The 60,948-nt window shown below is 28.2% G+C and overlaps 3 protein-coding genes and 1 long non-coding RNA gene across 4 annotated transcripts; all 4 read left to right on the top strand.

Moving 5' to 3' along the window:
- Positions 1-6,593: 6,593 nt before the first annotated feature.
- On the top strand, positions 6,594-9,839 carry LOC107450725 (uncharacterized). Its single transcript, XM_016066596.3, has 3 exons — positions 6,594-6,651; positions 7,929-8,337; positions 9,721-9,839. The coding sequence occupies exons 1-2, from the start codon at positions 6,640-6,642 to the stop codon at positions 8,313-8,315; spliced, it is 399 nt and encodes a 132-aa protein (XP_015922082.1). The 5' UTR covers positions 6,594-6,639; the 3' UTR covers positions 8,316-8,337; positions 9,721-9,839.
- Positions 9,840-15,198: 5,359 nt separating this feature from the next.
- LOC107450723 (uncharacterized) lies at positions 15,199-19,399 on the top strand. The gene is made up of 3 exons (XM_016066595.3): positions 15,199-15,256; positions 16,991-17,388; positions 19,294-19,399. Exons 1-2 carry the CDS (start codon positions 15,245-15,247, stop codon positions 17,363-17,365), a joined length of 387 nt encoding a protein of 128 aa, XP_015922081.1. The 5' UTR covers positions 15,199-15,244; the 3' UTR covers positions 17,366-17,388; positions 19,294-19,399.
- Positions 19,400-24,469: 5,070 nt separating this feature from the next.
- Positions 24,470-29,911, top strand: LOC107450722 (uncharacterized). Its single transcript, XR_001584986.3, has 3 exons — positions 24,470-24,545; positions 26,939-27,166; positions 29,773-29,911. It is a non-coding gene; the product is annotated as an uncharacterized LOC107450722 (long non-coding RNA).
- A 6,424-nt stretch (positions 29,912-36,335) lies between these two features.
- LOC107450726 (uncharacterized) lies at positions 36,336-45,350 on the top strand. The gene is made up of 4 exons (XM_016066597.5): positions 36,336-36,523; positions 41,474-41,672; positions 42,579-42,790; positions 45,090-45,350. Exons 1-3 carry the CDS (start codon positions 36,503-36,505, stop codon positions 42,767-42,769), a joined length of 411 nt encoding a protein of 136 aa, XP_015922083.1. The 5' UTR covers positions 36,336-36,502; the 3' UTR covers positions 42,770-42,790; positions 45,090-45,350.
- The last annotated feature ends 15,598 nt before the right edge of the window (positions 45,351-60,948 follow it).

Here is a 60,948-nt window from a genome sequence, read left to right as displayed (position 1 = left end):
AAAGGAATTGGATTACTTTATAAAAGAAGAAAACATGGAGAGGCAAAAGAAGAACTAATGAAAAAATGTATAAATAGAAATAAAATAAAAAACCTACAAAATAATGGCCCATTTATTATTGTTTATTTTTACATCTTTTCCGCATGAGTAATTTATTGCATACTTGAAACAAGTTCTGTGTTATTTAATTCATCTGATGCATAGTGTGTATTATTTCAATAAAAAGGATGTAGGGTAAACTAACCAGTGAACGAGCACTTAAGCTTCGCTTGACTTTTAAAAAATCATATTAATTTCAAAATTCTTAATTTTAGTTAAATGACAGTGTCAACATATTTGTTACTAATTGCAAATAATGTTAAAAAAATTTAGAGAACTTACATAATATTGTTTTAAAGTTTTGAAGGTTCAAATAACAAGCAGTAAGAAGACCAAGTGAAGGAACAGCTCTTACCAGTGAATGAACACCAAGTAAAAGAACACTTAATTTTGGTTATTTTTTAATGCTCCTTATGAATTTATAAGCCATACAAATATTTAAAAACAAGCCTATGAAATTATAACATATAAATACTTGGAAAATGTTAACTTTTTTTTGTAATCATGAATTGAAAATTAAAGTGTCAACATATTAACACAAACTGTTCATTCACTGGGAAATCTATGCCCAGTAAAGGAGCATTCCCTCACTGGTTAGAAGTTGTTTTTCGTATTTTTAATATACTTTTGATGCGCGAACATCACTAAAGGTTCAAGAAAATTAAAGTTCATCTTTTATTTTCATTAACTTAGAAAAAAACCAGTAAAGAAACACTTGTTCCTTCACTGGTTTTTCATCATTTGGTGATCCAGTGAATAAACACCCCCTTATCTCAGTACTTTATTATGCTATGATGCTTAAAAAAATAAAACATAACTTCAGTAACTATATTTTGAATTCTCTTTTTCTCAGTGAGAAAAATAAAGCTATTACATTCAATTAATTCCACTTCAAACATATAAATACAAATCCTCACCTTATAATTTTTTCAAAGAAACAAGGTGTTGCAGAGATAATAACAAATTCAAAATTTTTTTCAGAGAAGTCTATTTGACCGGGTAATCCAAAACATTGCTAGATGACTTCCTATTGTTTGGCAGTAAGCTATTGCTACCAATCAATCTAAAGAAAAACTTTCAAATTCTTATTTTTAATCAATATATATGAAATGTTCCTTCACTGGGTAGTGTTCCTTCATTGATTGGTTTACCCTACCAAGTAAAAAATGGATATGCTTAATAGCAACAGAAATACAAAGGCGATAGCAGCATCAACATTTAGTTGTTGTGGCATGTTTCTTTTTTTAAACAAACGCTGAAAATTCCAACATTTTCTGAACTGTTTTAAAAACAGAACTAGATGTAGAAATAAGGTATTTAAATAGCAGTGAAAATTACGAGTAATAGTTAGAAGCGAATGTTTCTAACTGCTTTTAGATCAAAATTCTTCAAATTATATACACTTTAAAATTAGATATTTACCATTTCATTTAAATGCATAAAATAGTTTAATGGTTAAAAAACAATTAAAAAAAATTTATTATGAGTTACACACTTATAAAGAGTTACACACTTGTTATAAACGAGTTATGCGCTGCTTTGTTCAGATAACCGAATAATCAATTCACATGAAAGCATTTAAAATGAATGTGAATTCATGCTAAGGTAGATGTTTCCAACTCAAAACGATAAGCAATAGTGAGATTTTTAGTGACAGAAGGTGAGCATAATACAATGCCAAATGGTGTTTGGTTTATGTAGAAAATAGTCAAATGCTTATTCTCTAATGCATAAATTCGTATCACTACGTACATGTAATAGAAATCAAAAAGAATTCTCCTTAATTGCATGACTTAATTTTAAATGCACTCAATCAAACTGATTAATCAGTTACTCGCAGTCAGCAGTGCACTTCTCAGACGTTTTAAAAACGAATTTTCCCTAATTGCATGACTTAGTTTCAAATGCACACAAATGAACGGATTAATCAGTTACCCGTAGTCTGCGGTGCACTCCTCAAACCTTTGAAAAACGAATTCTCCTTACTTGCATGACTTAATGTTAAATGCACTCAATTGAACTGATTAACCAGTTACTCGCAATCTGTGGTGCACTCCTCAAACCTTTTTAAAAAAAACAGAATGCATTGCTACTATTACTGTACATTATGAACTATCACACAGTTTTCAAATCGACTTTTTATTTAATTTTAGCAACTCGTATATAAAGAGTAATTTAAAAGTCGTTTTCTAACAAAATGATGCGACGATAACAAAATAATAATTATATTTTAATAAATAACATCAAAAATAATTGTATTTATTCCGTTGGATTTTAATATACGCACAAATTAGGCAATACCCAGCATTTGCAATACATAAATCTTTTGCGTTAGGAGCAGAATTATATGGGTCATTCTCACAAAAAGGCGATTTTTTATGTTCCTTAGCTAAATATTCGGAAATACAGCAGATTTCTTAATATTTTTCTTCATCATTTTTCATAAAGTTCTAACTAACAAATAAGCATTTCTGCTAAATGTACTTAACATTTCATTCTTATTTTTTAATAAACATAACTTCAAAATCCCCTCCGTGGACGTCCCTACGTCTGTGACACAAAATGATTTTTAATTGCTGTTAAGCAATTTAAATGTTATTTTAATGATTTTTGTAGTTTTATCTAGTTAAATGTTTATAGTAACTTTTTATTTAATGTTTTTTTTAAAAAAATTTATTTTTATAAAATAAATGACTAGTAAACTTTGTCCATCAAAAATGAAATCTCCCTCCATGGACAATTAATATAGTTCGGTAAATATGCAATAAAGGGCAGCATATGTGAAATCTTTATAAGACAGCTGCTGGGAAAGGTAACCATTCCATTTTCTAACGTTAACTATCAGTTGTTTTTGTTCTCTTTGGTGTTAGTTTTGGATTGTTGTGTTCAACTGGGGTTTGGCAAAGTTCTCACCGTATACTCCGTGGACATCCTAAAGATGGTAAGAGAAAATTATTTTATTTTTGATAGATGAATTTTAGATTGAAAAAATAATATATTTAATAAAAAGAACTGCCCCATTTTTGTAACTTAAAAATTAAAAATCAGTAAAATTAAAGAACTAGTTTTTGTCTCCTCCGTGGACATAACAAGTCCACGGAGGAGAAGACACAGTCAATGGAAGAGACAATGTGTTAGATATCCATAATACAATTTAATAATTAAGAAACTATTTTCTTTTAATTGATATTTTTTAAAATGGATCAAATGTGTTAATTTGTTTGTATTTTTAAAGAAAATCAATTAAGTTTAACTTTTTCTTCTCAGAGAAGTAAATATTGGCAATTTTTCTAAATAATTTCTGTGATGTTTAATATTTTTTTTCTCTTCAGATTTTTGGAAAAAAATGGCAAAACCAAAATGTAAGAAAAGAAAGTAATCAAATGTTCAAATGCAAAAGAGAAGGGAACAGAAAAAACTTAGTATGAGACAAGCTAGACAGAAATTAAAAGAAAACCCTATATTGTTTGAGGAAAGTAAAAAAAAAACATTAAGAGCAAGAAACTTTAAAATCTGTGTCAGAAAAAGATTTAACAGAAAAATCGTGATTAAATGTACTTAAATTTCTAGAAATTGATAGAGTAAGCCGTTTGTGCCCAGGGAAAAAAGAAACAATAATAAGAAGAAAAGAGAAAAAACAAAAACGTTATTTGGATGACAGTATGTTTAACTTGCATAAAATGTTAATAAAAGAGTACCCTCAACCTCAACTTTCATGTGGAGTCTGAATTTTATCTCAATAGTCTTTACATTTTAATTTATTAATATTCAGTAAGAGTTATTTAAGAAATTGTACACCTAGGTTAAAAATGGATGTTTCCTTTCATAGCAGCATGATTAATCGGAAGTAGCTCTATCTCTAATAATGAAATATTTTATTATTAACTTATTAATGTTAAACTCATATCAGTTGTACCCAATAATTAATGAATTAGTCTTCATTGACTTTTTATATTTTATAACATAAAATGTCTCCTCCGTTGACTATTACATCTCCTCCGTGGACAAGGCAGAATTTAAAATATTTTAAATCTTGTAAAAAATAAAATAGAAAACTTGACCATTATTATAAGGACATATAACAAAAATGAATAAAGGCATTTATGTAATTTTTATCACTTTTTTAATAACTTTAATTTAAGAAATTTTTTTAGTCTATTTATACCTTTTCAGTGAGAATGACCCATATATCCCGCAAGGCTTCATATTCACATGTAATTTTTCAAAAAGAAAAATTTTTTGCCACAGTGGAAATATCATTAGATTCATACCATATATATCTACGTATTCTCGTTCAAAGTATGACAATTTCGATTATTAAGTCTATTTTAATTGGAAAAAATTTGAGTCATACAAAATTTTGGGTCTACTGTTACTTTTTAATAGTATGTATATGTAGCGCATATTTAAAGAAAGTTTCGAATTTGAAATACGAAACTTACATGCCCATAAAGCATAATTTTTTTATAATTCCTTCTTTCTTTTAATTCTTGCCTATGGGAGAAGCCAAACATGAAAAATTAAAATTCTGATGGTGAAAATAAACCGTGAAACCTTTTTGTAGCGTGTGAAAACTGTGATTTTAAATTAAAATTGATTTTTTGTAAACAATGGCAGTTATTAGGCTATCTAATTAAATTCTTAACATTATCTCTTCTTTACCTTTTTTATAACTTAGAGTGACAATAATAATGATATGATTCACAATAATAGTGCGATAATAAAACTCATGATCCAACTCATAATAATAAAATTAAATAACTACAGTTATTTCAATGTCAAATTCCAACTGTTTAGTTTGTCACTTAATCAAGGATTGTTATGGATTACGTTTCTTAATCAAGGTATTATTAGTAAAAAATAATAACAGGCGCTATTTTGTTTATTCAAATTATTCTTTGGGAGTGTCCAGCATCCTATAATATTTTTAACATTTGTATGAATTCAAGCAGTGTCTCGTGGGCTTCAAACAGGAATTTAACAGATTTAAAATCAAGTAAACAATTGCTGGGGATTGTTTTAACATAATGAGTCAAATCTTGTATTCCGATATAAAGTTTTCTGTTTAACAAATTATTAAAACATCATAAGACATTATTTCCGTAACTTGCAGTGACCTTGAACTGTGATTTTGAAGCAAGCTCGTGATCAAAGGAGGCAAGAATCATTCTTAATTCATTTAACATTCTTATAATACACTAAAATTTGATTTAGGAATTGTATATGATGTTCGGATAAAAAAAAACTGACTATCCTATTTTGAACGCACGTTGGACATTTAAGAAAAACATTTCAAATTAAAATTAAAATTAACTTTCATTTTTACGCTCGATTTAATATTTCATTAAATTTTCATTTTTTATTAAAACGTTGCATTTGATTTTTTAATTAAATAATCTTGTATTAGATAAAGTCAAATTTTAAGAGTAATGTTAGATGCATTTACGAAATATTGCGCTAAACGAAACTCAAGCTTTATAAAATATTTCAAATACAAGTTAATTTTATAAAAACATATTCATTCTGCCTTATTTTAAAAAATAATAATATTTATTATTTTAAATAAATAATCTTGCATTAGATAATGTCAAATTTTCAAAGTAATTATAGATTCGTTTACTAAATATTACGGTAAGCGAAACTCGAGTTTTTCAAAATATTTTAAACTCAAGCTAATTTTATAAAACGTATTTATAGCTCACTATTTAAATAAAAATAACAAAATATTTTATCACAATATTTCAGCCTTTGTTTTACTTTAAAAACATTTTCTTCTGTTAAAAAATTATTTAAAAAGCATAAATTTTAAAATTTAGTTCAATATTCTCTTAAACCTCTTAGTTGCAGACTAGACCCTCCTCTACCGACTTTCTAAAGATATTTTAAGAGTTGGTGGAAGTTGGGTTTGTCTCCCAATTTTAGTCGCCCCAAAATTGTTCAGTGGAAACTAAAATGTACAACTTTTTAAGGAAAATAATATATTCGGATATTATATATCAGTTAAAAGCTACTAAATAACTTTCAATTAAATTCAGAACTTAGATTTAATTAATTTATCTAATAAATCAATCGTTTTTATGCATTTTCCTAAAATTAAAAATTTTGTCAAGAGCTACGAATTTCTAAAAAAAAGTTTTATTCTATATTAAAGTTTTATTCTATTTTAGTCTTCGAAAACCTTACATTGATTTATTTTATCATTAGCATAAAGGCAATAAATCGGTGATATTTGTCTTATGAGTAGATAATAGTTATCCCAAAAATGGGAAACTTTTTAATCTAAATTAAACGGTTGTAAATTACTCCAATATGAATTGAATATCTCCATTAATCAATGTCCTCTATTGTTTATTTAAAATTATGTTGACAGTTAGCAAATCGAAATTCTTTTTCTAAAAAATTCTACCCAGAATGCAGACAAATATTTCTATTGAAATTTCGAAATTAAAACATATATAAAGAGTGTCCATCGATTCGAAAGCGTCACATCATCTCCACTTGCTCAGCGTTATAGCTCAAACTCTTCAAACCTTTTTAATCATGAAAGTTTTGGTAAGTGTAAATATCTCATTTATGTTATTAATATTACATTTATATTCAATTAGCGTTAATATGCCATTCCATCAGTGTTAATAGTGACGTTTATATTCCATTTATGTTTTACACTAAAAAACTTTTACTGAAATTATAAGAAAATTGCAATCATAATTTCCAGTACAAATATAGCAAAATTAACTTTTAAATTTTGCGATACATTTAAACCCAAAAAATGTCTCGATTTGCTCTATTTTTTCCAAAAATGTTTTATACTGAAAAAAAACACCAATTTAACAGCAAACAGTTTTTAAAAAATGCCATTTCTTTTAAATAGTTTTTTACAGCATTTTAAACTTTTGCTTTGAATTAAAATCAGGTCTATCACGACATTTATTGTGTAAAAATTATTTGACTGAAATAGTTCGTATTTTAAGCTAAATTTGAAAATCAGTGTTTTATATATTAAATAATGAAATTAATTTAATTTACTCTTAATTGTGGGAAGTTTCTGGGTAAGTAGTTGGAACATTAATTGACTTATATGCAGATTAAAAAATGATTGGGTGACATAAAACGTGTGTTTAATACTATTTGTACTATATAGAGATGAGAGGACTGACAGTATTCAAATTGTATTTAAAAATTTTAACTACAAAATTTCAATTTCAAACGCAAAAAATTCAACAAATACTCATATGACTTCATGTAAACTTTTGTCATGGAATGACTATTTTCTTCAAAAAAGCATTTTGTATTAACGTATCTGGGTTTTAGTATCTGTGGGGGGGGGGGCAAAAAAGATAATTTAACTGAAAAGAAATTTGAGAAGATAAAAATCAAAATCTATATTAACTTACATGCTGAAATTCTTCGATGGTAACAAAATTATTACTTCTTCTAAAGTATGAGTATTTTATAAGACTACTACTAAGTTTCTTCTTATAAAGAATAAAGAAAAGTAAGTTTTTTTATGAATTTCGGAATATTTAAATTTTAATGAACAAAACTATCATTATAAAATTCACTTAAATATTCTTAAAAAGTTTATTCTTATAAAGCATTTTGCTTCAGAATAATAGTTTTCTTTTGCAAAATTTAATTTCATAATAAAAGTAAAATAATAATAGATTTAAAGTTTTAAAACACTAAATAGGCAACGAATGTCTCGTTCGGCTGAATGTTTGAGGCAATTAAATTCCTTTTCCTTTTTTTTTCTCAAGTAATTTTATGAAATTTATTTTTTTAAACAAAATTGTAGCTAATTAACAGAAATTTGAATATATTCTTTATAGGTTTTCCTTTCCTCTGTGCTGGCCGTCGCCATCGCTCAACGATATGGCTCAGCAATACGACCAGTACGTCCGTTACTTCCATCTCTTCCAATTGGCCAATTTCCCGTACTTCCTGGACCGGCATCTTCTACATTTGCTGCATCTCTTGGTAATGCTCCCGTAGGACTTGTTGACAGAGGTGTTGGACAAGGATATGGTCCAGGATATGGAGCTGGATTTCCAGGATTTGGATTTCCTTCTGGATTTCCCTTTGGATCCCCTTATTTAGGATTCCCTTATGGAGGACTACCTTTTAGTGGCTTTCCCTATGGTGGACTTGGAGAAAATGTCTTCAGCACTTCCTTGGGAGATGCTAAAGTTGGAACAGTCAGCAGATCAGCAGCATAAGCAATAGAAATTTATATAAAACGTAAGTTAACTTGCTTTTTAATAAAAATAAAAATGAAGCACTTTAAAATTTTCAATTAATGGCACTATTTAAGTATATTGTCTTTTGAACCTTTATAGAACCACCTTTTTCTATTATATTTCGAGTTAAAATATATTTTTTATTGAGATTGATTTCCTTAATGTAATTTAGAAATTATTAAGCTTATTTCTACTTAGCTTATTACCAGAAATGTATTTAAGACTTAAGAATTTAATATTAAAATGTATTTTAAATTTTAAAATTAACTTTGATGAATTTTTTTTCTTGTGTGTTTTTTTTAGAATTTATTTAAAAACCAGTTCAATGTTTTATTATTATTTACTTATTTATTATTTATTTATTATTTATTTATTATTTATTTATTTATTATTTCTTCTGCTAGTCCTAACGCAATCCACCAATTTTGAAATATTTCCGCAGTTTTCAAATTATTGTTATTAATGTTTATTTTTGCCAAACATGTTATTTTAACTTTTTTTAATATTAGTATTCTTAAAACAAAATAAATGTAAATACTTGAAAATATTTTTCATTATTATTTTTTCACTTTCATAATTTTCTTTAAAAATGCACTTTACCAAGAATTTTGTAATGAAACTTATTTATTCGTTGTTGATTTCTAGTTTCACAAATTAAGAAGAAAAAAAAATTTCAACTTAGTAAGACTTTTTTTAAATAAATTGAACCTCATGTATAAAATATAACAAAATCTTCAAATTAAGGGAATTTTTTTATAATGTCCGAACTTAATATACATTCGTTACATCATACTCGCTGTTCATTGTTAATTTTAAAACCCTTATCAAAGTGCAAAACTTTTTTCAAACAATATTCAAAGCTTAAACTAAATTACTTCGAAGCAATAAATTTTTAGAAGATTTTAATTACATAGCATTATAGTTAACCTTAAAACCATAAATTGAAGATGCAGCAAATCTTTTACACATTAGGGTTCAAAATGATTCTATAAAATATCGAAACTATAAAATCTATAAAAGTAAAAGCAAAAACTTTACTGGAATAAAAAAAATTTTAATAATTTTAATTTCAATTAATTTTTTTCGCTAACACTTTCGCCTCGCTTTGGATGAAATCAGAAAAGTAAAATGATATTAAACATCTTCTATTGATGATAATTAACTAATCTTCGTGTATTTATTTTCTTTTCAATTAAATGCACGCCATGTGTGTTTGAATGGAAGCCTTAACGAAATTTCTGACATTTTTGATTCGAGGGTGTCTGATATATACTTTGTCAAGTAAATAACAAAACATTGTACATACAACTGACTCCTCTAGTGTGTTTAATTGTTTTGTAATTGTTTTATCATTTAGCTGAAACTCATTTTTGTTTTGTTACAGGTCACGTGGTCTTAACGTCGTTCATTAATACAGTATGAAGAAACTGAGTATGAATGTGACGAATGAATTCTATTATTGTCATTCAAAATTTTTATTCAAATAAAAAAGTTGCAATTGAATTTTCTTTTCAATTTTCAGAAAAAACTATACAGAATTATTCAATTATTATCATACACTGTTAATTAATTTTAAGGAGGATTTACCATTCAATCATATCTATACACTATCCAAAATCCGTAAACAATCATGTTAATTTTAAGATTCGCCAAGAAAAAAACACTGGTATATATCATTATGCTATTATAATTCAGCTTTCAATAATTATAGTTTAGTGTATAACAGTCCATGATAACACTAACTAATGTATACTCTTAAATTTTTTTTTGCTTACACTACCAAATTTAACTATTTTTTACCACTGATTTTGAGTATTTATGAATGAAAAATAATATTAGCACGAAGCTTACATTTTTTTTTATACTCATACCTAATTTTTAAAAATTAGTAGAAAATACCAACCTAATGTTTGACATAGATATTGATTGTCTAACTATTTTTAAAATCATAAACTTTCAAAATTAGTTTATGATTTTAAAAATAGTTTCTATTAATAAAAATAACACTTTTAGGGTTCAAATACTCATTCTTTCTTATTGGACTTGACGTCGAAGCGAATATAAAGAATTTTTACACGTACCCCGCTATAAATCATTTAATCATTAATTAATAATCATTTATTATTTATTGATAATTAACATTCAATTTATTTCTTAATAATCATCTAATTATTAATTTATAAATTTTATTAAATGATTAAACACTTTTGGATAAAATGGTCAAGAGATTGATAAATCTGTAAAAATTAACGATTGTTCAAACACTTCTAAGAGGCAACTCTAAAATATAGAATTTTAGAATAAAAAGCAATTGGATCACTTTATAAAAGAGGAAAAGATGGGGAAGCAATAAAGACAAAATGCAAAAAATAAATAAATAGAAACAAAAAAAACTACAAAATAATTTCTTATTTATTATTATTTATTTTCATATCTTTTCAGAATACGTTATGTATTAAATTACTTGAAACAGGTTTTGTGTTATTTATTCCATCTGACGCATGGTGTGTATTATTTCAATAAAAAGGATATACCAAGTAAAAAAATGGACATGCTTAATAGCAACAGAAATACAACTGTGATAGCAACATCAACTTTTAGTTGTTGTAGCAAATTTCTTTGAAAAAAGGCTAAAAATTCCAACATTTTAAGAACTTTTTAAATAACACAAAATAGATGTAGAAGTGAAATATTTAAATAGAAGTAAAAATAGCAAGTAATAGTTAGAAACTTATGTTTCTAACTGCATTTAGTTCAAAGATCTTTAACTTATAACCACATTAAAATTAGATTTTTTTTCATTAATTTAAATGCATAAAACAGTGCAATACTTAAAAAAACAGTTAAATAGAGTTTATGCACACAATTGTTATAAACGAATTAGGTATAACAGAATAATCAATTCACATGAAAGTATTTAAAATGAAAGTGAATTCATGCTAAGGTAGATGCTTCCAAAGCAAAACGATGGGCAATAGTGAGATTTTTAGTGACAGAAGGTGAGCATAATACGAAGCCAAATGGTTATTTGTTCATGTAGAACATCGTTTAATGCAAACGGTTAAGAATAAAAGGTGTAAAGTTTAGGTAAAGCTCGTACTTCAAAATCGGTTATTCCGAAACCCAAAGCAAAGCAAACATCATAATATCCAATGAATTCTTTATTGTTGTTGGTGAATTTAATAAGTGGTAATTAAAGAGTTAATACTCAAGGCACATATACAGCACTTTTTCTGAATAAAAAATACCATGCAATCACCTTCCCAACAAAAATGCGTTTCACTGTGTGCGTGTTACACAGTTCAAAACGAATTCTCCTTACTTACATGACTTAATTTTAAATGAACTAAATTGTACTGATTAATCAGTTACTCACAGTTCACGGTGCACTACTCAAACCTTTAAAAAAACATAATGCATTGCTACTATTACTTTCGAAGTTGGGCATAGTACAATGCCGAATGGTTGTTTGTTTTTGTAGAACATTGTCTAATGCAAACGGCTAAGAATAAGCGGTGTAAAGTTTTCGTAAAGGTCGATTTTCAATATCGGTTTTACCAAAACTTAAGGCAATCAGAAATCATAATCTCCAATTAATTCCTTGCTGTTGTTTGTGAAATAGATAAGTGTTAATTAAAGAGTTAATACTCATGACACATATACAGCACTTTTTCTGAATAAAATATACGATGTAATCACCTTCCCGGCGGAAATTCGTATCACTGCGTGCGTGTTATACAGTTCAAAACGAATTCTCCTAACTTATATGACTTATTAGCATGACTTAATTTTAAATGCACTCAATTTAATTGATTAATCAGTTACTCGCAGTCTGTGGTGCACTTCTCAAACCTTTTGAAAAAGCAAAACCAGAATGAATTTAAATAACAGAAGGCATTAAAATAACTGAATGTATTACTACTATTACTGTACTTCATAAGCTATCACACAGTTTTCTAATAAACTTTTCATTAAATTTTTGCAACTCATATACAAAGAGTAATTTAAAAGTCGCTTTCTAACAAAATGATGAGGCGATTTAAGAAAAATAATATTTTTCATTGCGGTGGATTTCAATATACGCACAAATTAGGCAATATCCTGCATTTACAATACATAAGAACGAGATACAATTTACAATGCAATTAGAGATCACACAAGATTGCCTATTGCAGTCTTTAACATGGAATTTCTCAAAAAGAGCAACCTTCCTGATACAGTGAAAATATCATTACATTAATATCATATATATCTACATATTTTCTTACAAGGTATCACAATTTGGTATATTAAGTCTGTGAAGTGTGGTGCATAGGGGGGAATTAAAACAACGGCTAGCTAACTTTTAATTTATTTTAAAGAACATGACTATAGTTAGCACTCAGCACATTCACAACATATAAAACATATATGAAGAAGAAAAAAATAAGGAGCTCTGCATGGCAGGCTTTCTACCGTTTCGTTCACACTCTCTGACTCTGAGTTTTTTTCTAATTTCTCGCTAGGCAGCGTTGCTAGTTTCAGTTTCTCCACAAGTCTATTTTAATTTGAAAAAATTTGAGCCTTGCAAATGGTTGGGTCTACTGTTACTTTTTAAAAGTATGTATATTTAAAGAACGTTTTTAATTTGAAATAAGGAACTTACATGCCCATGAAACATAATTTTTTTATAATTCTTTCTTTTCTTCAATTCTTGCCTATATGAGAAGCACAAATTAGGCAATACCCTGCATTTACAATACAGAAATCTATTGCGTATGGCGCAGAATTACATATCCCGCAAGGTTTCATATTCACATGGAATTTTTCAAAAAGAACAATTTTTTGACTCGGTGGAAATATCATTCTATTGATATCATATACATCTATGTATTCTCTCTCAAGTTAACACAGTTTCGATCATTAATTTTAACTGGAAAAAATTTGAGTCATACAAAATTTTAGGTTTACTGTTACTTTTTAAAGTATGCATATTTAGCGCATATTTAAGGAAAGTTTCTAATTAAAAATATGAAACTTACATGTCCATAAAAAATAATTTTCTCATAATTGTTTCTTCCCTTCAATTCTTGCCTATGGGAGAAGCCACACATGTAAAATGAAAAATTCGATGGCAGAAAGTAACTGCGAAAACGTTTTATAAAGTGTGAAAACTGTGATTTTAAATTTAAATAGATTTTTTGTAAAAATCAGCAGTTATTTGGCTACCTAATTGAGATTTTTACATTGTCTTTTCTCTACCTAATTAATAACTTATAAGGACAATACTAATGATATAACTCACAACTCATAATTATAAAATTGAACAACTGCTGTTATTTCAATGTTAAATAAGTTAATAAGTTATAAATAAGTTTAGTTTGTCACTTAATAAAGGGTTGTTATGTATTATGTCTCTTAATCAAGGTATGATTTGTAAAAAAATAATATCAGACACTATTTTATTCATTCAAATTAGTCTTAAGGAGTGTCCATCATCCTATAAGATTTTTAACAATTGTAAGAACTCAAACAGTGTCTCGCGGACTTCGAACAGAGATTTAACGTATTTAAAATCGAGTAAACAATTGTTGGGGATTGTTTTAACATCATGAGTCAAATCTTGTATTCCGATATAGTTAAGTTTTCTGTTTAACCAATTAATAAAACATAATAAGACATTATTTCCATAATTTGAACTGGCCTTGAACTGTGATTTCGGAGCAAGCTCGTGATCAAAGAAGACAGGAATCATTTCTAATTCATTTAACATTCATAAAATACACTAAAATTTCATTTAGAAATTGCATATTTTTTTGAGTAAAAAAAAATCTAATTATTCTATTTTGTACTCATGTTTGACTTTAATTTTAAACTGAATGAAATTAACCTTAATTTTTTACGCTCCATTTTAACTTTCATTAAACTTTCCCTTTTTTATTAAAAATTTGCCTTTGCTTTTTTTTAAATAATCTTGCCTTAGATAACGTCAAATTTCAAGAGTAATGATACATGCATTTACGAAATATTCCACTACGCGAAACTCGTCTAATAAAATATTTTAAATACAAGTTAATTTTATTAAATAGTATTTATGCTGTATAATTTAAAAAATAATAAAATATTTTATCGCAATTTTTAAGCCTTTGTGATACCATACGAAATTATGTTTTGTTTTAAAAATTATGTAGAGAACATGAATTTTAAAATTTTATTCGATGTTCTCTTAAACCCTTTAGTTGCAGACTAGACTCTCCTCTACCGATTTTCTAAAGAAATTTTAAGTGTTGGTGGAAGGAGGATTATAAGCTCTCAATTTTAGTCGCCATAAAATTGTTGATTAGAAACTGAAATGTACAACTTTTTAAAGAGTAGAATATATTTCGATATTATATATCAGTTGAAAGCTGTACTAAATAAATTTTACACTGAATTCAGATCTTAGATTTAATTAATTTATCTAATAAATCAATTAATTTTATGCATTTTCTTATAATTAAAAATTTTGTCAAGAGCTACGAATTTAAAAATAAAGTTTTATTCTATATTAACATACTTCGAAAACCTTACATTGTAATATTTTATCATTAGCATAAAGACAATAAATCAGTAATATTTGTTTTATAAGTAACCAATAGTTATCCCAAAAATGGGGAAATCCTTAATTTAAATTAAACAAATGTAAATTAATCCTATGTGAAGTGAATATCTCCATAAATCATTGTCCTCTATTGTCAATTTAATATTATGTTGACTATTAACAAATCGAAATTCCTTTTTTACAAAAGTCTACCCAGGTTGCAGACAAATATTTTTTTATTGAAATTTCGAAACTGAAGCATTTATAAACAGTGTCCATCGATTCGAAAGCGTCACATCATCTCCATTTGCTCAGTGTTACAGCTCAATCTCTTCTAACCTTTTTAATCATGAAAGTTTTGGTAAGTGTAAATATCTCATTTATGTTATTAATATTACATGAATATTCAGTTAGCGTTAATAAGCTATTCCATCAATGTAAATAGTGGTTTTAATATTCCCTTTATGTTTCATAACAAAAAACGTTTACTAAAATTATGAGAAAATTGCAATCATATTTTCCAGTATGGCAAAATGATCTTTTAAATTTTCAGTAATATTTAGCACACAATTTTCTTGATTTTTCTCTATTTTTTTCCAAAAATGTTTTATACTAAAAAAAAGAAATACCAATTTAACAGCAAACAGTTTTTAAAAAATGCCAATTATTTAAAACAGTTTTTTACAGCCTTTTAAAGTTTTACTTTGAAATAAAATCAGGTGCATCACAACATTTATTGTGTAACAATTCGTATTTTAATCTAAATTGGAAAACTAGTGTTTTATACATTAAAAAAACAGTTAAATGGATTTAATTTAAGATGAATTATTGGAAGTAATTTCTAAGTTAATAACTGGAAAATTAATTGACTTTTTCATAACTAAGGAAAATGTTTAAGTGACATAAAACATATATTTAATATTACTTGTGCTATATAGATCTGAGAGGACTGACAGTGTTTAAATTGTATTTAGAAAATTTGATTACATTGAAAAATTGTAGCTATTTATTTATCTTAAACAACATCATGCTTGAATATCTAAATACCGCTATTATGTGTTTGACTATCATGCTTGAATATCTAAATACCGCTATTATGTGTTGTGTTAGGCAACTTAAGATATTAATTAGTACTAGAAATCATTTAATGAGTATTAAATGATTTCTAGTACTAATTAATATCTTAAGTTGCATATATTTATAGTTAATTTTTTTAAAAAAATTGTCAAATACTCTTATTCAAAAGACTTTAAAAAGACTCAAAAACTGTATTATGTGCACCAGTAACATTTAGGAAAATTTTAGCTCTGTTCGATTCCTTATTGCCAGGAATTTTAATTTTGTTTGCTTGCAAGTATGTATTTTTCTGGAGATAGGGCAACCTTGATTTAAAATATATCCGATTTTTTCGTGTTTTCTGAAATCTATAACTTCATTCGATTTTTTTAAAATCCTAACATATTTGATAGTCTGAAGTTCAGTGGCGTTAGAGGTTTGTAAATGTCCCATGTTTACTCTTCGATAAAACGCCCCTGGAAAAATATGTAGCCACTGGGGAAGGGGGTCGTCAAAAAAGATAATTTAGATAAAAATAAATTTAGGAAGATAGATATTCATAGACATCTAAATCCATACTTTTAACTCATATGCTGAAATTCTTCTTTTGTAAAAAATTTACTCTTTATCAGGCATAAACTAAAATTTTTATGAATTTGAGGAATATTTAAATTTTAATGACCCAAAAACATCATTATAAAATTTGTTTTAATATTCTTATAAAGTATATTCTTATAAAGTTAATTCTTACAGAGCATTTTGCTTCAGAATAATATTTATCTTTTGCAAAATTTAATTTCATAATAAAAGCAACATAGTGATGGATTTAAAGTTTTAAAATACTAAATAGTCAGCAATTATATCAATCGGCTGGATGCCAGACGTTTAGCTAGGCAATTACAAACCACTACTCTTTGCACGTAAATGCAAGAAATTTTTCATTTATCTTAATTCCTTTTCTTTCCCACTAATTTCTTGAAATTTATTTTTTAAACAAAATTGTAGTTAATTGCTAGAGATTAAAATATATTCTTTACAGGTCTTCCTTTTCTCTGTGCTGGCTGTCGCCATTGCTCAACGATATGGTTCAGCAATACGACCAGTACGCCAGCTACTTCCATCTCTACCAATTGGTCAATTTCCCGTACTTCCTGGCCCGGCATCTTCTACATTTGCTGCATCTCTTGGTAATGCTCCCGTAGGAATTGTTGACAGAAGTGTTGGACAAGGATATGGTCCAGGGCTTCCAGGATTTGGATTTCCTTTTGGATTCCCCTTCGGATTCCCTTATTTAGGATTCCCTTATAGAGGACTACCTTTTGGTGGCTTCCCCTATGGTGGACTTGGAGAAAATGTCTTCAGCACTTCCTTAGGAGGTGCTAAAGTTGGAACAGTCAGCAGAGCAACAGTATGAGCAAACAAAAATGAATCTAAAACGTAAGTTAACTCACTTGTTAAATTGAGATTAAAATGAAACGCTATGAAATTTTCAATTAATGGCACTATTTAAGTATATGTCTTTTATATCTTCATAGAACCACCTTTTTGTATTAATTTTGAGTTAAAATATTTTTCTGATTGAGATTGATTTCTATCGTGCAATTCATTTAGCTTATTACCAAAAATTTATTTACGATTTAAGAACAGTTATTGGTAGAAAGGCGAGATTACTAATTTTGCACATTGTAGAAAAGTGCCTGTTAAGAAGTGGCTGTTCTGTACTTATAATTAAATTTATAAATACTGCGCTTATAAAGACAAATAAGCGATGAAATAAAAGAAAGTATAACGCACAGAAAAAAATAGCTCCCAAGTGTATGACTCTTTTCTTCACTCCGCGCTAACCTTTTTACACATTGTGTAAAAAAAGCCCTCTTCATTGATACTTTTTTTCCATTTTCGGACATTTTCAACAGATGACTTTGCAGACAAATAGACGGGTAAATAGCTTTCCATTGACTAATAAAAATTAATCAAGTTGATGGTAAGCATTCTTACCACGACCAACAAAAAATGACATAATATGAGAAACAATGAAATAATATTTTCTTTCAGAAAGATCTTAAAATTTGTAATCCTCAATTTATAACGCTGATATGTTCTCTTAAATATTTCATTTAGAAATAATACTTCAAAGTAACAGTAAATATTTTTTTAAAAGAAATCTAAACATTCATTGTTGAAAAATAAGGGCATTTTAAAACAACTTTTCGATTATAAATTATGCTTTATAGGAATAAAAATGAAATGTCAAACTATTAAAACTAGAATAATATATTGTGAAAATTGTGAAATATTTTAGAAATTGCTTTCAATTTAAAATTTCTTGTTTGATTAATGACCCACAAACTACCTTAATATACTTTATTCAAAAACAATAATTTTATATGAAGGGGGAAAAATCTCTTTTATTATTGTTTTAAAAGAAATCACACATTTAAAGATTAGTTTTTTGAACTAACTGTCTTAATTTAAATTTTAAGCTTTTGTTGCTTTAAAAACTTAAATTATTTAATTCTCTTTTTTAGGTAATGAAAGAGATAATATTTTGGTAATAAGCAACATAATTTTTGTTAATAAACATAAATTTTAGGTAATAAGTAGCAGGCATTTGTTCTCTTGGAAAGAGAACAATATTTTCAATTTTATTTTAATTCAATTGCTAGTGGAAAAATCAAACAAATTTTTTCTATGCCCTATAAATTAGGAAAGAGAACATATTTAATTATAAGAAAAAAATTAAAATTAACTGCAATGAAATTTTTTCTGTGTCGAGCGTTCGTTTAAAAACCAGTTCAAATTCTATGTAAATTTCAATTTATTACGTGATATTTCAAATGTATCTTCCTGGAAAAGAAGAATAATCGTCTATCTTATCTATTGTCTTATCTAGTGTAATAGTTTAGGTAGTAAAAATGAAATTACTAAGAGGCAATAAATTTTAAGATGATTTTAATTGCATCGTGTCATCGTTCACTTTAAAGGTGTAATTTAAGGATGCAGCAAATTTTTGAAACATTAGGGATCAAAACGATTAAAAAAATTGTTCTCGCAAACAGTTTTGCCGCCCTTTAGATGAAATCGGAGAAGTAAAATATTATTAAACATCTTCAATTTGATGATAATTACCTAAATTTTGGTGCATTTCTTTTCTTTTCAATACAATGCAAACAGCATGTGATCGAATAGATGCCATTTAACAGAATTTCTGACTATTTTGACTCGATGGTATATAATATATACTTTGTTAAGTAAATATTCTAAAATTGACTCCTCTAGTGTGTTTTATTGCTTTAAAATTCTTTCATCAATTACCTTACACTCATTTTTGTTTTGTTTTAGGTGACGTGGTCCTAATGTCGTTTGAAGAAACTGAGTATGAATGTGATGAATGAATTCAATTATTGTCCTTCATAATTTTTATTTAAATAAAAAAGTTGAAATCTAATTTTCGTTTATTTCTTCAGAAAAATTGTGCTGAATTATTCAATTATTATCATACTCTGTTTATTAATTTTCAGGATGATTTACCATAGAATCATTTCTATACATTATCCACAATCCATTAACAATAGTGTTAATTTTAAGATTAGATTAAAAAAAACACTAGCATTCACTACTATGCAATTATAATGATTGTGATTACGGTTTATAAACCATAATTATAATAATTATAATTATGGTTCAGTGCAGAACAGCAATTGTAAGCATCAAGCTCACAATTTTTTCTATACTTATACTTAATTTTTGAAAATTAGTATAAAATTCCAACCTTATGTTTGCCATAAAGCTTGATTATTAATAAGATTTAAGAAAGATTAGAACTTTAGAAATAGTTTTCATTACTATAAATAACAATTTTATGATAAAAAGACGCATTTCATTCTTCTTGGATTTGACGTCAAAGAGAATATAAGGAATTTTGACACGTACACTGCTATAAATCACTTATTAATTAATAATCATGTATTGTTGACTAATAGTGAATAATCATATATTAATTAATAATCATTTATTAATTAATTTATTATTTTAATACAGGGATAAAAAGCTTTTGGATGAAATAGGAAAGAAATTGATAACATAGTAAAATTTAACGCTTGTTCTAACACTTCTATAAAGTAACCCTAAAGAAAAGATTTTTAAAATTAAGATCATTTGTATCACCTTATAAAAGCAGAAAAGACGGGGAAGCAAATAAGAAATAATGCTAATAGCGAATAAATAAAAATTTTAAAAAAATTATTAAATTGCTCATTTATTATTGTATATCTTTTCCGTATACGTAATTTTTTGAATTTCTCGAAACAGGTTTTGTGTTATTCATTCCAACTGAAGTATAGTGTATATTATTTCTATAAAAAGGATATACCAAGTTAAAAATGGATATGCTTAATAGCAAAGAAATACAGCGGCGATAGCAGCGTCAACGTTCAGTTGTTGTGGCGAATTTTTTTGAGAAAAAGCTAAAAATTCCAACATTTTATGATCTTTTCTTATTAAAAAAAATATTAGATGTAGAAGTAAAATATTTAAAGACAAGTTAGAAACTTATGTTTCTGACTGCATTTAGTTCAAAATTTTTTAAATTATGGCCACGTTAAAGTTTGATTTTTTCCATTTGATTTAAATGTATAAAATAGTTCAATGTTTAAAAAACAGTTAAAAGAGTTTATGCATACACTTGGTATAAACAAGTTATGCATCTACACATAACCGGTAGATTCTTCCAGAGAGATTTTTAGTGACAGAAGGTTAGCATAATACGAAGCCAAATGGTTATTTGTTCATGTAGAACATCGTCTAATGCAAACGGTTAAAAATAAAAGGTGTAAAGTTTACGTAAAGCTCGCACCTCAAAATCGGTTATTTCGAAACCCAAAGCTAGCAAACAAAATAATATCCAACGAATTCTTTATTGTTGTTGGTGAATTTAATAAGTGGTAATTAAAGAGTTAATACTCAAGGCATCTGTAGAGCACTTTTTCTGAATAAAAAATACCATGCAATCACATTCCCGACGAAAATACGTATCACTGCGTGTGTGTTATACAGTTCAAAACTAATTCTAATTATTTGCATGACTTAACCCCTTAACGATCGGTTAGTTTTCAAGAAAACGGTCATAAAAGTGCCAATTTTTTTTCTGACATCCAAACATCTTGTGCTGACATCTAGTTTAAAATAAACTAACTATCTACAATTACCTTTAAAATATCCTGGTACTGCCATCTGTTGTGTAAAATGAGAAATAAAATGTTTTCCGGGCAAAAGAGATGAATTAGTTTTATTCTTATTGGCCCGTTACTACTGAACACTCCAGCCCGGAAATATGACGGGAGCGAGAAATAGAGGGCGAAACCTCACCCCGTCATTTTCACGGGAGCGAGAAGGAAGGGGTTAATTTTAAATGCACTCAATTGAACTGATTAATCAGTTACTCACAGTCTCCGGTGAACTCCTCAAACCTTTTTTTTAAAAAAACAGAATACATTGAATACTACTATTACTGTACTTTATAAGTTATCACCCAGTTTTCTAATCTACTTTTCATTTAATTTTAGCAACTCATGTATAAAGAGTAATTTAAAAGTCGCTTTCAAATAAAATAACGAGACGATTTACGAAAAATAATGGATTTTTATATACGCCTAAATTAGACAATACCATGCGTTTACAATTCATAAAAATTACAGGTTTGCGACAAGTGCAGAATTATGTATCACGCTAGGTTGTATATTGACATGGAATTTTTCAAAAAGAACAATTTTTAGCCACAGTGGTAATATTACATCGATATCATATACGTATATTACATGTCTATTACATCGCAATTTCGAGTATTAAGTCTATTTTAATTGGAAAAAACTTGAGTCATACAAAATGTTGGGTCTATTGATACTTTTTAAAAGTATGTATATGTAACGCTAATGTATGTATATGTATGTATGTATCTGTAACGTATGTATATGTAACGCTAATAAATGTTAAAAGAAAGTAGCATATTAAAGAAAGCCTTAAAACACAATTTTTTATTAATTGCTCCTTTTTTTCAATTCTTGTAGGAGACTCAAACAGGTAAAATAAAAAATCCGATGGCAAAAATGAACTGTAAAAATATTTTATAAAATGTGAAAACTGTGATTTTAAATTTACATATATTTTTTTAAACATCGGCTGTTATTTTGCTGTCAAATTAAAATTCTTACTTATCTCTTCTCTACCTTTTTATAATTTATAATGATAATAATAATAATATGATTCACAATAAAAATGTAATAATAAAACTCATAATCCAATTCATAATGATATAATCAAGCATCGATTCTTATTTCAATGTCAAATTCCAACTGTTTTGTTTGTCACTTAATCAAGGATTGTTATGGATTATGTCTCTTAATCAAGGGATGCTTCGTAAAAAATAATTTCAAACACTTTTTTTTTATTTATTTAATTAGTCTTTAGGAGTGTCTAGCATCCTATAAGATGTTTAACTTTTGTATGAATTTAAATAGTGTCGCACTGGCTTCATATAGGGATTTAAGATATTTAAAATCGCGTAAACAATTGTTGGGGATTGTCTAACATCATGAGTCAAATCTTGTAATCCGATATAGTTAAGTTATCTATACCTTGCAGTGGTCTTGAACTACGAGTTCGAAGCAAGCTATTGATCAAAGGAGATAATAATCATTCTAATTCATTTAACATTCACAAAATACACTAAAATTTGATTTAGGAATTGTAAATGTTGTAAAAGTAAGAAAAAATCAGAGTATCCCATTTTGGACTCGTTTTTGACTTTTAAGAAAGCATTTTAATTTAAAACTTAATAAAATTAACATTGATTTTATTAAGATTGATTACCTCTATCATGACTTGCATTAAACTTTCATTTTTTAATGAAAAATTTGCATTTGCTTTCTTGAAATAAATAATCTTGCATTAGATAATGTCAAATTTTATGAGTAATGTTAAATGCATTTACGAAATATTGCGCTAATCGAAACTCAAGTTTTATTAGATATTTTAAATACGAACTAATTTTATTAAAACGTCTTTATAGTGCTTTATTTCAAAAAATAATAAAATTGAGATTTTTAAATAAATAATCTTACATTAGATAGTGTCAAATTTTAAGAGTGATGTTAGAGGCATTTACAAAATATTGCGCTAAGCGAAACTCAAATTATTTAATTAAAGATATTTAAATTTCAAATGAAAATTATTCAATTAAAGTTCCCGTTTTTTTACTTTATTACACAGATATAGTCTCTTAGAATAAGCTTATGAATCTTAGGGGAAAAAATTAAACCTTATCATTTTCCTCTTTACTTCATTCATAAACATGTTTTTTTTAATTTTTATTCAATATTCTTTTAATTAAGAAAAACTGATGGGTCTGCTTTTCGTCAAAGATCACAGTAGTGCAAAAAGTTCATTCCTAATAATGTTTTATAACTTAGTATTATTTTAGTTACATAGGTTAAATGAATAATTTTGCATAAAGCTTGCAATGAAAATTTAATATAATACACGGTAAATGCATATTTAAGCATTTACCGTTTAATAATTTTAAAAAAAAATTATAAGTTTAAATACTGATTAAATATAATGCATAATATAGTAATTAATTGCTCTATTACGCAATATATCATCACATACGAATCATTAGATTATTTCACAATGAAGAAACACGGCGTTCAGTTTTAAGACTTTATTTTAGAATAGTAACCATGTTCCAAAACTTATTAAGAAAGAATGATAAATAAATGTTACAAGTAAATACCTTTTATTTAGACGTAAAAAAATATTTCCAGGTAATTATTTTTGTTTATTACATTCTGGCGAAAAATACTATACTTGTATGGTAAGGATGTTACTGGTAAAAGTAACCATAATTCTGGTAATTAAACCAAAATATACGGCGTTAAAACCATTTGTTTGGTAATTTTACCATTCATTATTATTACGGTTTACCGGAAATTATGGTTCTCAAAATTTCAGTTCTTATTACCACACATTTAGCAACAAATACAAAACTGAAAAGTAAATTTATACCAAATAAATGGTTTTTAAGCTATTGCTTAAAGTATCATGATGAAGTTATCAAATTTTAAAAAAAAATTTAAAAATCTTATGACATATCATAAAGCCATATTTTATAGTTGTTCTTACCAACATTATTGTTAATTACCAAAAAATTCTTATAAGTAAGGTAAATAGATTTAATACGATAAAATTTAAAATACTAGTGCCTTTTTTCTATTTTTAAATGTTTTCATCAGACAATAAAAGAGAATTTACATGAATTAAAAAAGTTGCTGAAGCGACTAGAATTGCTTCAACTTGCTATCTGATATAAATACGAAATTCCAGAAAGAGATTTCTCATGCAGACAGCTATTTGCTGAAACAGCGCAGCAAACAATGGTAACACGTGCCGTAATGCATAAATGCCATTGTTGTTGAACCTTTATAAATATGTTTTAGGAAAAGACATTTATAACATTTTTAACATGAGTATTTTAGGCTCAATAGTCCTGTTCATCATAAAAGCAATCGTCGCTTTACTTTAGAAAAATGAAGCTTTTCGTAAGTATTGGGTGTCAATCTGGTTTTGAATTTATTTATTTAAATGTATAAATTAAATTTCCAGCAAAATATTTGAAATCAGGATATTGAAATCATGCTACTTTCATATTAAAGTACTGGTTATGCTGTGCAAGTGACTTGAAACCAGATAGCATTGAAAGGTTGATTATAATGTTGCAATAACCTTTAATCACAAAACCTGAACAAGGTTAAAAATGATCGGTAAATAAACCGCGCAAACTTGAAACAATGTTAAATTTCATTATGCTAGTATACGCGCAATGAAGTTCGCGTTAAGTTTACATAAACAGCCTTTTTATATCGAGATTGAATATACACGGAGAAAAAAAATTTTGTTAGAATTACCATACTGTATGGTAAAAAAAAATTGAAAACGCAACTCTCGTAATAAAACAAAAGTATACGGTATTATAACCATTTATTTGGTAGTTTTTTCGGTCATACATGGTAATGGTATAAGAGTAACTATTGGTTTTCAAAGTTGACGTTCTTATTACCACTCATTTAATGAAAAATACCCAACTGAAAAATAAATTTAACCGAATAGATGGTAATTATTCCATGATCTAAGGCTTCAGGACAAAATCACAAAATAACGCGTATTATTTAACGTTATTTCACTATTAGTTTTACCGAAATCATTAGCAAAGAACCTAAAATTACCCAGCTTTTCGGCGTCCCAATAGAGCTCAAAATACGGTAAATTTTACTTTATTTTGGTTACAAGGTTTTTCTCTTAAAAATGATACACATCATCAGGAAAAAAATATTGCGTAAGTGAACCTTAACTTACAAGAAAAATTTACTAACAAGATTTGCAATAAAAGTCATTGTAATGTTGCAAAATTAGTTGCTGATGTTAAATTATTAATTTTTTTGTAAAGGTTTATGCATGTATTTATTCAAAAACTATTTTGGCATTATATCATTTCTGCTTTGTAGGAATAATAATTAACCAGGCAAACTTATTGTGTCAGTCAAACGAAACCGCAAATGCATTATTACGAATTTTAAATAACTGACTTTTTTAAAATTCGATTTCTCAGGAACTATTCGATCTATTTCGGTCAAATTTTGTATTTTTCTATATAAAATCACATTATTTAAAATGATATAAAAATTTGTGCACCTCGCAGCTGAAATTATTTTGACAATTATTAAATAAAATTATAAAAAAAATAATAAATAAACATTAAAAATTATTTTTTGCATGGAATTATCATTGGAGAAGCGATTATTTTTAAATTCACTTAAAAAGTTTTAGAGATATGGTTAAATACGCAAAAAGTCAAATTAATATTAAGGGGTTCAAATTTTAGATCCCTCTCCTGACTAAATTATTGCAGCCATATTTCCTAGATTGTTGCAACCCCCTATATTTTGGGGGTCAGAAATCCGAATCCGTCAAAAAAAATATATGTTTATTCAGAGAAAGCACGTTTTCGTGTCTGATTTCGTAACATCTGTCATAATTATTTAGCATATTTGAGGTCAACCTTTCGAACCATTAACATTAAGTCCTAGTACGCAAAAATCATATCATTAGATCAAAAGTTATTCTGGGTGATTCATTTTTTTTTCTTTTTGCAATCAGTAAATTGAAAGTTTTGTATCTTAAGGATGATATATTGAAATTTAGAAACGCATCAAAAATATTCTATAGTTTCCGCGTGAAATTATATTTTATCTAAAACCATTCTAAGATATATACCGTTTAGAATAGTCAGAATCATAAATGCTAGAAATTCGGAAATAAAAACAATGTTTAATTTTTTTTTAAATTTTAAGTAACTTTTCGAATTTTTTCAGAATCGATTAAAACCCTGGAAACTGGTATTTTAAAATTATTAGAAGAATTATAAATACTGCAATTCTGTAACTTGGAGTAACGTAAAAAGAAACTAACTTTTAGATATCAAGAAAATTGCATTAAATCTTATTAAGAAAATCTTTATCAAGAATGCATTAAATCTTAATCAAGAGATATTTTAATATTCCATATTTTTGGAAGATGTTAATCCTTCAGGTGCAAAAGCTAAATGTCGTGTTAAAATTTGATTATTGAAACATCAAATGCTTCTTTACATTAGAGATTCATGTCGTCGTATTTCTCCAACAATACCGAATGCTATAATTCGAGGTTTCGCAGGCCGGTAAATAAATAATAGTGCTTTAAAAAAGAAAAACAATGTCTACAATTAATTTAAGTGGTTGGAAGGTTAATAGATTTTTATTTATTTATGTACTTATTAATCAATTAATCAGCTTATTTATGCATATTTTTTCATATTAGATTCGAGAACTAAAACTTTTCTCACTCTCTTATAAAACTCGTTTACCCAAAGATGTAATATTTTCGAAATTTGTTATAGGTTTTTTGCCTAATCTTTTTCTTGGTTTCTGCATATGCCATACCATATGAAAAAAGCGATGCTCTCGGAGGGTTGAATAAAACGAAAGGAAAAGTTCCAGAAGCTTCCAATGAGAAGAAAGATACTATTCTTAAACGATATGGAAACGGAAGAATTGGACGCTTAGAGTTCTTTAGATTTTATTTGGATAGGAAAAATAAAGATAGGAAGAAAAGATATTAATCAAATGTAAGTAATTAATTTTTACTAAGTAAAATAATTGTTTTAAAATACTATTTTATGCATAACGATGGAATGATTTATAATTTAAATAATTTTCTTTATTTATCATAACTATTTATCTAAATCATTGTTTAATAAAACACCATTAAAAATAAATAGTTGCATTATACTAAATCATCTGAATTCTTCATCTTCATCTGAATTATTGCACGTTAAAATCCCGTCCAAAAGCTTAAAAGTATAAAATCTTGAACTTTTCTTAGATATAGGTACATTATAGCTCGATATTTCACTGATGAAACGAAATTCGGATTTGGGCAAACAAAATGAATTAAACTTTTTAAATCAAAATATTTAGTTTTTGGATGCTTCAACTAACGAAATTTCCAAACTTTTTCTAGGTAAAGTAACCTGGTCATATCTACCAAAATCTCGTTAGAAAATGTATAATGATTTGCAATTAATGGCCATTTCAATATAAGCTTAAATTCTTCAAATTCTGACCCTTGCCTTACTTAATATTTTTGCTGTTCCGTCTGAAAATTTGATGAACTGAGTTAACGTTAATAGGGAATGCTAAGCGCCTATGAGTTAAGATTAATTTAAAATTATATATAAAAGTAATAATAATAAAGAATATAGTATAAGTAAACGTAAAAAAAGGAACGGAAAAACATACTTTTTGAAATGCATGATATGTCAAATATCAATTTTCTTAATTAAAAGTTAAAATAATTAAAATCGATAAACACATTTCAAATAGTTATAATAATTAATTGATTGTTTTAATATTAAAAGAGGTAAATTGATTTATCCGTTAATTATATGCATTTTATACCTATACAAAAAGTACTGATTTTGAACGTATGTACCTTGACTGTAATACATTTTGGTATACAGTTGCCTCTATTTTTGATATTGAGATAAACTAAGTGCAATTTTAAGTAAAGAACGGTAGCTATCATGCAGAAAATTATGTTAAATTAACAAAATAACATTAAAACAATGAAACATTAACAATAAAACATTTTTGAAACAATGAGTGCGAATATGTTACTAAAAATGTGCTTGCTTTTTAAACAAAATGTTTTTGCTATGAAGTCATAAATGGATTCTAATGCATAATGTGTTTTCAGTAAATAAACAAACAAAAAATGGGGAAATGTGTAAATAAAACTAAAACAGCGAAACAGTAAGTAAAAAATGAGACTAATAAAAATTTTAGTATCAAAAATGGTGTTACCTCAACACCAAAAATGGTGGAAATTAAATATACCAAATTTCTTTACTGTGCAGTGTACTTGAAAATTTGAATTCCTTTTACACTAAGATTAATAAGCACTTAATATGCGTTTTTTTTTTATCTTTTATTTGCCTTTTTGCTATCAAAGTTAATTACTTTAAAATCTTCTGCAGTAATACAAACATATAACAAGCTAAATCTTAATTCTTTAGATGTGAAAATTATCGAAGAAGGAAATTAAAATTCAATCATTTCTTTTAACCCAGAGCTTCTATTTTCAGTAAAATCAGCAAATTCGTAAAAAAAAAGTTATTGCGAAACGATAACAATTTTCAAAATAGATGTAGAAAAATAAAACAGCCAGTTAGCTTTATTATTATATTTAGTGGGCATCTTAATCGTGCGAAATACAACAATTTTTAATAAGGAATTTTAATGTAATTCACTCACTTTCCATTTACGGACACAAGTTGATTCGTATACTGTGGCCGTTTGTTATCTTTACTTCAACCAGATACTAGCTGCATACAAGGGGTATTTTATTAATTGATTTGTTTTTTTAAACATCATACAAACATTGAAAAAATTAGCGTCCTGTAGTTTCCGTGTCATATTTATGTATAATTTGATTTCTCAATTTTGGTGTTATGTTGATATTTCATAGTATTGTAAATTAATTTATAAAATACACAGAGAACAAATTTCTTTGCAGCAACTAATCAACCTGTCTAACTTTATTACTTGATATTACCTAATCGGGTTATGGAGATATCAAACCTGAAATCAGTTTTGCTCCTAAAGCTACATATTTTCTTAATAACATTTTTAGTCTATTTTTTTGTCAAAATGTACAAGTTTCAAAACGTTATATATGTCAAGGGGTCGCATAAATGTTGCGACAAACTTCTAGGGCAGTTAAGAGTTAAGATTGCATGGAAAAATAAGCCCGGAGATGTCATCATACGCCGTTAGAAGCAAATATTTATCATAAATTGTTTCTTCTTATGGTTCTGAACAAGTCATAATAGGTTTGCTCTCCTAGCGGCGTATGACGACCTTTCAAGGGATGGGTTTCTACACAACTTTAATCCTAATGATGTGTCCTGACTCCTAGTGAAGTTTGTCGCATCATTTACGCCACCCCTTATTATATACAACGTTTTTAGTTTCTACATTTTGACAAAAAAAAATAGATTAAAGTGTTATTTTTTAGGAATTAAAACTGGAGCATAGACAGTTAAACCTATTGCATATTTGAAATCAGAGATACAAAAGTATCTAAGACCTGTTAAAAAACGCATATAACAAAATATAAAAAAATAAGTTTTGACCAGTGTTATTATTTCTTTTGTATATATATTTCTTTCAGGTCAACAACATATTTGAAATAATTTTAAAGATGAAGAATCATGGCGTTTGAAGGATAAAATGATATTGTTTTCTACTTTTATTGAAGATATGTATATTTGTTAATACTATAAATAAAGCTTTTCTTTCGAATTCAGAAATAAGTATTTTTCGAATTTAAAATGTTTAAAGGATTCTAATTAATAGTGAATAGCATTTGAATTAAATCGAAAGCTTCTACAAATCGGTAGAAAAACCCGCTAATTTTACTTGCATCATTTGACTTTTTGAATTTGTTCATTCTATTTTAAAGGGGAAGGCAAGGAAAGCAAGGCAAATTGAAAATATAAGGATAACAAAATTTTAATCCGCAATTTCCGCTCTTACTTATATGTACATTATTTTTATAATTTTGAACTCTTACTGGGGGAGGAATATCATTTTTAAAGTAAAATAAAAACGTTATCGAAACTAACAAATTGTTAAGTTCAGTCTGTCTCTAGGCTTGATTAAAAGCATAAAAAATAAGCTTCTTATCGGATGAAGCTGAAAAGTAAGTCCAATAAGTCTTTGTCATCTGTCTTAGTTCCATTGAACTATCAGCTGACTTTATTTTTTTTAATTTCAGCTTATTCACTGTAAATAAAAATAGATTTTGATAACATTTCAGCTTACAAATTTATGAAAAAAGAAATGTTTATTGAAATAATAATTTTCAGACTTAAAAATCACATAAAATGAATTATTATTAAAAAAAATAAAAATAAATGAAACTGATAGTGCAATAACTACTTCAAAAAGTAAAAAAAAAATACAACAAAAATTATTTACTAATATTTATTATTCCTATACCATAATGGAATAAAATTCAGAAATTTAATTTTAAGGTACTCGAATGACTTCCGACACCGAATTTTAAAATTGTTTGATAAGATTCTTTTTATTCGATTTTGCTGCGTATTATGTAATAAAACATAATTTTAATGCATCTAAACTTAAAAGAAATGATATTATTGGAAATTTCAGGGGACTTAAAAGGGATCATAATTAGTTAAATAAAACTGTAGAAAAATTGTCTTTAAATTATAATGACTTATTCTCGAATTGATAAAGAAATAAAATTCGAATGTTTTTCTGGAAATAAAAATATTTTTGTATTTATACGCAAAAATGAGAAATTCTATGGTTTTAGAAATCGGATGTTTAAATACACAAAGAAAAAAATTCTGGCAACATTACTGCACTGTAATGACATTTCAGGTCTAAAAAAATAAAAAAAGAAGAACATAATTAGGTAATAAAAATCAAAATAATCGGTATTTAAATCATTCAGTTGATAATTTTTTTTATACCGTAACGGTTTACCGGAAATACTGGTTTCCAAAATTATGGTTCTCATTACCACACGTTTAGTAAAAGATACTAAAAAGTAAATTTTACCGAATAAACCATTTTTTTTTTTGCCATGCTCTAAGGTATCATGATAAAATTACAAAAAATTTTCCAAAATTTAACAAATTTTATCAACGTTATAAAACCATATTTTATTGTTACTTTTACCTAAACGTTTCGGTAAAATTTACCAAGTTATTTGGTATTCCCATGGAGGCAGAAATACAGTAAATTTTACCATATTCTTGTAGCCTTAACCGTACTTTTTTTCTTAGTGTAATAATTACAACTTTACTTCATTCTATTAATTTCTGTTTTCTTAAAAATAATATATTTTTACATAAATAATATATTTCTGCATAAATTAATGTTTAAGTAACATCCTTCCTGAAAATCAAGATCATTTTCATTTAAAACATCCAAATGCGTAATGCATAGCACAAAGATCACTATCTTACTTGAAATATCATAATTTTTTTTATGATACATGAAGCTTATTGTTCATTAGTACGCTTGTTTGTTTACAGAACAATTTTAGTAAGCATAATGAAACTATTCTCGTCATTATTGTGAAGAAAAAGTGTTTAAAACAAAATGTAGAAGAATTATTATATATGTTATAGAATTACTGGCACACATGAGCATAAAATGTTTGCGTTTACTAAAACGTTATGTGTTTTGAATTTTTGCATGGAAAACATTATTAAATGATAAGCGATAAGCAGAGAGCTTGCCGCACTTAACTATACTCAATACTCAACATTAAATGAGAATAATGATAATCTAACCAGCAAAAAAAATCGGATCAAATTAAGGTATAAAGTACCGGCTTTTTGGATGCATTATTCGCAAAATCCACTTTACCGTAAAATCCATTTTTACCATAAAATATTACACCGTAATTTTTAGAATTACATTTATTAATTTAGATTGATTCAGTGATTTTACAGTAACTTTTACTGTAAAAACTACGGTATATCAGATTTTTCGTTCCTTAGCATGATCCGGTAAAACAGTACGACAAACAGTACCGGTACCCTGAATGACAGTACATTTTACCATTATTTGATTCCGAATTTTGACTGTGTAGGGTAAAATAACTGGCATAAATTATAGCTATGGTTAAAAGTTTAGTTTTAATTTGAAAATTTGATTCATTGAGCTTTAATATGAGGCACATTTACCATCGAATTAAATGTTACATTTCATCTTATCAGCAATAACTCGAGTGTTCATCGTTTTGAAGCAAGTTTGATACATTACTAATATTTATATTTTTTAAATAGTTTCAAAACTAACTAATACGTTAATACAATTAGAGGAAATAAATTGGAATTATTTTCATTGTAAGCCTGTAAAACTTCGCTGCAAATATCTAAATAACCAAATAAAAATAGACCCAAATTACTTATGCCGATTGTACCCAAATTATTATGATTTTTTGCTAGAAAACATTCATTTACGAAAACTAATAAATATAATTATGTGGTAAGCGAGTGGCACTCGGAGTCTTGTTGGTTCCTTAACTATTTTTTGTTGGGCGTGCCTGTTTTGAAAATATCATTTTGAAGACGTTAATAAATCTTGCCCAACATCTCTGAAGCGCTTCGAACTCCCTTGTCTGTTCCGTTTTGAAGAACAATAAGCTTCTGTTTGATTTTGTTCTTGATCTACTTATTAAATATATATCTGACGAAATTCAAAACATATAACATATTTTGGAAGTGTAAAGAGAATTGTGTAATTATTTTACGCAATATTACTATGAATTGAAATGCATGACAAAGATATTTTGAAGGGTATAATGTGAGAATTTTAGATTGGCTATGGGAACTATGACAGCAATTGCTTTTGGTTTTCTTTTTCACTTAGTTAGAGAATCATATAATTTTTTCCGTTTTAAATATCCCAGTGATTTTAGATATTGTTTGATAAGTAAATCATAGTTAGAGTTTGAAATTGAATTCTTATTAAAGGGCTGAGATGCAACTCTAAACTGAGAAAAAAGTATAGTCAAAATTACCTGAATATGGTAACATTTATCGTATTTCTTGTTCTATGGGAACACCAAAAAGCTCGGGAGTTTTTACAGAACACTTTGGAAAATATTTTGGTAAAACAACTATAAAATATGGTTTATAATGTGTGATAAAAATTGGTAAATGTGGTAAAATTAGGTTATTTTAGCATGACATCAGAACCATTCATTCGGTTAAATTTGCCTTTCAGTTTCGTACTTTTTACTAAATGTATGGCAATAAAAACTATAATTTTGAAAGTTAAAATTTCCAGATAACCGTTACCAAATAAAACAGTAAAATAACGAAATAAATGGTTCAAATACCTCATGGTTTCGTAAAATAGATCTGTGGTTTATTTTTTCCTGAATAGTCGTTACCATAGTACGGTTAATTTTTTTCTACTTTACTTTATTAGTTCGTTAATTGTACTTGCCATACACTTTTAGAAAAATGACTTTCCATGATTTCGGCACGTTAAGTCTCAATATGGTAAGATTATGATGCAAACTTTAAAAAGAGAATTTAAAAATTCCGTAATAGGGTTCAATTTAGCCTCATATTAGCAAATTTGAGAGATATTCTGGTTCACTCTCCAGAATTTTTAATAGCGTGAATACAAAAAATAATGGCATTTTTTGTTACTCTGACTGATAAAAATAAAATTTTTAAAGCAGTGTGTACCGTATTTCACATAAAATGTACGATATTGAAAAAGATTAAAAAAAAGTAGTAACTTAAAAAGGTACGTAAGTAGGTAAAAGGAATCCAGAATTTTGATCTCTCAAAGAGTTTTCCTTCTTTAGGTACACATGGATCCTATGATCCTGAGAAGCTTTCGGGTTCTTTGCTCTTTCGTTCTGTTTCGAATCAGAATTAGTTTTTAACACTCTTTGACAGCTTTATCCTCTCTCAAAAAAAATAAGCTCAGTGAGAAACTATTGCACTGCAAAAAATGTTCGGGTTTCTGAGGACTGAAAATGGTAACAACTCCTTTACTACGAAGTAGTGTATTATTCGTGTTCTACGACACCAAGAATCATGGACAATTCCTGGTGAAGTGACACTCCTAGAATATTTCTTACACCACTTGGTGTTGATTAGCAACCAACACTTTTGTTTTTCAGTAACACTAAAATTCATAACTATAGTGAGATTTGATATACATAAGAATCAGTGAATTTACTTTTACGATGTAATATAAAGCGAAAATCATAAACTTAGAACTCATATATGAAATTTTTCTTGAAATAAAATTGATTTCTTAATCAAACTTTCCCACAATACAGTAAAAAGACATATGAATTCTAACTAGGCTTAACAAAACCGAAGTGGATACAAATTTAATAATTTAAATGTATTTTATACAGTACGCATATATTTAAAAATTGAAATATAATTATCCTTATAATACAACTAAAATCATCTATATTATATAAAACGCTAATACGCACGTATGTATGTATGTATCAATAAAACCGATGATATTTCTTTTCTCGCGCTGGCAACAGTTTTCATTTTTAATTGATTGGATTCGGCACGCAAGAGCACGTAGTGAACATCATATGGCTAATCCATGTTATATAAAACGCTAATACGTTTTAATTGATAGGCTTCGGCGCGCAAGAGCGCGTAGTGAGCAAAATTAAGGTTTAGAATTGCTTCGGAGAAATTTGAATTGTTAACAATGACTTAAACAAAAAGTTTTATTTTAACTGATTAATACTATATTATAATTTTAACTTTTTCTATGACTATACTCATTTTCTTACTCTTTGTTTTTTATACATTTTATATTTTTGTGATAAAATAAAGAACTTATAGTTGTTCTGCTTCTGAACACTGATGAAAACGCAAAATGATGGGCTTCATCAACAATCAAAAATATATACATTTATTTTACAAATTCCATATTAGGTTGGCGCCATTCAGAGAATTAAAAATACAAAATTATCTTTAGCGAAGCCGATGCTTTACATCCGGCGTTCAGTGGCAGACTACTATTTCATATTGTTTTACAACACATGGCTTTAGCCCTTTTGTGGGAAAGACTTTAAAACAAAACTTACAACAGTTACTTTTCTCAACAACTGAAATTTAGAATAGTGTGATTAAGAAAAATATGTGAACTGTTTGCAATTTCAAATTAATATTGAAATGTACAGGTTTAGAATTTTCTACAGTGAAAAGTTTTCGGAACTTCAGTGTTCAAAAAAGTATACAAAAGCTAGACGTTAAGAACGTATCCAATGAGCGAGTAAAGCGAGCATCGGATAGCGAAGCCATCCGAAATGAACTGCGAAAGCAGTTCCGGGGGTTGGCGAGCGCTAGCGAGCAGGGGGCGATGCCTCCTAGTTCATATATATTTTATCAGCGAGTTTTTGTTTCAGCAAATATTGTAAAACGGAGTAAAAAACATAAGAAATTTACACTGACTCTTACACAATGTAAACAAACTACTGGCGATATCCAAAATATGCAAACGTTGGTGTTTTCGGAAGCTAAAATAATTCAGTATATCTGATCTTATAGTTCTCATTTATTAGAGTTAATATTTAACAACAACTTTTATGGTGGGAATGAATGATGGATTCGGTATTAATCTAAAATAACCACAATTTTCAATTTTTCATTTCCAAACTGCGATAGCTTTAGCACCACAGTTTTCACAGAGTATAATCATTCATAATAGTTTGTAAAATTTTAAGTAGTTCATTAAAATTTTCAGTACTTATCACTGTTACAGGGAAATAGGGGTAAAAAAAAGGTTAGGAATGTCTACCACAGATCATAAAAAATATATATATATTCAGATAATATTGTAATATAATATTTAGATATTGTTTGATGTTTTTCTGAATTAGACACCATTTTTTTCGTGTCGCAATGACGGTGTCCTCACTACATTCTCCTTTCAAATTTGGGGTAGGGACGAAATAAAATTTCAATTAGCCTAACAGTAGTCAAATAATCCAAGGTTTCTAGTAACAATAAATTTAAAAAACACTAGTTAAAATTGTTGATTAATTTTAATGAGCCTAATCCCCAATGTTAAAGCAAAGAGCAAAATCATTTTAGAGGAACTAAACAAGTGAATTTATAATTAATTCAAACTGCGATGCTTACAAAATAAAACTGAAAGACTTCCTTCAAGTAGGAAGGAACAAGTTTCTTAGAATAAATTTAAATCAAATGACTAAGATTTAATTGCGTTCGAGAGCTTGGGAAATGCGTGAGTTCAAAAACATTTTGTTGTGAATCGATAGAATTAGAGCAGAAACTTTCTCTTAGAAATTAAGCTCAGCGAAAAACTTTTTAGTGCATATTTTTATCTGTTTAAGAATGGCAACGTTTCCGGTTTTGGTGAGTACCTAATTGAATATTCCTTAAAAATATGTGATTAGTAAAATTTAAATTTATTTTTTTGAAATTTATTTTAAAATTTAATTAAATTCATTTTTATTGTTGATGTGTAAGTTATTGCAGATTTCTAAACAAAATTCCAATCATTCACACTTTTGAAGTTTCTTTTAAAATGCAATTTTAGAAGAGTACTTAATGGCAAGTTTCTAAAGTATTTTAGAACCATTATCAATACCACAGTACATTTTCCAAGATCAGAATCATTATTTTTTTCATAATAAGTGGGAAATCTTGTTTTTAAAAGTGTAAACTTAATTTCATAATATTAAGTTTAAGGTGAATTTAATTGTAGAAATTATAAGATTGATTGCATATTAAAAAGTATAAGATAAATTTTATTCTCTAAAGCTATTTTATGCTAGTACAATGCACAAGAGAAAGATCAACCTCAACAACTTTTTTTCGAATAATCAGATCTTTCCGTTTTATGACTCAATCTAATGGCTTGAAGAGGTGACCCCTAAATAAGCTATTTAACTAGGGCAGACGATATTTTAAGTTACGAAATCAGAATCTCTGAATAAACATAATTTTTTTTCGACAAATTCGGATTTTTGATTCTCAAAATCTAGGGAATAGTCTCAACCTGGGAAATAGGGTCGTAAGGTCGAATATGTAATATTGGATTTTACAGGAACTATTCAATCGTTTTGGATCAAATTTTGTATTTTGCCATGTAAAATTGCATATTTTAAAATTATGATAAATGTATACCTTATAGTTCAATATTTTTTACTATTATTAAATAAAATAATAAAAAATGATAAATTTTTACTAAAATTATTTTTTTGCATGACATTATCCTTTTAATTATGCGCAAAGGTCTTCAATTCACTTAAAAAGGTCATGAGATATGGCAAAATAAGCAAAAAGTAAAATAAACATTAAGGGATCCAAACTTTGGATCGTTCCCCAGATCAAAATGTTAATTTCTGAAGGTTTACATTATACCCGTGTTACATTATACCCGTTATATTATGTGGGGGAAACGATCTGTGGCACAATTTGCAACCATGCACTTCCCCATATAATGCATTATATATTATGTCCTCAAAGTCATTTTTCATTTAAACACAAGTAAATCCTATGGTATTAGCCAGATCAATACTAATCTACCATTGTATTAATGAGAAAATTAAATCTTCTCAACAGCTCAACATTCTTCTCATCTTCAACAGCCGCTGTCTGTTCGAAGAAATCAAAGTGCACGTACCTTAGACACGTACTTTACTATCGTCAATACCGTACCAAATTTCATTACAATTCGATAAAACGGAGCCGTGGTGGCTTAGGGATAGAGCACCCACTTCCCAATGAAATGACAAGGGTTCGAATTCCGGCGATGGCAGGTTGATACGAATTCCGCATCCATTTCACAGCGACCACAATGCTGACGCAAAAATGTTCTCAGTGGTAGACGGGTCGCGGATTAGAGTTCTCCTGCCATCGGACTAACATTGGGAGGTTTTCGTAGTTTTTCGTCTGCATGTAACGCAAATGCTGGCTAGTTCCATCAAAAAGTCCTGCACGAGGGCAATATTTATCCCAATACTTAATCCAGTTCTCTTGTCTATTGGATAATGGGTTCAAAATGCTGGGATTGAATATTGGATCTTGATATTGGGTTCAAGGCTACGGATTTGAACATTGATAGTCATAAACTCAAAATTGGATCGGCTGTTCAGTGGCGGTGATAAAATTCGATGAAATGACTGCCACCTAGAAAGATCCATTGTTTATTGCAAAAAGAAGTAAGAATTGCAGGCTCTTTATGCCCCTCTTCCTCAAATGATCTTAACTCGACTCACCCTATCAAAAGTCCAGAATTAAATTAAATTAAATAAAAACATCCTATTATTTCATTTACTAAAATATTTTTTGAGTGCGAAAATTTACTAACAATTAGTTAAACAAATTTACCCTTCTTCTCACATTGCAGAGCAACAACTTTCAAGACCAATTTAGAAATATAAATATAATTAATGATTAATCATAGTTTATGAAAGGGTTATTGACTTGAAAAAGAAATTATTTCTCTGAGCTTATTGTATATCTGTGAGTATTGGTCTTAGAAAGGAACGTACGACATTATTGGATTCTAATATGTATCTATAATATTAACCCTCAACCACAAACATGAGAATAAAGACTCATTTAAGGCTTGAATAATACTACAAATAATATTTTTAATAAAATTCATAATGACGATTGTTAAATTTTAGAGAATTTGTCCTCGTGCAAGAAAGCTTTTCCATCAGCATGAGTGGGGACCTGAAATCGAAATGAACCCCACTTATTTTTATAAAAAAAGTGCGAGCACCTATATTTTTCTTCTATATAAAGATAAAAGCGTTATCAACGGAAATTTGACTCAAAGCATTTTAACTAAGACATAATTTTTCACTTAAAGGGAATATAAATTTACTAGGAGGCTTCGCCCCCTGCTCGCTGGCGCTCACCAACCCCCGGAACTGCTTTCGCAGTTCATTTCGGATTGCTTCGCAATCCAATGCTCGCTTTGCTCGCTCATTGGATACGTTCTTAACGTCTAGTTTTTGTATACTTTTTTGAATACTCAAGTTCTGAAAACTTTTCACTGCAGAAAATTCTAAACCTGTACATTTCAATAGTAATTTGAAATTGCAAACAGTTCACATATTTTTCTTAATCACACTATTTTAAATTTCAGTTGTTGAGAAAAGTAACTGTTGTAAGTTTTGTTTTAAAGTCTTTCCCACCAGAGGGCTAAGGCCATGTGTTGTAAAACAATATGAAATAGTAGTCTGTCACTGAACGCCGGATGTAAAGCATCGGCTTTGATGAAGATAATTTTGCATTTTTAATTCTCTGAGGGGCGCCACCTTAATAATATGGAATTTGCAGAATAAATGTATATATTTTTAATTGCTGACGAAGCCCATCATTTTGTGTTTTCATCAGTGTTCAGAAGCAGAACAGCTATAAGTTTTTTATTTCATCACAAAAATATAAAATGTATAGAAAACAAAGAAAAGAGTAAGAAAATTAGTATAGTCATAGAAAAAGTTAAAATTATAATATAGTATTTACCAGTTAAAATAAAACTTTTTGTTTAAGGCGGTACTATGTCATTTTGATTTATGTTGCTAAGTTAACTTTCAAAAAATTCTATGGCTGGCAACAGCATTTTTATTTTTTAGGTTGCTTATTTTTATTTCTTTTAGAATTCTCTGAGGGGCGCCACCTTAATAATATGGAATTTGTAAAATAAATGTATATATTTTTGATTGTTGACGAAGCCCATCATTTTGTGTTTTCATCAGTGTTCAGAAGCAGAACAGCTATAAGTTTTTTATTTCATCACAAAAATATAAAATGTATAGAAAACAAAGAAAAGAGTAAGAAAATTAGTGTAGTCACATAGAAAAAGTTAAAATTATAATATAGTATTTGCCAGTTAAAATAAAACTTTTTGTTTAAGGCGCTTCTATGTCATTTTGATTTATGTTGCTAAGTTAACTTTCAAAAAATTCTATGGCTGGCAACAGCATTATTATTTTTTAAGTTGTTTATTTTTATTTCTTTTAGAATTCGTTATTTTTTTAGCGAAATGTTTTTTAACCTAACAGAATTCTTTGCCGACTGTTTTCTCTATGAATGAAGAAAATAAAGTAAATATTTAACTGTTGTGAAAGGAATCTTATTTAGTTGTACAAAATACTTCAGCCAAAATTTGGGAGCCACGTAAGAGAATTATATATATTAGATCAGAAACACATCATTAAAAGGCAGAATGCTTTGGTGTTTTCAAAACAAAGCAAACGTTGCCACCGGTGGAAAAGAAATACAGCCAAAATTTGGGAGCCACGTAAGAGAATTATATATAATAGATGTTATCAAAGTTTTGTAAACAGATACCAAACTACCCTGCTCTCATTGGGGTGCATTATGGACCTTACATTTAATTTTTTATTCATATTTCCTCCAAAAAATGTCCTTTCTAATATTGAAAACCGTATTTTTCTCAGCACCATGACGTACATCTCCAATGGATACCATCACATGTTAATATTGGTGGCAAAGAGGGCAGTGAGGAAGATATGCCCACCGGGTCATCACTTACTTATCAGGAACTTTACTCCAAGGAAAAATATAAACAAAAATCAATCTGGCAAGCTCCACCTACGCACCAATGGTACACCGCAACAGTACACCTTCTGGGAATCAATTGCGATCGAAGCTCTCAGACTGCCTTGGCCAGATTCTCAACTGGTCACCGAAAATGTCGAACATTCGAACGTGTCACAAAAATTTATCCGACTTGTAAAAAATGCTGCATCCAACCAGCCTCACCGAAATATACACTTAATTGTGTCGGACTGTCCAGGACGGACTTAATTTCCGATCCCCTTCTTGTCATCGACTTTCTGGTTGTCAACAACTTTTTGGAATTGATCTGACTAATGTCAGATCTATGAGGATAAGCAACAACAGCCGTATTTAAATTATTCCGGAACCATCATTATGGAAAATAAATGGCAATAATGCAGTATAGGTAGATAAAAATTATTAAAAATACTTTTTTACGTAAATTGTGAGGTAGGGGTAAAAAAGCAAGGTTCCCAGTATAAAAGCATACTACTCGCATAAAAACAAGGTTCTAAATTATAGAATGTATTTCTCGGAATAATAAAAAAAATTTTCATTACTAACATATAAGGTAAAACAACGTATAACAATGAAACACATGATTAAGGAAGTACTGAAAGGAAAATTGAAGTGGGCATCACAGAAAAAAATGAAACATTAAAAAAAAGTGTGTAATATAATTTTGATGATTTTGGATGATTTTATAATTTTGATGACATTTATCAAGAGACAAAAATTAATAATTGCAAAATTTACTTGTAGATTCTACTGTGTTTTGCGTTTGCGGCAGGTTCCAATCCAGAGAAAGCGTCAGAAGCACTCTTCGATATTACTAAGGAAGTTCTGGGTCTTCTTCCCCCTCTGAAGAATCTTCGATTGCCTGTAGAAAGAAAAGACAGTTCTAATGCAACGGAAACGTCATCTATTCTCAAAAGGCTAACAGACATGTTTTCTAACAGAGGTTTAAATTAATCAAAATATTTTTAAATTCATTTAATTAAGTTACTAAAATCAAACTTAAAATGTAAACTTAAAATGTAAGTGTAGTTGAAAACGTAAATGCAAAGATTAATGTATTGTTAAATATGTGCAGGGAGTCTTAAATAAGTCTGATGGTTTTCGAAAATTTATAACATAAAAATATTTCTTGCATCAAATTCATGTAACAGTGAATGAATTTTTCTTTACAGGGTTCCTATTTTTTGTTCAAAATTTTTCTGTAGATGACACTGCTGATAGTAAATCTCTAAATCAAATAGTAATAATAACAATTGAAAATCATATCTCAGCATGGCATATTATGGCATGTGGTTGCGGCTAGTTGTAAACCTTCAGAAAATATTGTGACATGATTTTCAACTATTTTTCATTTTTACTATATGATTTTTTTTTTACCCATAAAATGTCTCAATCTGATAACTGACGATTAGAAAATAGTATAATCACTTTCTCTGAAATTGTGCTCGTTTTCAAACTTGAAGTACTACTTTCGGATTAAAAGATTCTTGTAAAGACAATTGTTTCGTTGCGAATATTTTAATGACATAAATTACCTGATTTTTTTATATTTTCTACGTTTCTGCTTTGGTCTATGAGTGGATAGGTGTCTATATTTAAGAATACTTTTAAATGTTTCTTTAACATATCTTTTATAAAAATTCCTTTTTTATAAAAGACTCAGTGATTCATAACTGTAATGACTCTTTTCATGAAATAATCGAAGAAGAAAATCATTCTGCTTTAACATTTCCATTTCTGAAGTTTTACATTTATTTCATTTAGCTTTCATTTATTTATTAATTTTCAGAAATGATCTATATTATCTAATAAAGTGTAATAAAATATAAAAAATATTTTGCTCTTCCAGGTAATGAGAATCGTTACAATATTTTGAGATCTGATGCTCCTAATGGCTCGAGTTTTATGGAAAGGTTGGCTTCAACTTTGGAGCCTGTAACTAACCCTTTAAAAAACATAACGACCAGAGCTCTACAAGGAATTTCAAAGCTACCACTATTCTCAGGAAGACGAGAAACATCGAAAACATCTGAAAATTAAATCATCTGCCTTCATTATAAAGTAACTAATCAAGTTTTTAACAATTTGAATAATTTTATTGCTATTGTCTTTTAAGACTTGTTAAGACAGAAATATTAGGCATAATTTTAAAGCTAATCAATAAAAAAGATTCAATGTCCCACGAAGTTCATTGCATGCTTTTACAACTTGTATGGATGCAATCACACCCGTTATAATCTCCAGATCTGGCACATTGACTTATTACATGTTCTGCTCAATGCATACATTTCTAAGTGGCACAGCCATTAATTCGCATGAGGATGTAAAAAATTATATTTTTTGCTAGAAAGAACTAAAATTTTTGTTAGAATGGACTCATGCAGCTATCAAAAATACGGCAAAAAATATTGAACCTAATTGACACTTTATAACTTGAATGAGTGATAGCTACCACACTTACACATCACTTAATAAGTCTCCAGTGCTATGAAGTCTCTAGTTATTTATCTCTGAAAAAAAATTTAGAAATTCTACTTTATTCGTCATACCCTTCAAGAAAGAACATGTCCCTTTTCGAAAGATACATTCATTCCAACATTCTTCTACCTTTTCAATGTCTTTTTTGTGGAATGATTTGCTTTTCCACCCAAAATAGGAACACAGTTTCAAAAATAACTTCTTCATTTGAGCCAAATTCCTTTCTCTTGAGCATCTTTTTGAGATTTGCAAAGTGCCAGTAGTCGCTAGGGGAAATATCTGGAGAGTATGGTGAATGGGGAAGTAATTCAAAGCGTTATTTTCAGCGACAAGTGAATAGGGGCATTGACTTGGTAAAACAGAACTTTTTTGCTGCCTCACGTGTTCTTGATTTCTTCGCTCAGTCAATCCAATAATGCCATGTAATATTCGCTATTGATAGTTTTATCTTTATCCAAAATCCATTCCAAAATTATCGTCCCGAAATACGGAGGTAATAACCTTCCCAGATTTTTTTGCTATCCAAGAAAGATTCTAGCGCAGAAGTGTCCATAATTAAAAGTAGTGAAGCAGAATTCAGAAGAAGGCATTCCCTCACTTTGGGCTGTCTAGCCAAATATGATGATATTCATGTGAACACCAAACATTATTGAGATCAGTTCTTTTTCCACCTTTTTTTCAAAAGGATTAGAAGTTTTTTTGCGAGAGTTAAAACATAGCAAAAGACGTTGAACAATATATAGCTTTTTGAAATATTTTTACTCTTTAAAAAATTGTCTTCACTTAAAAGAAATATAAGAAACGGAATTACATTTGGAAAAACCCAATTCAACATATGTTACTTATTTTAATTGTTACTTAACATAAGTTGACGCCAAAACAGCAGCAAGCGCAAAAAGTTTACTGAGGTCTACAGCTGTTTACTGCTATGAAAGAAGGACTGGGAAGAAAAAGGCGTGGTATATGGCATTCATAACATTCTAAGTGTGTGCCTAATAAATAATTTCATAACACGCCGTGGAAGAATTAGAAGATACAAAATCAATTTTAGAATTAATATATAAGTTTATTGAATACTCTGTTTTACAATAGATTATTCTCCAATTTTAAGCATGTTTCTATCAGTTACTTAGAAATGACGTAAAATTAATTTTATGTTAAACCTTTAACGCAGAATTTTTATTAAACATATTTTTCATTATTTTGTACTAATTTTGGTCAAAATAAGTGAAAAGTGTTATATTTATTATTTTAATAACTTATAGTTATGAAATACAACAGGAAGCACTAGTGTTTTTTTCTCCATTGAAAATAAAATCGTTCAAACACAGCCCACTTCCAAACAATAATTTTTAAAATTTGCACTTATTTGCAGTTATTTAGATCTAAGAGAAACAGTTATTCGCCGTTGAAATGTCTTTAATTCCTATAATAAGTTACTAATAAATTTTTTGAATAATTTGAATATGAAGAGGAAAAAATCAAACTACTTTTTTTTATTTTAAATTTTAATACAAATATAATTTCAATAATCTAACTGATTTTCTTTTAGTAACTATTAGACTGCTTTTTTTAATTTAAAAATACCAAATATATTTTGCTTGTAATTAGAAAATCAGAAGAAAATATATGAAGGGTCACCGGTGTCTCATCTGTTTCAAGGAATTAAAATTAATTCTGTATACTACTTTTAATATTATTTGCTTTAATGCAAAAAAAAAAACTCTCAATATTGTTTTACACTCGTGATGTATTATTATGATTTTAAATAAATTATAATTCATTTTTGGAATATTACTTTTTATTTTCCTACTATGAAATCCCTTATGAAAATTTGTGCCTGGTGTTTAATATTAAATTTATTTTTAATTTTCTTTTGCAGATCTACATATGCGGGAACATACATAGCGAAGTCTGAATGTTGCTTTCATATCGAGCATTAAACTGTGTTTTAAATTCATACTCATTTGCATTTTTGAAAAACTTTTAAAATGTAATACACCTTTTAATATTTTAAGTGAAATATCTCATGTAGTAAATATGTCACAATATACACTTTTAACAATGTTTTGTGTATTATTTTGTATTTCATAAATATCAATTTACAAATGAAAAGTACTTTCTTAAACAAAGGACGCAAAACTCATCAAAAAATTATGCGTCACAATCGTATAGTTTCCTAAAACAACAAGTTCCCAACAACAAATCATTGTCACTACAAAACTATTTGATAAAATAGGACTAAATTAGAAAACCATAAAGAATATTTTATAAAAATTATGTTAGAAAATGTAAATAAGAATTATGTAATAAGAAAATTATGTACATAAGAGTACGTTTTTTGTAAAATGAAGTAAATTCTAAGAATAATATATAAGGAGCATTATAAAATTTTAAATAATACAGTTTTACTGTGAGCAAGAAAGATTTCAAAAAATAATAATAATAATAAATATGATTACTACGTGAAAAGAACTCGAAGCTTTCATAGAATTATTTTCAAAGAAGTCAATTTTTTAAACTTTTTCAATTTATTAACTCCAAAAACTTGTTTTGTATTATTTGAAATATTGTCTATGATAAATGATATAATTTTTTTCCCGTGAAATGTAACAAGGGGCCAAGCACTTCCTAATGTTTTTGTACATACTGTAAAAAAAGGTCTTCTTAAAATTGTACTAAAATTGCCAAATATTCCCCGAAACAAATAATATTCGAATTTAAAAATCCCATACATTAAAAATTACAACAGCTTAGACTCATTTTTTAAAAGAAACTGTATAGTCTCAAAACTGATGTTGAGATTGATATGTTTGAGAGAGATGATCGTTGACTGCCAGTTGGATTTAGACAAAGGACCCCGGGTTCGTAGTAGCATGGCTCAACTACCATAGTTGTATAATGGGCCAAACAAACAGACCACCCAAAATAATTTTTCATAATTCTCTGAAAAAATATACTTTTTTTAAAGGATTCAGATTTCTGACCCCCAAAATATATGGGTTAGCTACAATCTGGGTTATAAGTTTGGACAAGAGAGTGACCCAAAGTTTGGTCAAGAGAGTGACCCAAAGTTTGGACCCCTTAAATGTTAATTTTACTTTCTGCGTATTTCGCTATGTCTCGAGAACTTTTTTGTATGGCAATATATTTTATACAGCAATGTAATACGGCAAGACAGAAAAGTTGGACGAAATCAGTCGAATACTTAACGAGAAATTGAGTTTTAAATTTTGTTTTTTTTTTAAAAAAATTCGATTTTTCAAGAACTGTTTGATTCAGTTTGTTCAAATTTTGTATTTTGTCATGGATAACATAGAAATTCTTTAAAATAATATACAAATACGCATACCTTAAAATCTAAATGTCTTCGTCTATTATAAAGTAAAATAATAAGAAAAGGATAAATAATTATTAAAAATTATATATTGCATAGAATTATCTGCGGATAAAAAAATTCCATTGAGTGCAAAAAAAAATTCAATTCCTTTAAAAAGTTTACGAAATATGGCAAAATTCGCAAAGAGTAAAATTAACATTAAGGGGTCCACACTTTAGACCACTTTTCTGACCGAACTATTAGAACAATATTTCCCAGATAGCGATTCCTTGCATTTTGGACATGAATCATAATCTGTCAACAAAAGGAGGCATGTTAATTCAGAGAAAGTACGTTTTTGTGTCTGATTTTATAACTCATAATCTATTTCTCACTGACTAATAATAAGCATATTTGAGGTTATGCAATCGAACTATTAACATTGAGTTCTTTCCTATCATTATATTAAAAGCTATTGAGATAGTTTCATTTCTTATTTTACGCACAGTACACAAATTGCTTTTTTTCGGAAAAATAAGAATTTTCGACAAATCTCGTCTTAACAAAATTGTGTCATAAATTTTTATAATTAAATATAACTTAAAACAATTATAGTAATCCTTATAAGTTTTGAAAACATAATTTTTACCTAGAACACGACAATAACTTTTTCACCAAAAGTATAAATTTTTATTGGACATCAAAATCCTTTGATATTAACGTTTAATTATAAAATAAACACCATAATTAAAAAAAAACTGAAGTAATAGTTTCACTACAAATTATTCACGTTTGTTTTCCAATTTGAGTCATTTACCCATACAGGGGTCTGTCCAGGCCGAATTTACTACCGTTTAGCGGTACCTTCACAAATTCAATTTTAGGTAAAACGGTAGTTTCACAAAATACTTTTTCTTAAAAAAAATTTTATCCCTTAAGAAACGATAAATCTATATTTTTACCATGTTCTTGTTGATTTCTTAATATAATTTTTAATTTTTCACAAATTATGTCTAAATTTTCACAAAAAAGATACCTTTCAGAAAAACCTAGACAGACCCCTGCCATAATATTTCATTCGCTTCTCACTTGAAACGAAGTTTATTTTTTTATGATGGAACATGAAAGCTCTGAAAATTTCACAATTCATCACACAACGTGCAACAAAATTATAAAACTCGGCAATTGGGTATAATATGAAAAAAACACAACTACTTCGATTTAGTAGGAACAACATATGACGCAATGCTAAACGAATGGAATTTAGTTGTTGTTTACTTAGTTATTGTTATTAGTAGTTGTTGTTATTTGTTTTAGTTGTTGTTGTTCATTTAGTTGTATTTAGTTTCAATAACTTTTCTTTATAATGCAATAAAATCTGGCGAGCAGCTATTTAAACGATCGAACACTTCGTTTGTTTATTTGTGGCTTGAAGTTAGGCTCGCAGAAAATGCCGTTCATGGGTTAAATTTAGTAGGAACAACACAACCTGTGACGTAGGCTATATTATACCCAATTGAGAAAACTGAAGCATCTCTCGATTTGAGTCAATTTTACGTCTCGAGAATATTCCAAATGTTAATGCGCCCTCTGCGGGAATACTAATAATTCATAGTCTCACTCTCAGTTTACCTAAATCTAGTTTTTTCTCTCCCCTGTAACCTCACAGATAGTAAAACAACAACCAAATAGAAAAGTAAAATCCAAACAGACATCTTTGGTGCTCAAAAGTAGCAGTTCCTTTTTGGAAATTGAAGAGTCCATTCATCAGTTGTCGAAAAATACCTGAACGGCATAGAAAAATTCAACATTTTTTTTCACTTAAAATTCCCCAAAGGGTTAGAGCAGAGGATTTATTAGCAACTATTTCTTCCAGACGTGGAATTTTTTTAAAAAAAAAACTAATCGCCCTGATGCCGAAACGTGCGAAAGATACAGAACAGGGAATCCCCTTCGTAAATACACTGTCGGTAAAGTGCATAGAACAAAGACAGTTCTTGCAGGTGTGAGGAAAAACCGTTATTTCATAATGTTCTACTTTTGTTTCGGTAGTGGGATTGTCTGAGAAGATGTTATTCATTAGGTCATTTTTGATCTGAGATCTCCTTACCCTTAGGGCAAGTCTATTCACGCCCAAACAAGAAAACGGTCTTTGAGTAAATAAAACATCACATCTTCATTATAAATATAATAAAGATTATATAGTTACGCATTATGTCGCTGCCATTTTAGATTTATTAAAAAAAATACTGAATTAAAATAAATTATTCAATACCATTTTACCGTTTCATAAATTAAGAGGCATAAGTTAAGTACTTTACTTTCGTTTTCCTTATACTTTTTTGTAATTAACAAATTTTGTGATAATATAGTATTGTTCCGCAACACAAGGTCTTTAAAAAAAGTGGAAAATAAAGGGGTTGATTTATTTGATTAGAAGAAATAAAACTTGATAATGTTTAGAACTTCTATTAAATTTTCTTCAAAACTAAAAAGCAATAAAAATCTCAGATTTGTGATTTTGAATCAATAATTTAAAACAACACATTTGTCAGTTTTTTTAAAAAAAAATTTTAAAGTTTAATTTTATTACAATTTGAAGTGATGAAAACCGGTTTGAATGATTACTATAACGTAAAGTGCACAAAAACAAAGATTTATTTATCAAAAACTTGAAAACAGATAAATGTATAAACATTCCTTTCAAGAACTACTGATTGCAAAAAAAAAACTGTATTAGTATAATTTTTTCAACAAAAAAAATTTAAAGGAAATCTAAATTACCGCCGGCTTTATTTCTCACTATCTGGTCAGGTGAAGGCTTTGTATTTTAAATGTATCAAAAAATACCACCGAAGACAATTTTCACCATTAGTTTATTTGTTAAAATTAAATAAAGAGGATTAAAAGCAATATTTAGAATCCCTCTCCCCGTCTCCACCTTTCCAACCGTAAAGTTTGGTCGAGGAAAGTAATGCCTCTTAAAATACATTGCTAAAAATTTAACAGGATGTTGAACAATGATACCAATCAAATTTCCTACACCCTTAATGGTTCCAAGCTGAATCATAGTATCGTATTTAAGAAAAATTAACCGGATAGATGTTTAAAATGGTTCGAATTAATCATGATTACACGATAATATGTTTTAAACTAGAACTCAAGCATGATTCAATCTAAAGGGCTATCTATAAATGATGTTACACTTCTTTTCAATATTTCAATATAATATGAATTCTTCTTTGTCACGAAGTGTCACACTTCATCATACCGCATACACCAGGGGTGGCGAACCTTTATACACCAACGTGCCATTTTCTCTAAAAAAATTGCTTAATGAGGTCATAGACGTGCCGTCAAATAATTTTGACTTCGTGATTATTGGGAAAATAATAATACTAAATACTATCAACTCAAAACTCTTTATTTACATTGAAAATAAATACATTTTGCAATGTCTCTGTTATGCAAGTAATTCAACTTAAAGTGACATCAATGTGACTTCTGTTGTTGCAGATTAGATGACCAATAACTTATATTAGGTTCTAAGATGTTAGTTTAAGCACGACTGTTGAATTTTTTGCTAGTTATTTATTGTTAGCTTGTTTTTTACGGTTATTTATTGTTTTTTAGTATTAATTTTTAATTTTTTTATTTATAATTGTTTAATATTTTGTTTGTTTTTTGTGAATTTTAATTTAATTGTTACATATATGCTTCATAGCGTAATAACATTTGTGTAATAACAATTCATAGTGTAACAACAATTGCGATCTGTGGAGTGCCCAAAATATTGTGTCGCGTGCCATAAATGGCACGCGTGCCATTGGTTCGCCATCCCTGCCATACACCGTTGTCACTTGTCAAGCTATATTACATAAATATATATTTACAGTTCAGAAACAAATCACTATGATCTAGATTATCTTCCAAGATCTATTTTAAACTTTTACGATGTGTTTCATTGATTACATTTGTACTACTTTTGATTATATTTGTACCAATGGTTACATTTATAATACTTTTGATGAAAAGTTAAAAGAAATAAATAATATAAGAAAATATAAGAAAATAAATAATATAAGAAAATAAATATTATAAGAAAAAATAAAATGCTGGCGTTAAATATTTTTATTTTTACCCAAATGTGTGACATTACATTTTTTGTTAATCTTTTTCCTATCCCGGGTCACGAACTGTCACAATTTTTCGAAACCTATCTCTCCCCTCCAAGCGTAATATAATTTATGGACTACCCCTCCTGCACCTTATAAACCTAACACGTTTCAGAAAATTCGTATAATTTTATGGTGTAAGATGCGAATATTATGGTTTAAAATTGATCAATTTAATGTGAGTGTGGTACCAACTATCATAACTATAAAAAAATTTAGATTGAGTTGGACGTTCTTTCTGTTTAAAAAAATTGTATTCAAAGCAAATTATGTAGAACATAGTCATATTTTTGTCCCACAAGTCACACTCTCAGAAAACATTACTAATTTGATTTAAATAATAAAATAAAATTTTATTTGGTAAGAAACCTCTACACAAAAAATTTAATTCTTTCATTGCCTTTAAATATATAAAGTATAAAAGTAATATTTACTTTTCTATTTTTTAAGAAGTGTCCTTCCAATCATTACGAATTAAAGAAGGCACTGGAAAAAGTTTTGAATCGCCGTATTAAATCTTTAAATAATTTTGTGTTTATTAAATCTAACTAGCTAACGTATATAAAAATAACGAATATAATAATATAATTAATATAGTATAATAATCAATTTAAAACGACAAGGAGAAAGTTGTGGTAAAATTACCCCAATGTATGGTAATGATATTTCCAATAAAGAAAATAACATTATTCTGCTAATAAAACCGAAATGTGCGGTATTTAAACCATTCATTTAGTAATATTTCTATGCATATGATGCAGCGGAAACTCAAAATAATGGCTTTTATTACCACGCATTTATTAAAAAAAATGCATAATTAAAAAGTAATTTTATCAGAATAAATTAATTTTATATTGTGCTCGAAGGTTTCATCGTTAAAAAAATTTTTACCACATTTACTAAATTTTATCACGTGTTACAAAAACTATATTTTATCGTTAATTTTACCAAAATCATTATTTAAGTGATTCGATAAAAATTATCGAGCTTTTTGGTATTCTCATACAGGTAAATTTCACCATTTATGTTAGTGTTGACCATACTTTTTTTTTTCTCAGTGAATATTTGAAAGATATTATGAGCAGGTTTTTCTCCGGAAAAAAAGAGACAGGCGATAATACGGGGGGGGGGGGGTTTATGTTCAAAATATATGCATTAAAACAAAGAAAAAGCTCAGATGGCAAACACACGGCAAGCGTTTGCATCAGGCACGATGGAGTTTTTAACAGCCACTCTTAGATTTATTGCAAACTTGAAAAAAAAATCAGAAAATTGTCAAATTCGTTAAAATTCTACTACTTGATTGTGGAAATTTCTGCCAATTATATGGATTTGCACAATTTTGGCTACTAGATTTTTGTCTAGTTGTGGATCAATATACGTTTGTTCACAAATGTTTTCTGTTAATACACATAATAGAACCACAATGCGTTCGAGATTAACTGATTGGCTCGTGAAACACCTAATTTTATTAGTATCTTCAAGAGTTAATCCTAATATAAACTTTTATTTAGTCTTAGAAAACAAATTCTGAAATCATATTAATTCAATTTTGACTGTTTTATAATTATTTAAAATAATTCAAATAATTTCCCGTTATTGATTTCAAACATTTTCACACATGGAAGTACTAACGACTAAAAAATGTTCATAAACAATAAAATCAAGGTTTGTGCGTGTGTTTTATTAGTTCTGTTTTTTCTACTTATTTTTAAAAGAAATTCCGTTAATCAGACTTACAGTCCAGTCAAATAACATAATCAAGTTATAAATAACTATTTTTTCAACTTTATATATTTTTAGTATGTTTAAAAAGTTGAAAGTGGAACACATAGATTTTTTGTTCTTTCAAAAATAGCAATCTTTTTACTATGATTGGCCATCACAGGTTCTCCATAGTCTATTCTTAGGAACAGTGCCAAATATAATTTAAAAGCACTCAACAAAAAAAAATTTCGTAATAAAATTTCAACAAATTATTTTAAAATAATCTATTATTTTAAATTTTATTAATAGAAACACTAATTAGGAATTTAGTTGAAAGCATAGCCTTTTTTAGTTTCAAATGTTACTTATACGATAATTTTCAAACATTCTAGGAGTTAAGTCCTAATTTTGTTTGATTATTTACTAATCAATGAAAAAAATATCGAGCAAATATTTTAATGAATACTTGTAAGAAAACTTTTTCTTGAAATCTAATATATTTTTGTATTCTTATAATTTTAGATTTTTATAATCTGTCACATATATTTATGGATTGCTTTAGAAAAATTATACAGATTTTCCTCGTCTCCATAATAAACAAAACTTTTCCAAGCAAGATATTTTAATGTTTTTTTAATTTATTTCTTGACATTTAATGTTCATGAACAGTACATGAAATTAAGAACAGAACACCTAAATAACTTTTTATCCATTTTTTTTATTTTCATACACAATCTTAATAAGTCAATAGGCTAGCTTTCAATATACTAATTAACCTATTAATGCTAATTAAATGCTCACTAGTACCTGGTTGCGATAATAATTATTTTGGGGTTAAATGATACTGAGTTTAATCAATTTTATTTTGATAAGTTTAAATTCTTTTTTTAATTTGACAATATAAAGCTACTGGAAGGTCAGCAAATAATAGAAAAAAATACAATTATTTTAATTTTCTAATTATCTCGGTATATGCTTTTCAGCTTTGAGCATGATTGCGTAGCATTAATGAATACAGAAAAATTCATTATTTTGGACTTTTTTTCTACCCCGTTCAGAGAACAGTCATTTAATTATGAACAAAAAAAGGTTTGTAATGCATTATAGAATTTTTTGTGATAATCACTCAAATATTCAAAAAAATATTGATAATAAAATGAGTCATCAACCCTGAATGACACTGATATTATCAATGTAATACTCTATAAAAACGGCGGAAGGAAGTTCAAACCTGAAAACATTAATCAATTTAGCAAAATATACTTAATGTAATTTAAATTCTGAATTAAAAGAGGAAAGTTGTTGTTTTTTTTACCATATAACAAAAAACGATTATTAAAAAAATTTCATCCATCTTTTTTTCATTTTTTTTCGGAATTCATATCAATCATTATAATGTAATTCGGGTTATTACGAATCAATGTTTAATATTTACAATCAAATAGTAAATCAATCGAGGTACTAATCAAAGAAAGAAAGTTCTAATTCAACCTTAATTTAGTAAAAAAAAATAATGTCCATAAAAAAATAATTGAGTCCTTATAGAAATCAAACAATAATTTAAAATCCAATCAATAGCATAAATCAAGTAACATTCATTTTATTTTTTAAATAAAGATAAACAGAACAAGCATATCGTCTGCATGTCTATTCAGATAAAAGTCCATTCTCTTCGAAATGCATAACAAATCAATATGCAAATGAATACTACTGACAAACAATAAACTGAACAAGAAAAAGATTCCCTTTCGCAACGTTTACATGGTGTTTAGAGATTGTTTCATTAATAAATATCGGCATAATCAAAAGTGTTGAATTTATCGTAATTGAAAAACAGAACTGGGTCATGAAACTCCCATTCGCAGACGACAATGCCGGACGCCGTCTATTAAACAATATCTACCTATCTTGCAAAATGTCCACGTTGCATAGATCAAATGACAGGTTAACAGGATGTGGGTTTAATTTAAAATCGTGATTCTCCACTCATTTTGGAACTTATAGTGGAGCTTGCCACCATGAATAAATGGGCTATCTTTAATGGGAAACGCCTTCTAAGAAATGCCAGCAGGAGACATCGGTTTAGAATTTACGAAAATGGTAGATCACAGGTAGCGGTTCACGGTCAACGAGGCTTTTATTTAAGAACCAAATAATTATATAAAATAAAAAATTTTGTAGAGTAAAAGTAGAGTAAGACATAAAACCTTTAGGAGAAATTTTCTTTAAAACTAGATTACAAGAATTTTTTTTTCCTTTTTTTTTGCTCTTTTTTTATTTTTTGTCCTTTTTAGAACTGAGAAATACGGAATGATATTACTGTATTTTTAATATTTTTAAGGATGGTTGTATTGCGGATACTAATAACTCTGGGGAGCAAATTTATTGCTGCGTTTTTACAAATACTTAATCTAGCCTAATTCGGATGTGATGAATTCAAATCTGAAATTAGTTTTACCCCACAAGCTATGGATTTTTTTGAAACTAGTGGGCTGTGCCCCCTGCTCGCTAACGCTCGCCAACCCCCAAAAATTGCTACGCAATCTTATATGGTTTGCTTCGCAAACCAAGCTCGCTTCGCTCGCTACTAACTTTGGTACATTGCAAATGCACAAAATTCTAAGAATTCAAAACAATCATTCAAATCCATATAACAACTCTTTTTTTAAAAAAAATTACATCTTTTTAGTAAATATTGAGTAATTAAAATAAATTTGAATTCAAATAAATGACATGTAATTCGTTAAACCTATTAGAAATGTGCTATAGTATGAAATCTTAAGATAAAATTTCTAAAACTGATATCTCTTTAAAAAGGTTAAAATTTTGGCTATAATTAAGTCTATTAAAAATTGAAATAAGTGAATTGCAATGGAAAAACCTGCATAAACAAAACATTGAATTTCAGAAGAAATCTCATTTGGTGAGAATGCTCTCTCTTGTCAAAAAATACAAAATAAACTGACCTCAAATAAAACTTCAAGGACTTCGAATCAAATAATTAAGGAAACTACTATCACGTTTAATATAAAAGGAAGATTTATTAACTAAACAATAAAATTACAGCATCGCAGTTCCAAAAAACAAATCTCACACTCACTCAAAAAAACAATTTACATTCTAATTAGTCACTATAGCAACCACAGAACTCTTCTCGTTACCATCTATAAACTGATATATAATAAATAAATTATTTTGCAAAAAATACGATGCGCATAAGCACATAATATTTTACACTCTGGTTATTTCAGTTTCCGTTTTTAGAAGCGCTATATGTTGAGCCACCTAATCTAGATTTGGCTTGTGACATTTTTAGCGGCAATCATTGGTTGATTTTCTAGCGTTGCCATTCGAGGAGTTGTAATGAGGCTTTTTTTTATCGCCGTGTAAGAGAAATATATCTATAGATGACATTTTTCGTTTTATTGCAAGTACAGGCACACAAAGTGCCGGTACTTTTTACTGTAAAATCCATTTTACGTGTAACTCAATGAAAAATATTGTTTAAAAAATCCAACCTCAGAATTAAACACTTACTTAAAATCAGACAAATGAAGAAAAAAAATACATATAATAAACTTAAACATCTGAACTCACACCCCAGGACTATAAAATCACGGAAAACACTGCCTGTGTATTTGTCGACTATTTTTCAATGCTGTTGGAAATGTTCTAAATGGAAAATTTGCCCATCTGGATACTTTACCCAACTTCCCCTAAAGATTTGATTAGTTCGCTAACTTCTTAGATAGTATAAATCTTCTGATACAATTTATCATTCTCAAATATTTTTTTTAAACTAAACCTACATTTAAGTTTAAGTCTTCGTAATTAACATTTTTCCAACATTACCCCATATTTTTTATCAATTAATAATAAAATAAAGACTACTGACGTCATACAATAGCTTTTTCACCGAGCCCTCAGGGAGTCGCAGAGAAATAATTGCACCTGGGGAAAACTTTTCAAGGACAAACATTAAATATTTTTTTTTGGAACACAGAAAATAAAGTCTTTTGGCCTCTTTCGAAACCCACGTGAGACAAAGGAGGTTTTTCCCGCCCAAAAAATAGCCAGCAAGCGTATCATATAAGACACTTTCTATTTCATCAAAAAGAAAAATTAGAAGGGGAAAAAAATAGTGTAAACTTCCTGTTAAGAACATTACTAAAGTGTGTAAGAGAGAATGTTTTCGCAATGACAATACCACCAAAGCAGTTATGATGTTCCCGCCGTTTCTAAAATTTATAAAGATCATTTTCGCGAGTTTAATAGCTTATTAGTAAACACCATTCTTAACGTTAATAAGTGTTAAGGAACACCGGAAAAGTTTCGCAAATCATATAAAATTCTTTTTATATTCCGGAAGCAAAAGTTGATTGGAACTCTATCTAAAATTTCGTAGCTAATCATGAGTGAATATTGAAAAATTTTTTAATAGTACCGTTAATCATCATGAATCATAGTTTAAAGAAGTTATAACAAATGTAAATAAATTAGTATTAAGCATTCTTCCATTAAATTGCAATAAATTCTTAGTAAGCATTCTTCCGCGTTTTGAACGGAATATAATAATCTATTAAGTTCATTTCAGCTTGAATGCACTCTAAATTATGTTTATTTCAATTTTTTATCACTATAATTTTTTTTATTTGCTTTCCTTTTAACTTCATTATCAATCAAAGTTTTGCCATTTTATACAAGTTGCAAAAAAAGTGCTAAGTATAATAGTGCATTTTTTTTTTTGAGAAATAGCAAAATAAAGGTATTTGTTATAAGTCGAAAACTTATCATGGTTAGTTGATTTGTTTCAAAGCTATGCTAGGGTAAACCAACCAGTGAAGGAACACTACCCAGTGAAGGAACATTTCATATATATTGATTAAAAATAAGAATTTGAAAGTTTTTCTTTAGATTAATTGGTAACAATAGCTTACTGCCAAACAATAGGAAGTCATCTAGCAATGTTTTGGCTTACCTGGTCAAATATACTTCTCTGGAAAAATTTTTGAATTTGTTATTATCTCTGCAACACCTTGTTTCGTTGAAAAAATTATAAGGTGAGTGTTTGTATTTATATGTTTGAAGTGGAATTAATTGCATGTAATAGTCGTATTTTTCTCTCTGTGAAAAAGAGAATTCAAAATATAGTTATTGAAGTTACGTTTTATTTTTTTTAAAGCACCATAGCATAATCAAGTACTGAGATAAAGGGGTGTTTATTCACTGGATCACCAAACGATGAAAAACCAGTGAAGGAACAAGTGTTCCTTTACTGGGTTTTTTTCCCAGTTAATGAAAATAAAATAAATTTTTGAATTTTCTTATACTTTTAGTCACATTATACATCAAAATTCTGTTTAAAAGACAAAAAACAACTTCTAGCCAGTGAAGGAACAGGCATGTTCCTTCACTGGATCACCAAACGATGAAAAACCAGTGAAGGAACAAGTGTTTCTTTATTAGGTTCTTTTCCCAGTTAATGAAAATAAAAGAAATTTTTTAATTTTCTTGTACTTTTAGTCATATTATACATTAAAATTCTGCTTCAAAAACAAAAAACAACTTCTAACCAGTGAAGAAACAGTCGTTCCTTCACTGGGAATACTTCCAGTGAATGAACAGTAATGTGTGAAGTATGATTTTACATGACTCTAGGATAAGTACTTCTGCTATATAGAGGACAACCGAAATTTTGTTAAAAATTGTATAATTCCTGAAATAATTTCAGTTCAAAATGTTAATTTAATCGCTTAATTTATGAAAAAATTATAATTTATATTTATTAATGGGGTGTGTAGTTACATCAAATGTTAGGCAACTTAATAAACTATGTTTAGAAATCGAAAACTAATTAAATATAACCATAAAAATTTGAATAGAGCATTTTTTCGCTGGCTTTTGCACCAAGAACTGATAATAAGTTATCATTATAGGATAGCAACGTGATTATCTATATATATAAAAATCTCTTGTCACAGTTTTAGTGGTTAAACTCCTCCTAAACGGCTCGACCGATTTTGATGAAATTTTATATGTATATTCAGTAGGTCTGAGAATAGGTTTATAACTAATTTTTTTTCATATTTTGGACAAATTTAACGTATATTTTAAATATATCTTAATTTAAACGATTCCAAACTAGACGTAGAAACATAATTAATCAAAAGTAATATTCACACACGTTGCAACAAGTCATATTAAACTTTAATACTTACGCTCGCCCTTAAAAGAAGAACATCAAATATATTTGCAAGTATGTGAATAAAGGCAGTATTTCGAGTTGAAAATACCAATGTGACTGCTCTTCCAGTGAATAACAACGACGAAATAACGCAGTACCGAATTGGCCGGCACACCAGCTCCAAATTTTCCAACAGAGTTTTTAAACTCATTGGATTTATCAGGCATACCACCGCATAATTTTGCACTCAAAGTTGGATCTCCAATTATTTTGTTTCGTAATTTGAACCCACCACGTCTGTGCAACAGCACGGGATTAGTCGTTAAAAAATTAAAGAACAATGTTATCGAAGTCATTATTTTAAATGACAAATTCCGGGGTGAAAGTATATTACTTCCACGAATCTCTATTATACCCACAGATGTGCCAATTCAATTTAAACGCATTCAGTTCCCCATTAGATTAGCATTTGCAATGGCAAGGTCAAGCAATGTCTGTTTGTGTCTTAGATTTGAGCACACCATGTTTTTCACACGAACAATTATACGTGGCATGCTCTCGAGTGGGGAAACAATCCAATTTATTTGTGTTTGCTAAAGACGGGATGACAAAAGATATTGTACACTCCATTGCACTAAGAGATTAATATTGACTAATATTTTCGGAATTCGTTGTATATACAATTTATTAAAAAAAAGTTACAATAAATTAAAAAAACTATTATTTGGTGTGTTGTTATTTTCACATTCCGTCATCGCTCACAGCGCTCCATGCCTCTTCCACTCATATACCACATACGCACACACAATAAATAGGACTAGGAGGCTTCGCCCCCTGCTCGCTGACGCTCGCCAACCCCCGAAACTGCTTTCACAGTTCATTTCGGATTGCTTCGCAATCCGATGCTCGCTTTGCTCGCTCATTGGATACGTTCTTAACGTCTAGCTTTTGTATACTTTTTAAACACTGAAGTTCCGAAAACTTTTCACTGTAGAAAATTCTAAACCTGTGCATTTCAATATTAATTTGAAATTGCAAACAGTTCGCATATTTTTCTTAATCACACTATTCTAAATTTCAGTTGTTGAGTAAAGTAACTGTTGTAAGTTTTGTTTTAAAGTCTTTCCCACCAGAGGGCTAAAACCATGTGTTGTAAAGCAATATGAAATAGTACTGAACGCCGGATGTAAAGCATCGGCTTCGATGAAGATAATTTTGTGAGAATTTTTTTGATAATTCGGTGAGAATTCACCCGATTAGACGTATGATGCTCCCTACGTGCTCTTGCGCGCCGAAGCCTATCAATTAAAACGTATTAGCGTTTTATATAATATAGATTAGCCATATGATGCTCACTACGTGCTCTTGCGCGCCGAATCCTATCAATTAAAAATGAAAACTGTTGCCAACGCGAGAAAAGAAATATCATCGGTTTTATTGATACATACGTGTTAGCGTTTTATATAATATAGATATATTTTCATACTCTAGAAATAATTCATATGGCAATACAACGTTTGCCGGGTCAGCTAGTATAATTTATAAAAACTACTTTACTATGTTAGATTTTAGAAGAAAGCTCCTCAACAAAAAACAGAGTTAAACAGAAACGATACTCAATTTCTTCAGAAGCTTGAGAGGGAAATCCCTCATGATATGTTGGAAATTTTTAACGCAGCATTGACTGAGAGTCTAATATCGAAAATGTCCAAGAGCCTGTACATTTTTCAATATGGAAGAAGTACGCATTAAAAGAAGACCACTTGGTTTAGTCAAACTTAGGAACTGAAGCTAGTACTGATAATGAATGCATCTTAGATATCGAATTTGAAATGAGTCCTCATTCTCTTAGTTGAAAAAAGAAATGATTCTATAAGTAAAATCAGTACTTCTAAAGATCCTCTAGATACAAGTCAACAAGAGATGGATTTTCCTCAAACTTCAAGACACCTTTCCTCCGTCTATTTTGGAGAAAGGCATTCTAGAAATGTTGCTGAAAAATCAGAAGAAGTTCGGAAGAACCATTTACATTGACCAAATATTGATGATAAAAAGAAAGATCAAATAAGAAGAAAAATGAATAAATTACCTTTTGCACTAACTTCAGAGAAATGGCAAAAATTTCAAGAGGCTGAAAGATCTAAAAAAAAGTTAAAACAAGAGAATATGGAGAAGAAAAAGAAAGAAGAAATACTTAAAAAAGAAAAAAAGCTTCAAGAAATAAGAGGAAAAAGAGTAAACAAAAAGGTGATAAAATAATAATGATAATAAACAGCATCGGATGACACAATGATTCAGATTTGACTGTCAAATTATAAAAAAGAATGATTTTTTAAAATTTATTTTGTATTTAACA

The sequence above is a fragment of the Parasteatoda tepidariorum genome, chromosome 4, assembly GCF_982258835.1.
Source record: "Parasteatoda tepidariorum strain Cologne lab strain chromosome 4, Ptep-v5.0, whole genome shotgun sequence".
Lineage (NCBI taxonomy): Eukaryota > Metazoa > Arthropoda > Arachnida > Araneae > Theridiidae > Parasteatoda > Parasteatoda tepidariorum.
Note: the sequence above shows the minus strand (reverse complement) of the source record. Positions and strands in the feature narration are given on the sequence as shown.

Excerpts from the sequence above, each read along its gene's own strand:
- LOC107450726 (XM_016066597.5), top strand. The coding sequence starts at position 36,503 with ATGGCAACGTTTCCGGTTTTG. Across the intron at positions 36,524-41,473 it reads TGGCAACGTTTCCGGTTTTG|ATTCTACTGTGTTTTGCGTT; the intron begins GTGAGTACCTAA and ends ATTTACTTGTAG. Across the intron at positions 41,673-42,578 it reads AGACATGTTTTCTAACAGAG|GTAATGAGAATCGTTACAAT; the intron begins GTTTAAATTAAT and ends TTGCTCTTCCAG.